This window comes from Vanacampus margaritifer, chromosome 13, assembly GCF_051991255.1.
Source record: "Vanacampus margaritifer isolate UIUO_Vmar chromosome 13, RoL_Vmar_1.0, whole genome shotgun sequence".
In the NCBI taxonomy this organism is placed as follows: domain Eukaryota; kingdom Metazoa; phylum Chordata; class Actinopteri; order Syngnathiformes; family Syngnathidae; genus Vanacampus; species Vanacampus margaritifer.
The window spans coordinates 3,975,855-4,047,943 of record NC_135444.1 but is presented as its reverse complement, the minus strand read 5'-3'; the positions used below and the strand labels follow the sequence as shown (position 1 = coordinate 4,047,943).

Below are 72,089 nucleotides of genomic sequence, written 5' to 3'. Positions count from 1 at the left end.
TCGGGGATGAGATCCTGCCCCTAGTGGAGGAGTTCAAGTATCTTTGGGTCTTGTTCACGAGTGAGGGTAGGTTGGAGCGGGAGATCGACAGGCGGATCGGTGCAGCGTCTGCAGTGATGCGGACTCTGTATCGGTCTGTTGTGGTAGAGAAGGAGCTGAGCCGAAAGGCAAAGCTCTCGATTTACCGGTCAATCTACGTTCCTGCCCTCACCTATGGTCACGAGCTGTGGGTCATGACCGAAAGAACAAGATTCCAGATACAAGGGGCCGAAATGAGTTTCCATCGCAGGGTAGCCGGGCTCTCCCTTAGAGATAGGGTGAGAAGCACGGTCATCCGGGAGGGACTCAGTGTCGAGCCGCTACTCCTCCGCGTTGAGAGGAACCAGATGAGGTGGCTCGGGCATCTGGTTCGGATACCTCCTGGACGCCTCCCTGGGGAGGTGTTCCGGGCATGTCCCACCGGCGGGAGGCCCTGGGGACAACCCAGGACACGCTGGAGAGACTACGTCTCTTGGCTGGCCTGGGAACGCCTTGGAGTCCCGTTGGAGGAGCTGGCTGAAGTGGCTGGGAAGAGGGAAGTCTGGGCTTCCCTGCTAAAGCTGCTGCCCCCATGACCCGACCCCGGCTAAGCGGTAGATAATGGATGGATCTATTATAGGCAGAATTTGGGATATATAGGTAAGAATGTTATTGGATGTTAGCACGTCCGCCTTCCAGTGCTGAGGACGTGAGATCAAGTCTGGGCTTCGGCTTTTCTGGGTGGAGTTTGCATGTTCTCCCCGTGCTTGCATGGGCTTTCTCCGGGTGCTCCGGTTTCCTCCCACATTCAAAAGACATGCATGGCAGGTTAATTGAACACTCTAAATTGTCCATAGGTGTGTTTGTGAGTGTGGATGGTTGTTCGTCTCTAGGTGCCCTGCGATTGGTTGGGAACCAATTCAGGGTGTACCCCGCCTACTGCCCGAAGCCAGCTGGGATAAGCTCCAGCGCCCCCCGCGACCCTTATGAGGACAAGTGGTTTAGAAAATGGATGGATGGATGTTATTGGATGCCATTGGACAGTGCAGGTGTCACTGGCATTGGCACTGTGGTGTTTTTAGTGTGAAATGACTTTCTCCGAACTTTATTAACTGGAGTTGGCCTTTCCTTTCTTTTGGTTGATGAGTGAAGCTGTGTGGAGTCGATTACCCTCTAACGTTCGAGGTCTTCCAATTTCAACAGCGTAAAATAATATTTTCATGAGATCTTGATGTGATGCCAGACAAATGTTTCTGTGTTTTGATCGTAAAATGGAATTCATCCAGCCAAGTGAACATAAAAGACACACGTTTGGGTGTAGCATAGTTTTTTCATAATATTCAATGATATAATTGACATTTTTATTTGCTTCTTAGTCATACATATCTACGGTGCTATTTAGGACAAAACATAGGTTGCCTTGTGGCATGAGCTTCTGAATATATGATTATATAACATATACAACAAGATAGGCAGAGAAAATTGATGGATGAATTGTGGATTACTTTCATCTTTTCTGAATGTCAAAAACAGTTGGGATTGGTTTTATTCATAACACAGTATGAACTTTCTCAAAAACTATTTCCTCTAAGAAAATGTCTCCCCTTGAACTACAGCTGCACTGAAGTAGAAAACATGACAGAAAAATAGAGCATCTAGTATAGGATGAAACATTTTCTGTGGCTTGCTAAATGTATATATTTCCTAACAAGTCACTTTAAACATGAACTTTCTAAGCTTCATCAGAGGTCCCGTCTGTCTAGCAATGTTTGCACAGCATATGAAAACATCACAAAACCGACCTCATTGTGTCTAATGAGATGGGGTTAAACGGTGTGTTTATTTCAGTGGCGTGTGTACAATTATGACTTAACCAAGCTTGAAAGCCAAAAACTCTCCCAGCTACAGGTTAAACCTCTCTTGCTAAAGCTGTCAGCTTATTGGCATCTGTCTTCTGCTGATAACTGCTCAGGTGCCCTCTATACTCTTTAGAAGTGCTGGATAAAGCTGCTACAAGCTTTGTGCACAGGCATCGTGAAACGCAGCCCAATGTTTTTTACTCATCTCTTTGAAGAGCCTTAAAATTCCGCTCAGGATTTTGGCAGCCTACAAGCTCCTGTGTTTACCTCTTATAAACGTCAGCACAATGTGTAAAGTTGGAGTAGCTGTCCTTGAGGGTAGCTCACAGGTTATCTGTCTTTGTTGTTTAGTTTGAGTTACATTGAAAGATGATTGAGGGTGCTTTGCATGGATGGAGAGGCAGACGGAGCAGGACATGCTGGCAGGCCAAGTCGAGAGAAGAGGAGAGGAGAGGAGTATGCTGTCAAACTCCATCTCTGCTGCATACATGTTGGTTGAGCCAGGCGCAACCCTCTGCACAACCTCAGGTCATAGTCGAAAGAGCAGAGAGGAAGGGGAATGCATGGGACAGGAATTGTCACAGGAAAATGTCACTGTTGATGAAAATCTATTTGTTTGGTTCTCTTTTTTGAGTGCTGTACTTCTCACATGGAACGACAGGCATTGCAAGAACTTTAAAAAAGTGAACGGATAGTGTAGTTCTTCCCTATTTAGTGCACTTGTTCTACGGTAGAAATCATTAAAACTGTTGCTAGATAAGAATGCTGATGGATTACTGAAACGCGTTTAGGTAGCAGCATTCAGTATTTTATTACCGGTCTTCACCTAGAGTTGAAAAGTAGTCAGTGTGCAGCTTATATAACAGTAACAGGTTAAAATATCATATCACTATGATATTGCCCTATGTAACAATTTTCCCAAACATATCTTTACAATAGCTTTCATTTTTGACCATTTATGACTGAGGGGGGGCTATGGGTCCCGGGGTCACATGCCCTTTCGGCACTGATGCCCAAAGTGCCCCTTTATTTATTTATTTAATTGTGAAAGTAGTTTTGTTGCCTTTCAAAACTAAAATTCTGCAACATAATTTACATAAAACTAATGATTATTATGTTATCCTTGGATGACGTCATACTACGAGACGCCAGATCGCTGGCAAATAGGGTTGCCAACCGTCTTTTGAAATACGGAATCGTTCCGTATTTAGACCTACAGTATAAGTACGCGTCCCGTATTGAGTTGTCCCGTAATACCGTGACAGTCAAAAATAGTCTGTAAAATGTCAATGAATAACTTATAAGCCAATGTATTTAACAAACAGGTTGCAGGTTTGAACAGCACTGAAATAAAATATTAAGGCTTAATTTTCCATTAATATAACATTCTTCCATGCTTAAAGTGTGAACCCTAACCCAAAGTAAGACATTTTGTTGAATATTTCCATCAAAAATAATGTTTAAAAATCGATTTGGCCGCATATTGAATCGATTCGAGAATTGTGCACTGTAATATCGTGATATGTTGCCGAATCGATTTTTTTAACACCCCTAGTTGATAGTGTAGGCACGTTATGCATGTGCCCCCTTTTTTTGCTTTGAGCACCTGCCCCTCTAAAGGTCACTGCACGCCCCTGGTCTCAGGTGAGAATAGGGAGCAGGTGTGTTAAAATTAGTTTTGCAGCTCTCACACTCTCATACTGGTCGCTGACAGTTCAACATGACACCTCGTGGCAAAAAACTCTCTGAAGATCTGAGAAAGAAAAATAACTGTTGAAAATTTTAAACCTAACTCCCTATTCGAAAATTATTACTGTATTTTCTGTAAATTTCTGTCAATGAGTTTTGTGCTTGTTCTTTGATGTATGAATTTGTGTTAGAAATATATAGCTTATTGGATAAAAGTAATCGTTTAGGATGGGGTTTTAAATGTATTCAATTTAGAATTTGAAATGAGCACCAGAATGCACTACCAGCATTGAGCCATTCATGACATTCAATAATGAATAATGTGAGAGGATCCAATCTTGCTTGAAAATTAAATCTTTAACATTGTTCTCCTAATCAATCAGTCAATCAATTGATCAGTCAGTCAGTCAATCAATCAATCAATCAATTAATCAATCAATTGATCAGTCAGTCAGTCAATCAATCAATCAATCAATTAATCAATCAATCAATCAATCAATCAATCACCTTATTTATCCCAGGAGTGATATTAAAAGTCACGGAGAGTAGCAAAGTTACAGTTACAGTAATGAATAATCCATAAAACTCTAAAAATCCAAACATCATCAACAAGTGCTGGGAGGGATCGGAGTTTATTCAATGATAACTGTCAATATTTAATAAAGATTAAGTTCTATCCATAAGATGAAGATTAAGTTCTATCTATAAATTATATCCATAAATTCTATACATAAGCTCTATTCATAATTATCTGAAAAAAAAATATTTTAAAAAGGATTATATTCACATAGCCACATTGAATAAAGGTTGCAACAAAAAGAGAGAGCAAAAAGTAATAATTACCCTGAATGTAGTTACTTAAATCGATCAGCGGGGAGCGCACTTTTCACACCATCAAACTCTATGGAATCGCGTGTCAAAGTTCATCCGCATGACAAATACATCATTATAAAGAATGTACACTGCATACATAGGTTCTGAATAAAGCTTTATGTATGGTATTAAAAAGGAAGGGTGTGCTGCCTACCGATTTGCCCCACCCCAATCACTTTAAGGCCTTACCACCTCAATGCCATGAACGTCTATGTCAAAATATTTTTTGAGGGCTCCATGATTGCATGCGCATTATTATAGTAACAGGCATTAAAATAATCACACAATGCAAAATTACATTAGCCCAAATGCAGGCATATGAATGGATAATGATGTATTTGATTATAGGGCTACTTATAGAAAATGTGCACAGGTTTGCTCAAAGGACACTATCTATCTATCTATCTATCTATCTATCTATCTATCTATCTATCTATCTATCTATCTATCTATCTATCTATCTATCTATCTATCTATCTATCTATCTGTCTATCTATCTGTCTATCTATCTATCTATCTATCTATCTATCTATCTATCTATCTATCATCCATCCATCCATCCATCCATCCATCCATCCATCCAGTATGTACTCATGCAACCAACATGATGCTTCAGACATGAATGTCATATTTTTAGCATTAATTTTGATTTGTTTTTTGTATGCGTGTTTTTTTTTTACGCCAAGATGTAGGCTATCTTGTCTTCAATCTTTGCAAGTTGAGGCAACTTCCTGGGTGGGTTGGGTACTTAAAAGCAGGGCAGGTAAGGAGGTTAAATAGAGGAAGTGACTTGTGCAGTTGCAGGTGGGCTCTCCCAAATGTTTGCTCGCGCGCGGACTTGGAAGCATTTGTGGCTCTCTTGTTTTTAGAAGGCGCGTCAGATAGCAGCTGAGAGGGGCTTAATATTTCAGACGTCTGGCGGTAGGCTGCAAAGTTCCCACCTTAAAACATCGCTTGCAGTTGCTGGCTGAATCAGACAACAGCAATGCTTCGTGTTAAGGAGTTCGTGCGGATGAACCACCACGCTAAATGTGTCATCTGAGTCAACGGGACTTTTAGCATTCAGGTTAAGACTTCTTATTATTATATATATATATATATATATATATATATATATATATATATATATATATTTTTTTATCATTATCTTTTTTTCCCCCACGTACCGGTATGTCGGATCAATTCGGCATATAGGCCTATACTTTACGTGGTTACGCAATACTACTTGTCACAAATGTCCACTCAGATAGAAGAAAGTCTTCACCTGGAAACAACAGAACAACTTGATGCAGCAAAATATGAAGACTTGGTTTTCTTGACAAGTCCTGATGGATGCTTGGGCCAGTTGAGCGTGAACGACAACCCAGCGCGAGCCTGCGGGGACGGCGGAGAGAATAAATCGTCGCCGCAGGACAAGCCGCTCAAGATGAGCCGAAGTCCCAAATGTGCCCGCTGCCGGAATCACGGCGTGGTTTCGTGCTTGAAAGGTCACAAACGCTTGTGCCGCTGGAGGGACTGCGGCTGTGCCTGCTGCCTGCTGGTGGTGCAGCGGCAGCGCGTCATGGCCGCGCAGGTCGCACTGAGGAGGCGACAGGCTGCTGAGGTGAGGGTGCGCGCTGCGGGGGATGTCAAATCAGCTTAGTCAGGGAGACATTAAGTGAAAATTGAAGCAGGACTATCTGCCCAATCTATTAACATACAATACAATAAATATAGTTGAGAATTTCTTCATCAATTAAAATGTGCTTAGTACTGTTGGCAGTCACATATTGCCAGACTGTAATATTTTGGTTATCTTAACATGTTTACAGAATGCATGGATGCAATGCAGCGGTTTCTACTATACAGTGTAATCACGGGTCAGTATGGCTCAGGTGTTAGTCAGGTTGTCTCTTAACCCGAAGGTTGCGATTTGGATTCTATACGTCTCTGTCATCATATGAATCCTTGAGCAAGACCAGTTGCTCCTGATGCTGAATGAGGAGACAATGTTAAAGTGTATACTTTAAAAGTAGAAAAGCACTAACCGAGTGGAAGACTATTTACCATAATGCTATCTCTCTGACTGTCAATTAAAAAATGTATATAATTGTAAGATCCGATTTTTTATTTCAAATTTATTAAAAGTGTGGTCATTTAACCATTGCTAACTTTTTATTGTTATATGTGGAAGTATACATTTACTATATAACTTGATTCACTGTAATAATGAATTACTTGTAATTAATTGCAAGAGGAACACAAGGAAAATTATTTTAATTTTTTTGTTGAATATGAGTGTTATAAACATTTTTACAATTCCATGTTGTTAAGCAGGTGCATGTACAACAGGGAGTGGAAAAAATACTTTGTAAAAAACAACAACAATAATTTCTTATTTCAAAATGTATCAAAGTGCAAGAGCACGAAATTAACCAACAAGCAAAGGAACACTGCACAACCATTAAAAAGCATAGCCAAAAAAAACTCACTTAAATAAAGTTCAACGTATAGAATGAAGAAGAAAAATACATTAAAATTCAAGTATATAAAATACATATATATCTGCAAATTTGTTTTATCGTACATTTCAACATATTGCAGGTGAAGAGGCGAAAACCTCTGTGTCCATATTAGGTCAATTTCAAATGTTTTCACAAATATTTTTTTTTAGCCCCAACATGGGTATCTAATTTTAAAATGTTGAAAATGGCTTGCTCTTTCTGAAGGTGCAATGCTCATGTCTCAACAAATATGCTGTTATTTGGTTTCCTCTAAAGTGCTGATTTTGGAGATGTGAGGATGTCAGCGATGCATATAGTTTGCACAGCACATGCACAACTAATGATCTCTTTGGTGATGTATTCTCTCAATTTATCCTCTATGTCCAAATGTTTACTTCTTGTTGTCTCGTGTCTTCCAGGGTAAGCGAGGTGTCAAGTGTCAAGCAAATCATTCACCGAGAACTTTATTTCAGCGCTCTACTGGGGCGGCAGAGCCAAGTATGCGGCAGACCAAGCGCCTCCTGCAGGGTAAAGTTGAGTCAAATTTGCCTCCTTCATTTGTCAGTGAGTTTAAATTAAGGATTTTACTGTTGCCATGGCGACTAAAATCAAATAAGGACTACCAACCAGTTGTTAACCTGAATTTTATCTAGCATGAAATGTTTCAAGTTTGCAGGCATAAAATCGAATTTTCTTCAGACGGGGTGCATTAATGTGTAATTACTTATGACTTAATGACTTATTTCTATCTGACTGAAACGAATATAAAATAACCTTAACATGTGTCTGTGGAAACTGCAGGGCTGACACCACAGGAAGGCAACGATTCCTGTTGTTTCAAGAAGATGCCGTGTGACCATACACACGGCACAATCCCCACAATTAGTGTTCGCATGAGGAAGAGACGAACATTTGCTGACAAGGAGCTGGAGAACGTGATGATGGCGCGCGAGCTCACACAGAGAGAGTTCCAGAATGACTTTTCCTTTTCCTACTTGACCTTCCTCCCTGCAATTCATCCAGTGCCTTTGTCCATCACACCTAGCTTGCAGTCATTCAACAAAGCCCCTTCATCTGCAGGGACATCCAACTCTGTGTCTGTGTGTAACAGATTTAAGCCCCTGCAAGACTGTGACTTCCATTTTTATCACTGTTTCCATTTTAAGAGCACACCAGGTACAAAAAGTGGCTATGGTGACTTCCAGTTGTGTAAAAGCTCAGGGCAAAATAGAGATAAGAAGGATGAGGTGCAGCAAGGCTGGAAAGGCTGCGAGAAGAAAGATACATCAGAGCTGACACCTTTGCTTCCACGACAAACCCTCAAACACCATAGTAGCACTTTGTTGGGTCAGGACCTCTTCAAAGCTGACTCAAAAGCAAGAGAAATTCAAGACTCAAATGTCACATGCTCTATTTTTGTATCAGATCAGGCAATCCTGGACTTGCCAAATGCCAGAGCCCCCAGCAGGACCTTTGATCCGTTCGCGCTGACAGCTCGAGGCCGGTGTGCCGACACTTCTGCCTCCCTGGCGCATCCTCGGGAAGACTCTGTCAAGAGCCTTCCTGGCACCACAAGCAGGACTCCAGCAGTGAAGCCGCTACCTTTCTCAGTGGAGGCTCTTCTAAGGGCCTGACAAGCCAACGGAAAGTACTTGGCTTTGTTTATGTGCAGGGATCACTTTGACATTTGAACTTTACATGCAGAAATACTTAGTTGTGTTTCACTGACAGGATCTGTTTTCTATTAAAACAAGAATGGCACTCAGTAGGGTGCAGACCTCCACCAAGGTTGGAAAAAAATTGCATTTGTATCAAAAACTGATGTTCCAAAAACGTTATGTGTTTTCCTTTGCCCAAAAACCAACCCTCTGCAAAGTGTCATGAAAAAAGAGCTCATAGATATTCATGCTCATTAATTAACATATGACAATGACATCTGCAATATGTTTACAGTATGGTACATGAATTTTTTTTTTTTTAATACTACAGTGGAACCTAAAGTTACGAACGAACCTTTTTACGAACTTTTCAAGTTACACACAAATATTTGCAGGAAATCCGCCTCTAGTTACATACATGTTTTGTTAAGCAAACTGCCTCAGCATGGATGAGCAAACGGATCAGTGCTGTGCTTCTCGCACTATTTAGCGTTGGCTCTGTGTGTAACTCATTGCTAGCCTGGCAAGCTACAGACACAGTCTTCAAAAAGAAAGCGGGTCTGAACAGCGTCAGCATCCATAGACAGCGATTCGGCACCGGCTGAAAACAGGCCGGGCCGATCAAATTTGTCTACACGTCGTCTTCGTGAGCAACGTCACTCTTCAAGTTTTTCCCGCTACAACAACATACAACGACGTTCTTCACTACTGTCTCTCTTTTGGCAAGTAGCCATGTTGGCTTTTTAGTCCGTCTCCGCCCAAAAAAAAAAGAAAAAAAAAGAAAAAGACTTCAACCAGTCGCTTTTCTGACGTCACGTCCGCTCTTCGGTCATTGGTTTATTCCATTGTTAGCTCAGGTTTGCCCCATCTCAGAAATGTGACTGATAGGGCAGTTGACCAGACTCGCTCTCCGGCAAAGCCGCGAGTCTGGATTTCCGGGCGAACTTATTGCCATTGTTGCGCTGTTTGTTTGTTTGTTTTACTCTTTATTAGGCCTCATAATGACTTATAGGTTACGGTTGGCTGTAAACACCCCAAGAACCCACATAAAAGTCAATGTCTCCTTTGCTGCAACAAAAAGAAAGTTGTCTTGTCTTGTCTTTCATTTCTTTTTGTACTGTATTTTCAATCATATATATATATATATATATATATATATATATATATATATTATGGGGGCTGACCCGGATTAATTGCATTTCCATTCATTTCAATGAGAAAATTTACCTCTGTTTGCGAAAGCTTTGCGTTACAAACGGGGTCACGGAATGAATTAAGTTTGTACAGTGAGGTAGCACTGTATTGGAATTATACTCTGTACACATATTTACAGATATCTTAGCTATCATGTTTAGGATCAACAACATTAGGAATTTAACAGAGGTGTGCACTTCTGTCTCTCTTTGACAGATGCCCACATTTTTGGTGGGTGCTTTATGACCCAAAACCTTAAAATAATACAAGGAAGTTGATCATCACACTAAGTGTTGAGTATCTGTTTCTTTTGTCATGCCTTTAATAGTCAATAAAACATTTTAATCAAGTTGTCTGGTGTGAATCCGGTGCAAAGAAATCATCAACCATCAAAAACTTCAGCTAAATAATCTTGTGGTTACTTAATTCAAACATTTACATCCATTGCACATGACTAAAATGTGTGAAACTTTGATTATAATAATAATAATAATGATAATAATAAAAATAATAATTGCCCGGTAAAGAAGGAAAAAATACATGAGTTTACCAAATTTTAATCAGTGCAACTGAAAATATTTTTTTTTATAAGGTGAAAGGATAATTACATTTTTAAGACTGTTGTTGTTTGAATAAAAGCTCTAAGATTTATTTACAGTAGAAAGTCAATAAGGTACGTCAGAAAAGATATATTTCAAGCCCAAGCTCCAAACTTCCTTCAGTGTGAGACAATCAACCAGTATATCCTGTGGTATTTTTGCTTCTTGAAGTGAGAGCAGTCATGACAGGACACATGCTCTATGTCAATACACCAGCAGACATGTTTTTGTCATTCTGATTTATATAATTCTGATTGTAGATTCGATTACGTGGGAAGTGATCTATTGCAATCTGACTTTTACATGTGCCACTACATTGATCAAAACAGCCACACACAATCAATGTAAAAACAACAAACATCTTAATTGATAAAGATGGAATTCAGCCATGTACTGTATTTAATTGTGATTGTTTTTACACAATTATTAAATCAATAGCATAAATAGCATAAAAACAAAGTTCCAAGTAGATGAAAACCAACCTATTCTGTCGCAGACCAGCTCTGGTCGGAAGCTGCCATTTTCAAGTAAGTAATGACGGCCACTGACTTATATAGGGCAATGCGACCCAGAACTGATTTTTTTTGCCCAAATGCGACCTGTATCTGTGTTTTTTATGTCAGTCTGAAAAGCTCAATTCCGATTTTTTTACATCCGGCCTAGGGTTACTTTCATAAGTGGTCCTAGATCGGATACGTATCCGAATTTTTGAAATGCGAACACAGTCTGAACGGCCAGGTAGCATATATTCGATCTCAACATCATCAAAAGTCCAATATGCGCTCCACGGAGGCGGGGGCATTAAGCTTGATTTATGCTCGACGCATCCACGAGGTCCGCACGGCTCAGGAGACGTACGTGAATCTGCAAAGTTGTTTCGAGTTAACATGTTGTGACTTTATATTTGACTTTTATTTAATCCCACTTGAAACCTGAAGTATAAAGGTGGCATTTGTGGTGGTGATGTTAGTAATTTAGCCACACAGACGGCTCATTTATTACTCACAGCAATGACGGGACGTCATCGTTAGGGAGAAAAAAAAGGAGAGATCTCCGTGACATGAGGCGCTCGAACAGGCGCGCCTCATTTTCACAAAATATTATTTCTACCTCCACCTGCATCACTCCTCTGTAGCTATGAGATGGTAAAAATATGAGCCCCGACGACAGAACTATAAAAGTCCGTGGCCCTGACATGCAGGACCATACGTATTTACTTCCGCAAACACAGCGTTGTGAGTGACGTTGTATCTTCTTCTGCGCATGCGGGTCACTTTGGGTACGCATTACGTCCACACTGCAGACAGACTGAGGTCGCAATTAATAGGTAATGTGAACACTTACGCAAAAATTGGAATTGAGCATTAAGACCTGCATTGTGAACGTAGCCTTAGTCGCCATAACGAAAGGTGAATCCACCAGCAGCCATCTTACGTTGCCACTCGCTAAGCTCACCTAACTTGAATACATTATTCTCTAAGCGGCATTTTCACATTACTGTATTTACTGTCTCTAAATGTGTGTGGGTGCGTCTGTTGGGAGGAGAGGCGTTGCTGATGTATAGTAGCTATTCTTGAAATTTGAACGACCTGTCAAGTGCATGTTGGAGCGTTCACCAGGATCTGCTCACCAGCCTGACTTCATAAGTTCCCCCCCCCACCCCGCCCCCCTCTTTTAGTAGCTCAAGGGGTCATCAAAGGTGCCCGTTTTGAAGACGTAAATGGCACAAAGATGGCGCGAATATGGAGCTGTAGAGGATCATGGAAGAACCCTTCCAAACCAGAATCAAGGTGTGGCAGAGAAGGTTGTAAATGTGTTAACTCCAGCAAAATTACTTGCAGTTTTTCCAATGTTTAAAAAAAAAGAAGAAGGGACATTTGCCCAAAAGAAGATGTGACAGAGTTAGTGTTGGAAGGAAAGATTTATTTTGTTTGCTGAACCTAGGGCAGGCAGTTTAAAGATGCATTTGATCTATATATGCTATTTACTTTTTTCTCCTCTCATTTTTTTCTACGCTACTCTGTAATCTCGTTGAGATGGAGGTCAGATACGGTTAACAACTCTGGACCTCGTGGCGTCAACACAGGTTATAGCGCTCTCTTTGTTTGCTCGTATCTGCCATCACATCGGAATGCTTTTCTATCTCCCCACAGAGCAGCTGAGGGCTGGCTGGTACAAAGAAAGATGTGGCTGTGACTTTGAAAGCACTGACAACGTGAAATTACGTTGCATTCTATATTATCAACAAAGACTTGTCCAAAAATGTAGCATATGTTTTTTTCTGTGAAAGCGCACATTTTAATCTTCTAAGCATTCATCACAAAGGGAAGATAATGACTTTTGTAGAAAAATAATACCGAGGATATAAATCAATTCTCTCACCAAGTGGCAAGGCTCATTCATCCCCAGCATATCATTGTTGTGTGTCCTTATAGAGGATATGTTGCATCTTATTAGAACGTTTTCTCTTCACTAAAATGCACAGCACGTCCACTCATTCTTGATAGAATTGTGCTCGGGACAGAAAGATTAGCTTCATTGCTTTGCATTCTTTGGAAATAGTTCCATCTGTAATAACCAGCGTAATAATATTTTCTTTTGTGGGCCAGGGGAAGAGATAAATGGGCAAAAGGACATCGAACCTTCGCTGAGTGAAGACCGTGGTACTGACAAAGCACTTTCAACAAGCTGAAACATGTTTTTGGATCAGAAACTCCACACTCTCACACTCAACCCATCTCGTTTCCCTGTCCTCTACCTGTAGTCGCCGACTCAACTCCTGCAGTTTGAGTTCTCTTTGAGTGACTAATTTCCACTTCAGTTGGATTAATTTCACTCTGTCCAGGGTAGAAAAGCTTTGTTTTGGCATCACTCTGTTGCAGAGCCTCATATATTTACATTAACTAGAATAACAGGGTTAAGAATTAAGACTTAGCAAGGAATAGACATAGACAGAGCCACTTCTTCCAAAACTCTTTTAGGTCACGCTCATTCAACGGCCATGTCCATGACAAGTATTTAGAATTGTTATATTTAAAAAATATATAAAATAGATATTTCCAAGCAGTCTTTGATGGTGTACTGTAGTGGTCACCTGTCACTTGAGGTTGACTAGCATTCAGTTCAGGGTGTAGTGGGCCTTTTACATGAAGTCAGCTGGGATGAGGGATGAAGTTTCGGCTGGGCCCGGATAAGCGGCACAATGAATGGAAGCATTTATTTGTACGGTTTTGAAAGAAACATGCATGCCCTGCTTTTTTCAGATCATCATCAGCATTTTGCATCAATGATCAGTACAATGTTATGTAGCTCATTATTATCATGTGTTGTGAGGCTGATCAGGCATTTTTAGTGTGTTAAAGCCCATAAAATATGGATTTTGTTGGATTGTATTGCTAGTATCAATACACTATCATTAAATGTCATTCTTAACAAAAGTGCTCAAGTGCTCAGTGGCACTCCTTAAATAACAGAGAGAATAAATGAAAAGGTTAGAGGAAGAATAAGTAAGTTCAGTAGTCAAATACAAAATGTAAATGGTATACACAGCAAAATCACCAATCTTATATTAACACTGAGAGTGTTAAAAATAACACTTTTCAAAGTGTTTATATGTGTCCACACTAATGGTGTAAATCTGACACTTTTCAAAGTGTTACTTTTTCACACTTAACCAGTGTTACTCCAACATTAAAAAATCTACACTGGTAAACACTGAGTTGTGTTGAAAGTACACTAGTGTCATTGTTAAACATTTAATTCTGCCAAACTACACTTAACTCTGGTGTTACACTTATGAGTGCATTGCACTAGTGTCAGTGTTAAAAATTTAACTTAAAGGGACAGTAATGTCAAAAATATACTTTTTAAAGTGTAATGACAATTGGCCGTCTTAAAATGCCAGAAAGGCTTCTGGCTGACACTTGTGTAAACTACAAGTAGAACTTTTTGCGCTGTTGAACCCATTTTATCGAAGGTTGTAGTGGTTAGCGCTCTCACCCTGTAAGCAGCAGGTCTCTGGTACGTGAATTGCTCATAATCTGTTTTTTCCCTTTCTTTCTTCCCACTTCTCCCCTCCTCCTCCACTACAATTTCTTGCAGCAAGGAGCCGTTTTGTTTCAAATGTTTATTGAAGAATTGAACATCCATCCAATTTCCACATAAAGAAGACGCGGTTTAACGACAACGGCTGGCCAGTCTTGCGTGGCCACACAGCGCTCCTTGGCAGCAGCCGGAAAGGGGCGCGGCAACCACATGGGGAGAGGCGGGGTTTTACTGAACACATTAGAAAAATAGGCAGCAAAATACCTAATATTTCATAAAAAATTACATTGCCATTGTGCCAAAGGTAAAATTTAATCATTATTTGCCTATAGTTAATTGTGAAAGGGCTTAAAATTATATTATGTAATCCCTTTAAACTACACCTTACTCTGGTAAGCAGTATTTAGCGTTTTTCCTCCTTTGAAGCCCTCAAAGAGCTTCTCATAATGACACAGCATCAGGAGCAACTGGGAGTTCAGTATCTTGCTCAAGGATACTTTGACGTAGTCACATTAGCCTGGGATCGAACCCACGCTCTCAGGGACAGGAGATGACCACTCTACCACTGATCCATGCCACCCTGGCAACATTAACTGGATGTATCACTATTGAAATGTCGACAGCGCACTGGAAAACTGGAAAGTTTCTCATTCACCGGAAATGAGGGTGTGGTCAATTTAACACTCAAGGTAGTGCTATTCAGGTTACACCCAACAGCCACCCCAACACTCAAGGACATTTACTCTGACAGTGTATTTTTTTTATCCTAACATTGTTAAAATAACACTGCTTTCTGCATATTTGTCAGAACACTAAAAAGTTCCAATCTAGCTTGTTGAAAATGTCTTGTCCTCCTTGGTTATGCAATGTTAATTGTTGGAAAAACAAGTCGTTTTTGGGGTCTCTCAAAAAGTTGCAATTTCGGAGGTGCAAGGTTTTGGCCTGATGCCAGCGATATATTTTCTAGTCTATCGTTTGTCGGCGCCCATCTCCCCTTCCCTCATTGACAGTCCGCCATTTTTTTTACAGCCGAACCAATCTGTAATCGTCGGTCGGTTGTTTTATTTCACCCACGCTTCTGTCGTCATTTTGTCGCCACTATTTTAAAACCGAACGACAATCCATCCAGACCGTCCGTCACTAATATCAGTAGTCCTTTAAGTATAAAAAAATAAGCAAAGATTAAAGCTGCCAAGTAAATTCATAATTTAAATAATTCACAATTCACATAAAACACATGATTAAACTAGTTAGCATATTAGCCGTAGCCAAAATAGCACAAACTAGTGTGACATCAAACCTGAGCAATGGCATACACATATGATATTTACAAACATCTCTTTAATTCAAACATTCACTGGTAATAAACAAAAAAACAACATGCCATGTGCGCCTTGTAACCAAGTAGTAGACTCCGTCCGTCTCTCTCTCTCTCTTTCTCTCTCTCTCTCTCTTTCTCTCTCTCTCTCTCTCTGCCCCCCCCCCCCCAAAAAAAAAAAGAAAGCATTCACACTCCAGGCTATTTTCAGTTCTGTTAACAGCTTATTCCGTTTGCGTGCAGCATACCAGATAAATGCAGATTCATCATGTTTTTTTGTTGTTTTTTAAACTCTACATTTTACTGACTTGAATGACTTGAGCCTACTGAGCTCAGGACCCTACTGGGTTAATATTCAATTAGCATTTGGTTAATGTATTCAGGACCTAAAGACCAGGTACAAAATTATCAAATCTATTTTACAACTGACTGGGAACCAGTGAAAGACTTTAGGACATACGTGACCAAACAGAAATTAATTCTGTGACCCAAACCGGAAGTAATTGCTTACAAAATATTATTGAAATAAATAATTTCACTCAGATTTAACAGAATCCCACAACCATAAATGTTTATATGCAAATAAATGCACACTTAGCCAGTCTATTTTGTTTAGCTTCTCTTCTATAATCTTTGTAACCTCCCTGGCTTGTTTTGTGTTGTTTATACTGTATATAATTTCAATATTATTTTTTTCTACATGTTGTGTAACTGTGTAAACTGTTTGTGTTTAAACAAAATTCATTGTAAAAAAAATAAATAAATAAAAACCTCCTTAGCCAATTATAGCCGGCAACAAGTCTCAGCAGAGATCCTTTTTTGAGCACTCAACTCTTGAGTAGTCAACGATACTAAGTACCAATACCACTAATACTTTTGATACATAAAATTTTCCCCAAAAAAATGGTAGACATATATAGTATGTTAATGTAGCATTATTCCTTAAGGTTGCATGAAATTAATGGCAATTAATTATTAATTATACTTCCTTATCGTATAACGGCCACAAAATGACATTGAAACAAGGGCAGGTATCGGTCGGTACTTGCCCGTCCCTAATCTTGGCAATATCTGGATATTTAATGTTTTGACAACAGTATGGTCACTCGCTATATTGTTCACATTTCGTTCGCGGTGGATATGGAACATGCTGAACAACTTTATTTTCCTACCCTTTTTGGAAGACAGCTGTCATTGGCGTGCTGATGGATCATATATCATTACACTACAGGCAGTATTTCCTCTGATCATTGCAGGAAAGTATTTGCAACATTGAGTATCTAAGTTCAGCACAAAGTGTTTGATGTGTCTGCCAGCTTGCTACGCACTTCAGGTTCTCCTGTGTCAAACTGTGCAACAACCCTGCATGCTTTTTGTATCTGTTCGCCAAGCCTGAATGAGAAACATTGGTGCACAGTTACATTACAGAGGCTTGTAAGTGTGTCTGTGTATATGTGACAACTACAGTAAATGTTTTTTTTGTTTTTTTTTACTGTAAGCACTTTTTGACAAAATGTAGACATTTTTATTCATTTTTGTGAGACACATTCAAAATACATTTGAATTATTTGTTGTTTTCACATTTCTGTGAAAGTAGGTGAGGTTGAAACTGATGAGATGACTGCTGGTAAATTATTTTATCTTCACTCAAGTGATCTAGTTGACTTGAATCATTTGAGTCCATATTGTTGGCCACCCCCGAGCCATCTAGTCAATGAACCAAATCATCCAAATTGTCTTTCTGTGAGTCTGCTAATCCACTGTGTGTACTTAAGATTGCAGACAATTACACAACTGATACAGCTGAAAAAGAAAAAAAGCATTCTCATGAATCCTGATTTGGTACGAAGATTCAACTTGTCGTGTTCATTTGTGGAGTTCAGACAGACACAAGCATTTCTACATCATTGATTGCCATATTTCAATTCAGCTCTGATCAGTCTGTTTATTTTGCAGTTGCATTGGCAGCAATCATATATACATCAGATTTTTGATCAGATCAGATCAGAATTTGTTTTTTTCTCTCTCTCTTTAAGATGTGATCGTGTGCCACTTGAGAGCAAAAATCTCATTAGTGTAACATGAACCATGCATGTAACGCAGGGGTGCCCAAGTTCGGTCCTCGAGAGCCCCTATCCAGCTTTTTCCCATGTTTCTCTCCACTAACACTCCTGATTCATGATCAGGATTGTTATCAGGCTTCTGCAAAGCTTGCTGATTAGCTGATAATTAGAGTCAGCTGCAATGCAGAAGGGAAACATGGAAAACAACCTGGATAGGGGCTCTTGAGGACTGGACTTGGCCACCACTGATGTAACGTAAACTCAGCCATACAATGCCATTGTATCTTCCAAACATGTTGAGCAACACTCAATAGACAGTAGAACTACACCAAGACTGTAAAGGCAACTTTATTTATATCATACATAAGGCAAATCAATATATAGCTTCATACACCCAAAAGCACAACTCCCAAAATCATTTTCAACAGCTGAATACATTCGATAAACAAAAAGAACAAAGTATCTTACTGAATTTATTAAAAATAAATAAATAAAAACAACCAAAAGAAAAAGGGGACATTTATAACATTTAAACACATTTACAAACAACAGATTTACAGATATTTAAGAGCAAAGGAAATAAATAAATGAAGAAAAATGTAGACTGTGTTGAAGTTAAACAAAAATGCTTAGAAAAAAACTTAGTATGGTGAAAAAGCATAGTTTTTAACCTTGACTTAACTTCTGTTGACAATTTGTTCTATTCTATTTTCTTTGAAACCTGGGCTGCACTAATTGACCTGAGTCATGTATCAATAAAACCATAAACAATAACTACCCTTCCCCACCGGCCCATCAGATGCTTGTTAATCAGTTTTGTGTTAAACACAATGTTTGCAATGCAATAATTATAATTCAAAATTTTGTATCAGCACAGTTATCAGAATCTGAATTCTAATTAATGCAGCCTTTCTATGCCTCACTTTGACACCCTTTCATAATGCTGTCAATCCGAGATTAAAAAACAAAAAGAAAATCACAATGAAAGCATCTCCTTTTGGCAGAGGTAATAGATAGCCAATTGTCCTAAAAAACAACAAAATAGTGCCTGATAACTATCATGATATGTGAGCTTCTTTAAAGTTATTGAATTTACAGTACACAATACAAACCCTTAGTCAAAGTCATTGCGTCCACAAATTGTGCAACTTATTTACAGTACAGTAAAATGATGTCCATACTTGACAGTGATATTTGAGACATGTAGTGATAAACGTAGCATTGTTTAAACGTGGTACACCACCAGCTGTCATAGACTTGATTTGAAGACAAATGTATCGTTTTTGTCCAATAATTTCAGAAAAACATAAAGATTATTTGAGTCAATGACTTTCAAAACAATATCCACATTTCAACTGTAAATTTCAAGTATTTGTTACTTTGAAGCAACATTCATAAATTCACAGCTCGGGCCATCAGCACTAAACCAACCAACCAACGTGATTCTAATAGAGAACAAGCACTTAGGCTGCTCTCCCCCTCTGAAACTAATTTACTGTACTTGGGTTCCTGGCTGACCACCACCACCCCTCATTTAACAGAATAACAAACACGCAGGCTCTCATTTGAAAAGACAGGCCTATGTGTAACTGAGCTTGCTGTGCGTGCAGTCAAAATTTCACAGCTTTAAAAACATCACTGAAACAGGCAGTATAGAGTTCTATTCCACACCGCTCCACTTAGCTCCATCCTGTATTATCTTTTTTTTGTGTGTCTTTTTCCACATTTGCCATATTGTGAGTGTGCATGCAGCATGTGTGTACTTGCATATTGTATGTGTGGAGCTGCCCTGTCATCATTCCAGCAACCTATGGGACAACTAAGGGTTTCCCGTGGCTGCAGCTGTGTTGTGATCCAGTTACCATCGCATGATGCCACTTGGCCACTAAAGAACTACACCACTGCAATTTTAGAAACCAAAGCAGACTACAAGACTGCACTTGCTCGCACTCTCTTTTCCTACCTATGGAAAATGTGTTACTTTCTTGAAATCCAGCACAACGGTTTAAAACATTTTACTGAATGTCCATTACATTGACCGTTCTACCAAACAATTTCATGCTGTCTGTATCCCACTGAGAGGCGAAAGTTTGCTACACTAGCAAATGTTGACTTCACATCAAGGTCACGTTTACTAAACGTTCTCTAATGTTCTCTAAACAGTTTTAATGGTTCTCTAAAGCCCATATCTCAATTGATGAGTTTCCATCCATCCAAATTTTTTAAGCGAATTTACTGAAAATCCGCAAAACAGACATGGTTTCCGTCTGTTCTTCTTTAGCGACTGCGCCGCTATTGGTGGCGGTATACACCATAGAGATGTGATCCACCAGTTATTTAAAAGAAAGAAGAAGAAGAAGACCAGGAAACGACTGCGCCATGCGATGACGTCGTATGAGTTTGCTCCACCTAAAATAACATTAATATTCACTTCTTAAATTAATTTCAAAAAGATTTCTGTTTTGTCCTCCCCAGAAACATACCTTACTTTATCGTCAGACATTGCTTTGGGACTACAAACGTACATGTGACGTAATATCCGGTCAAAACATGCGACGTGTATCCGGTTTTGCCAGCGGTTATTCACAAAATTTGCATTCTCATTTTTTTCGATACGCTTCAAAATCCACCCCCTCCAAGTGTAAAAACTTTTTGGGCCGAATTTTGGGCCCTTTTTTCGAATTTCTAGCGTTTCCATTTTTTTGAAAATTTGAATAAAAATGGGTTCACGAAAACCCCACTACTGACCAGAGCAGGCTTACGAGGGTTTGTGCACGTAGCAAGTGCTGCTTTTTCAGCAGGCTATTTCTCAATGTTGCCAAACTTTGCAGACACTCACCACACACTCTCAAAACCTCTTTATGCTCTCAAACCATTTTTCTTGATGCCATCAAATTTTTAACATCTTTAAATTTTCTTTGCAACAAGAAAAAACTGCTTGATTGTATAAAGACAGTTTGAGAGTGTGTGGCAAGTTTCTTTGCAACGTTTTGCAACATTAAACGATGAACACTTGCTACACGTGCACATTTTTGCAAGACTTAAGCTTAAGCTATCTTACTGAGCGGCACATGTTTGAGAGTGTTGGCAATTAGGGTTAATCAAGATTTGTTCAAGGTTTGCAAACGTTCATCAAAATTTGGCTGGACCATCGACTAGATAGAGTTTTAATGTTTAATGTTAATGTGTTCAAAATTACATCCAAACTGTTTGGAGAATCATTAAAACTGATTAGAGAACGTTTAGGAAACAATACAACCTTTAGTGAACCTTGACATGAAATCAGCACTTGCAAGCGTCACAAACATTTGCCACTCAGTGGGAAACGGGCTTAAAACCGTTTAAGCCTGTCAACGTAGATAAAAATATTTAATGTTTGAAAATATGCTTTACATTCAAATTGTTGACATATTTTCTGATGACAACAAGGCTGGTTGTTGTATGAGCGCTAAACATGTAATTTCATTGGTGGAGTAGGATGTTATTGGGAAGAACTACTGGAATATCACTGGCAAATGGACTGTGGACTGATGTTATCAGGGTTCAGTTACTTTGGTATAGGTCGCATTCTGCTCTTACACGAAAGATATGCATCAGTCCTGTGATTGACTGGTGATCAGTCCAGGGTGACTCTTGCCTCTCACCCCAAGTCAACTAAAATTCAGTTTCTTTAACAGGATCAATCCGTCACTGACGGAAGCTCATTTTGCTGATAAATGACGGGAAACTGACAGACTAATCAATCACAATGGAAGCAGGTTTTTGTCCAGCACTGGAATTGTCACTGACCAGGTAAGAACTGACGGGCCTACTCAGTCCGTCACAGTTGGATTCTCGTTCCGCTGACAACCAACTGAAACACATGTCACAGCATGTCTCGTTCATATGCACTGTGTGACTTTCAATCTTGACTAAACTATGTCCAACTCTACAATGATGAATGATGACAATGATTATCGGTTGTAAAATCCTTTACATCTTATTGTATTTATACGTTTTGGGGAGCAACTGAGTTAATGAGCATCATTGCAACCAATAAGGTGAGCCCAGCACAGTGTATAGATTTGATCAAACTGCATTTTCAACCATTAAAGCAAACTGATTTGACTTTAACTCATTATGGCTGTAAATGCCAGCAAAGGCATGTGCTCCAACAGCATTAGACAAAGTTTGCATTAAAAGCAGAGTAGAGTTTGTGCTCTTTAGTTTGTGGAATGGATCTTCTATCTTTGTTAATGAATATTTTTTTCTACATAGATTAAATTAGCAAAATTCCTTCAAGCTCTTTCAGCCTGCCTGTACCCAATGTTTACAAATGAATATTGTGTAAATGTGAGTAGTAGTGACGAGAGGCAGATGCAGCAAACTGATATATTTTCTCAGATTATGTTATTGACCTCCTAACAAAGGTTAAAAATGTCAACACCTCCTTTTAGAGATTTAAAAAGTTTTCACTGTAATCAAGCCTGCACGGCAGCCTCAGCACAGTTAAATGATTTCTATCCCCACCTTTATGGTACATGTTTAACATGCAGACAACGTCCAAAGTGAGACACTGTGTGGCAACCATAACATCAAAAAACAGTTTGATAGACAAACTATTTCATCAGTACCCTATTTGGCCAGATTGGTTTTGATTGTATTATATTGAAATATTTACACTAAAACTCAAACAAGTCTCTTGGCCAAATTTAGATTCCTGGTAATCAAATCCCTCCACGCTATTTCGGTTCCTGATTGTATGCCTTTGAATTTTGAATGGATTGTATTGGCACCCCACTCCAAGTTAATAATTATTACGTCCAGTTTGTATATAATTTATTTTATTTTTTTAAGTAGTAGTAAAAGTGGATAGTTTTATGACATATAAGAGTGTGTCTTGATGTCAGGTTCTCAGACCTCTAAGAATAACAGCTGGCTCAGGCAGGAGTGCTGGACAGCAGTCAAATCCATTCAAAGAAAGTGTGGGCAATTGGAGACCGAGTGATAGCTGTGGAACTCTTGAGAACAGTTCAACCCATAAATGTGATTCATCTTGCCAAGTCAAGCAGCATATTTTATTTTTCTTCTTAGTCAAGGAAGATTGTGCTAACAGACCATTTTTGGCCAGTGCCAAAAAGTAGAAAGTGAATAACACAGAAAAACTGGGTGGTTAATGATTTATTCTAATGGTTTTCTGTTTAAAAAACTTGTCCAAAATAGAATAATCTACATCTCAGGTTTGAGTTATGGCTTTGTATGGAACAAAGCATTGAGGCTTATATGCACTTCATTCTTTCCGGGAGATATGAAATCTTTTTTTCCTTCATTTGAAACCAATACGTGGGGGAGCATCCTCAGAAGGGATGAATTTCTGTGGTTGAAGTGTTTCAGTTCTTCACTTGTCCATAGACTTTCATGGTTTCTGTGAAAAAAAAAGGTCATCAGACCTCTCTATTTCCTCTGTTTTTTTCTCACAACAGTTTGCAGAGACACAGACACACACGCTGTTTTTGTGTCGTGTTGATGTGGTGTCTTCCACACGCGGCCATTTTAAAAAGCTTCACGGACGAAAGGAGGAAGTGGCGACCGGTATTCACTGTTTGGAATATACTTACATACATGGCTTGCTGAACATACGTGGCTTGCTGAAGAACCGATTTATCTTTAACAAAGAAAAACTTTGAGCTGAGAGTCCTGCGGCATTCTACGCTCAGCTTCTTGCGAGCTTCTTGCTAACGATAATGTGAGTTAAACCTTCCGAACAAACCTCCCTCCCACCAATTTACTATTTAAACACCATAGACTACACAATATACATGGCTAAACTCGTAACTGGGATAAAAGTTCAATTTGCAGTTGATGTCACAATTCGTCATCCTAACATTATCAGTGTGTGTGGGTGAAATGAGCTACGATGGGAATTGCTTTCAAAAGCTGAATTTGTCCCTTTTCTCCTCTTTCCACATTACAGCAGCAACAGTTTTGTTAGCAAGCAAACCTTTACTTTACCTCATTGGATGTGTCGGTCGTGATCAGTGACAGTTCGAAAACAGCATATGTCCTCCAAACAATCAACGTGTCTATACATGTATTTTAATGGATGTCAATTATACAAGGATTTTTGCTATTTGTAGGCTGCCCGGGTTCCTATCAACTGCAAATAGCAGGGGCGCACTGCATAGAAATATATATTGTGGTGATATTTATTTTTATTTTGTCTTCATGAGCATACTTTAATCCAAACTAATCAAATTACATTACTTTAATATTATGGTAGAGACTGAGCACTGATTGAAGTAGGTTTTTGTCCGTCAATCCAGGTTAGTACAAAAGGTCCTTCTCAGGCCGTGTATTTTTCCGAGGCTGCACATCATAAAGTACTCACCAAAAATGTGGGCATCCAATACCTGTGGGAAGAGACTGACGTGCCCACCTCTGTATGTAGATGTACATAAAATATTAACATAAAAAAAATAAACTGTCTGTAGCCATTATAGTTTCATTATTCAAAATTTTCTACAGGGTGGTGTGCCTTGAGATTTTTTCATTGAAAAAAGTGTGCTTTGGCTCAAAAAAGGTTGAAACACTGCTGTACAGTATAGTTGGATGTTTTATTAGCGCATCTCAAATTAAATTAAATGATTTGTTTGTGTGACATCACAGTGTTCTAAATGTAACATGCTTCAGTAGGTCAGTGATAAGCCTAACAAAAACCCATTTAGGAATATAAGACTGCTTCCAAAATACAAGCACTGAACTAAACTCAGACGTTTCATTATACATTACATACAATTCTCAAAATATCCCAGATGTGAATGTGAAATTGATGTTAATTTAAAGTGATTTAAAATGCATTGGAATTACAGCATGTGTTCAACACTGTTTTCTAATAATCCATCATACTAATGTATACGCCTTGAACAGCTTAACTTCAGTCACTGCAAATCAGTTTTATATTTGTAGACACAGGTGATACTGTTGGAAGTGAGAGAACTGAAACACAGAAGCAAGAAAGTCAGGACAAGAACAGTGGAGGGATTTAGTCGTGTGTCTCCGCTCTCTATGTAACCACTCGCCGCAGCAGGGGAGAGAGTCAGAGGGGCCTGACTACCATTTATCAATCAACGCAAGTGGGGAAAGCCCTTCCTTTTCTGTGTGACTTTCAAGTAGTTAAGTTCCCAAGTGCTCAATCACTGCCCCATAGCGAGTCTCAGACACCTGAGAAAGACTGAACGCAAAATGAAAAAAAAAAAAAGGGACGGGGGTTGACGTAGCGAATCGGGTTGCCGTTAACTCACTGAGGCGAATCAGTGGCGGACAAATGAGAAAACACAGTCGAGACAGTGCTGACAAATGGGCCTACTTTCCTTTCTGAAAATGAGGGAGTATTATAGGTTGTGGATGGATGGATGACAAAAGTAATGCTGACATTAACAAGTCTTGATCAAATTTAAGGGTTCACACACAAATAAGGTGAAGTGCCTTGCAGATAACCTCAATGGATAAGTCATGAGATGGGTGTTGTGCGTGAAGATCCATGGAGAGACTAAGTGGTTCTTCCAACCATGCTCAATAAATAAGACATCATCATCAGTAGCCCATTAGTTTACTGTTATTTCATTTTATTTTTTTTGTATGTTAAATATTGAGTTCTAACGTTTCTTTGCATCGTAGCTGTTAAATTCCAACGTACCAGATTACGTGCCGTCTGCTGGTCAACCTTCTGTTATTAACATTGAACAAGTAACATTATATTCTTTTCAGATGAGTGTATTTTACTAAATGAAGACATACTTGATGCACATATGTGCTGTGATGCTTCGCTCTACTCCTGAAATTGCAAGATGTATTGGGAATACATTGAGGGTGCTAGTTCAAGAGAACAGAGGGCCACTCTGGATTCTTCTTTTTGCTATAGGAACTTCCCGTTTATTTCTAATCCGAGTGAAATGACTCAGAAGTACGTGAAGGATAGGTCGTTTGACTTTTAAAAATGCTTTAAGCCACCTTTAGCGAAGGTTGATCAAGACAAACCTTTACAAAAGTAAAGCAGATATAACCCACAATGCTCTTTGGAAGTAATGTTTAAAGGAACAGGCCACATAGTTCAAGAGTTTCATGCTACAGACGTAAAAAACAAAACAAAACAAAAGTTTTTAAAAAACAAAAATGTACAGAACGGTATATTTAAACAAACATGCATGGAGAATACAGTCTTAGTGCAATGCAAACACAAAGTTTTCTGTCCATACAGAACACACCAGCTGTAAACAAAGTATTATAAAAGTATTATGTTGGGGTGGGGGTGCGCTCGTAGCTCCTGGGTTTGCTCTGCGGCCGGTGGCACCTGCGGGACCCAGGGGTTGTCCCTTGGCGCTGCCGTGGCCTGGGGGGCCCCGGGGGGTTGTGCTTGCTCTGTCATGGCCGGGGTCGACGGCTCCCCTCTTTGGTGGAGGTTTTCATGCATGCCAGATCCACCACACCAGCATCTATCGAAATTCAAACACAATCTGCTTCTTCCTCTGGTCCTTGAATCGGTGGAAGCTGATGTCTATGGATCTCACTCTGCTTCATCTATCCTTCTTTCCTTTGCTCAGTCTCTCATTTGGTCTCTTGAGGACTCCCTAATTTGTTGGAATTAAGATGTTTCTGGGGTTGATGAAAGCCTCTGGTTGGTAACCTGGTGGGTAGTGGGCGATGTCTGGTCGGTGCTGGATTTCATTTTCCTTTCTTTTCTTTGATCCTTCCTCTGGTGTCCTGACAACCTCACGACTCTAGCTGGATTCTGAAGTATTCGGTTTAGGTGAACGGTATGAGATTTTTAATATGTTTTAGGTGAACTAATGAGTACACACTCACACGCACGCACATGCAAAATAAAAATAAAAAAGAGAGAGAGAGGGAGCAATGATGATGACATGTTGAATCGGTAAAATTACCGAATGAACAATACTGAGCTCTCTTGCGAAAAAAAAAAAAGTATTATGAAAGACTGAAAAATGTGTGAGGGATATTATTTTGAGTCCGAGAGGAAAGAGGACAGGAAAAAAAACTATATAAGTTAGAGAAAAAAAACAATATAAGTTAGAGAAAAGTGTTTCCATTCAAATTTATTCAGAAATCAGAACCTTCAATCACCAGGAGATGACGTACAATCAGTGTCAAAAAGACTAAAATAATGTTCTATTATAAAAAAAGAATCTAATGCGTTTCCATTTTCAAAAATGCTAGTGAGTGGTTGTCAATTACAATATTAATATTTGTGTATATGCCATTTAGACAATGATAAAATAAAATGAATCAAATAAAACCGAGTTTTTGTGGATAGTTACTGACTCCAAAGCAAAAGCAAAGGTGTGCTTCAATGCAAAACAGAAATACAATTATGAATTTATTTAATATTTAATTTTCTGTAACATGGGTAGAATTAGTGTCCTATTATAAAATATTATTATTTCATTTTAGTATGATTCAAATATTAAGCAGGTAAAGTCCTTAAGCTAGAAACTTACATTCGCATTGGTCGTGCAATGACGTCAGTAATGAAGTAGAGTCAAATTCATTTGAAACAGTACTGTCTTTTCTTAGAACTAAAAGGAAGCACCTTTTCATCTCTTCTTAACCCGAAGAGTTTATATAAAGGTTAGGAGATTTTAATTTTGCCAGAGACTTTTCCCATAAATCTGCATTTTATGCATCATCCATTACCTTTCATTACCTTTGTATGGCACAATCTTTTGATACATCTCATCATGTGTATTGCTGATAGTAATGCTGTGGTCAATATGATTCAGAAGAATTGCAGAAGGAAAACAAGTGGTCCGTTTAGTGTTTTACCCCCGGAAATGCAATTTACATTACTTTATGTGGGTCTATTTAGTTTATACTGCGCGTGTATTGTGGTGACACCTGCATCACAGAACGGTGAAGGTGGGTGGATAGATTAGATCCATATTCACAGGAGGGATGTTCCAGATAAATCATGGTTGTTCTGGCTTTTTTTTTTCTTTCTAATAACTAACTACTAATATCCACAATCCATCTAGGGAAGTTCCAGCTGTGTAAACAGGTGTTCATTTATTCAGTAGTGCTCGTGTGTGAGTGTGTGATGGTGTGCTAACACGGAGAATGTGTGAATGCATGTGTGTAAATGTGTGTGTATCCCAGCAAAATATGTGTAATGTAATTAATAATAGGCTATCGGACAGCCAATAAGTACTAGTTAGTAGTCAAGCATGTTCATCGGCGGAATAGTGGTGTGTACAGCACATAAATACTTATATACTACTAGACTATGTGCAATTTCAGCAGAAATTGTGTGGGAATGCTAATAATAGCTGAATCCTAAGCTGAATGCTTATGAAAAGTGTTATCTGTAAGTAACCTTCATTCATTTAGATGGAAAAAAGGAACTAATGATATCCAATCAAAAAATGCACACAAAAAATCACTTAATAGTGCCACATAGGAATGGTGTACACTCCCTTCATTTAGATGGAAAAGTGGAATGAATGATATCCATTTGAAAAATGTAAAAAAAAAAAAAAAGAAATCACTCAATAGCGCCAACTAGGCATGCAGTACCATCCATTCCTCTAATCATTTACTCACTACGTCAGTATATACTGAACTTGCGTTGAATTTGAATTTTGAATATAAAACGGAATAAAAACCTAATAATGAATGATGAAAGTTTTGTACAATGCTGAAGGGACACGTGTCTAATCAATTCAGTGAAATTATAATGCAATTCCTGATATGATAGTTAGTTGGTATACGTTTATATCCCTTAGCATAATTGCCATGGATATATTTGCAATGTTCAGTCAGAGGTGGGTTTCGAACTCGAGACCTCCTGGTTACTGGACAAGGCATTTTACTAAATGCATCACTGAGCAGTATTAGAAAGCTGGTAATGATGATCAGTTGTATGTATGGAAGTGGCCGTAGAAAGTGCGAATTAGAAAATGTTCAATGTCAGTCCCATTGAAAATGAATAGGGAAAAGTTGATATTTAACCTTAAATTGTGCCAATACTGTAAGTAATGTGTCAGACGATAAATACACAATATGGCGTGAGTTTTAGAAGCAAGTTGAAATTGGAACGGTGTAAATCGGATGTATTATGTAGGAGTTGTTTGATGCCAAAAAAGTGAGGAGAATAAAATGCTAATGAAAATTAAAAGTTGTAATATTTTCATATCCCAGGTATTCCTCATTGAACATGTTTATGACATGGGGCCATTAGTATTTTTATTTATTTTTTCATGAATTTTAAGAAGTTGCTGTTTTTTCCATAAGCATACCCTATGGAATCTTCTATGAAACTTTTATTCTTTGCAACTCTGACAATACATTTACTGTCCCACTTACAGATCAGGTGCAGTGAGCTCTAGGTTTGGGTAGCCAGGCAGCTGTAAATTGAGACGCACAAATTACAAATTTGTGTGTCGGCAGGCAAGTGTACAACATATCTTAGGGTGACCATATTTTCACTTCCAAAAAAAGAGGTTACTCTTCCTTAGTAAAATACGTAAATTATACTCCGTTTACTCCAAGATGCCATACATTCAAACTTTTTTAACGTATGCCTCCTCTGTATGGTTAGGAAATAAAACAAAAAAACATTACTCTTTTGAAGTTTTACTTGACAAAAATGATTATGATACAACGTTGTAAGCACAATATTAGCTCCACAATCGAGTTATTGGGGCGAGCGGGGTTCATACTCTCAATAATTTGCCACTCAGCTAAAGTTCTGTCAAAGCCTATGACAGTATTCGAACGCTAAGTGAGGTACGTAAACTGACCTGTGGTTCCATAAGTACAACCGAACTCACTGTTTTGGTCCTGTTGCCGTTTTAAAATATATGGTAGAATGCTTGCTACCGTATGTTTTAGCATGCATGTTACCATTTGTTTTTTTTTTTTTAAGCATGCATGCACCCCATAGTATCGTGTGCCTTATGTGTCTGTTAAATACAGAAATACAACCCATAACTGAGACTGCGCCTTATGGCCATGAAAATATGATACTTACAAATATATGTATTATTTATAGTTTTGTGTGCCATTCAAACATTGTCCTTGTTCTTTTTCAAATCATATCTATAGTCACATATCTGCTAGGAGACTAGCTAGGATTTCTGTGGCCCTTGCCCGACAAACAATCCAGGACTAATGGGATGAAGAGCCCATCGGAGGCATTGAGTCAGGATCTAAAATCTCAGATGTAGAGGACCCAGACTTTTGTCCACCTAGAGATGCCAGGGCACCTGGAAATCAACCTCCCCCACTAAACAAGATCATTTACACACAGAGGAGTCCTCTGACAAGTCCTCCAAAGAAGAAATGAATATTGTGTCCAACAGAATGAGCCGCAAGGGCTCTTACTGGGCAGTTACCTCCCAGTCAGGCTATAACACCAAGCCACAATATTCTAAAGAAGACTAAAGAAGTCAGTCAGGGCCTGCACCTGGGTTTAATACCGTCTCCCCAATGTCTAATAATATAATAGAAGAGCTGCTACTGCTGACATGCGCAAACATGGAGAGATGAAGAGCAGCCACAGACAGAGGAAAAAGTGGAAAAATTTAACCAAACATGACCTCATGGCCTTCATTGGATTGACGATTCTTGCAGCAAGTGAGAAAGAACTGGAATGTACCAATCCATGCACTATTTGGGAGTTCTCTCCATAAATGTACTAGGCCACTATGTCAATTGGAAGATTTGAAGATATTCAGCGTTTCTTGCGCTTTGATGACAAGAGGACCAGAGCCTACCGACTGGAAACAGACCACATAGAAGCTTTTCCGCTACGTATGGGACTTGTTCCTGGTCAAGTGCAGGGAGAAATTCATTCCCAGTGACAGGGTCACAACTTCTTACTTTCTGAGGGTTATGCAGATACATGACACCCCCCCCCCCCACCCCTTCCAAAAATTTACCAGCCATTTACCTTTGGAGGTTTTGACCCGATGCCAGTAATATTACAGCAGGTGATCAGCTCTCTGCGGAGGATCAATATCAGACTCCTACAAAGCTTGCTGATTAGCTGATCATTTGAATCACCTGTTTGGCTGAGGGAGACATGGAACTACTGCCTATGTTACCACTATAATGTTACTTGCTGTGTCTTTACAGAAAAGTTATTTTAGTTAACAAAAACTAACAAAATAACTAAAACAAAAATTCCAAAATCTTTTCCATCAGCGAAACAAAATAAAAACTAAAATACTTTTTTTTTTTAAATCCATTCATCCATCCATCTTCTACCGCTTATCCGAGGTCGGGTCACAGGGGCAGAAGCTTTAGGAGGGATGCCCAGACTTCCCACTCCCCAGCCACTTCAACCAGCTCCTCCGGCGGGATCCCAAGGCGTTCCCGGGTCAGCCGAGAGACATAGTCTCTCCAGCGTGTCCTGGGTCGTCCCCAGGGCCTCCCGCCGGTGGGACATGCCCGGAACACCTCTCCAGGGAGGCATCCGAACCAGATGCCCGAGCCACCTCATATGGCTCCTCTTAACGTGGAGGAGTAGCGGCTCGACCCTGAGTCCCTCCCGGATGACCTAGCTTTTCACCCTATCTCTACGGGAGAGCCCGGACACCCTGCAGGGAAACTCATTTCAGCCGCTTGTATCCGGGATCTTGTTCTTTCGGTCACGACCCACTTGGGGAAGGATCTCATCCCCGACCCGGAGAGAGCATGCCACCCTTTTCCATCTGAAGACCATGGTCTCGGATTTGGAAGTGTTGATCTTCATCCCAACCGCTTCACACTCGGCTGCGAACCTCTCCAGTGAGAGTTGGTGATCACGGCTTGATGAAGCCAACAGCACCACGTCATCGGCAAAAAGCAAAGATGCAATGCTTAGGCCACCAAACCGGACCCTCTCAATGCCTTGGCTGCGCCTAGAAATTCTGTCCATAAAAGTTATGAATAGAATCTGTGACAAAGGGCAGCCTTGGCGGAGTCCAACCCTCACTAGAAACAAATCCGACTTACTGCCGGCAATGCGGACCAAACTATGGCACCGGTCGTGCAGGGACCGCACAGCCCGTATCAAGGGGCTTGGTACCCCGTACTCCCGAAGCACCCCCCACAGGACTCCACGAGGGACCCACTTGAACGCCTTCTCCAAATCCACAAAACACATGTAGACTGGTTGGGCGAACTCCCACGCACCCTCGAGGACCCTGCAGAGAATGAAGAGCTGGTCCACTGTTCCACGGCCGGGACAAAAACCACACTGCTCCTCCTGAATCCGAGATTCGACTTGCCGACGGACCCTCCTTTCCAGCACCCCTGAATAGACCTTACCAGGGAGGCTGAGAAGACTGAGGAGTGTGATCCCTCTATAGTTGGAACACACCCTCTGGTCCCCCTTCCGGACCACCACCCCGGTCTGCCAATCCAGAGGCACTGTTCCCGATGTCCACGTGATGTTGTAGAGGCGTGTCAACCACGACGGCCCCACAACATCCAGAGCCTTTAGGAACTCTGAGCAGATCTCATCCACCCCCGGGGCCCTGACACAGAAGAGCTTTCCAACCACCTCAGTAACTTCGAACCCCGAGATAGGAGAGCCTACCTCAGAGTCCCAAGACTCTGCTACGTCAAAGGAAGACGTGTTGGTGGAATTGAGGAGGACTTCGAAGTACTCTGCCCACCGACTCACGTAGTCCAGAGTCGAGGTCAGCAGCACCCTACCTTCACTATACACAGTGTTGATGGTGCACTGCTTTCCCCTCCTGAGACGCCGGATGGTGGACCAGAATTTCCTTGAAGCCGTCCAGAAGTCGTTTTCCATGGCCTCACCGAACTCTTTCCATGTCCAAGTTTTTCCCTGAGCGATCGCCGAAGCTGCATTCCGCTTGGCCAGCCGGTACCTGTCAGCTGCCTCCGGAGTCCCACAGGCCAAAAAGGCCCGATAGGACTCCTTCTTCAGCTTGACGACATCCCTTATCGCTGGTGTCTACCAGCGGGTTCGAGGATTGCCGCCGCGACAGGCACCGACCACCTTACGGCCACAGCTCCGATCTGCCGCCTCGACAATGGAGGCGCGGAATCTGACCCATTTGGACTCAATGCCCCCCGCCTTCCCCAGTACAAGGAAGAAGTTCTGCCAGAGGTGGGCGTTGAAACTCTTTCTGACAGGGGATTCCGCCAGACGATCCCAGCAAACCCTTACAATACGTTTGGGTCTGCCAGGTCTGACCTGCAACTTCCCCCACCATCGGAGCCAACACACCACCAGGTGATGATCAGTTGACAGCTCTGCCCCTCTCTTCACCCGAGTGTCCAAAACATGCGGCTGCAAATCCGATGACACGACTACAAAGTCGATCATCGAACTGCGGCCTAGGGTGTCCTGGTGCCAAGTGCACATATGGACACCCCTATGTTTGAACATGGTGTTCGTTATGGAGGATCCGTGACGAACACAGAAGTCCAATAGCAAAACACCACTCGGGTTTTGATCGGCGGGGCCGTTCCTCTCAAGTACTTTATACAAATAGGACCACTCAAGGTGGTCAAATGCCTTTTCGGCATCTATTGCCATCGCCAATGTCAAATCTAAATTATTTTTCTTTGTATACTGCATCAATGTTATACAGGTTCTTATGTTAGTTTTGATATTAGGGATAAATCCAGTTTGATTATGATGTATAATACTAGGTAAAATTAAAGCCAACCTATTGTTCATTACCTTTGTTATATATTTTTTTATCAGTTGATTAAACTAATAAGTCGGAAATCAGAAGGTTTATTGTATTCACGGCCAGGTTTTGGAATCACTGAGATAGTTGATAAGTACTCATGTATTCTTTTTGTTGTTCTGATAAACATTTTAATTTTATAGACTTAAGAAATGATCCTGGGTCCTCACCTTGAATTTCTGATGCAAATAAATCAGCCTAAACCAGCTGGCTTCAGTCAGTCGGCGGGGTACACCCTGGACTGGTTGCCAGCCATTCGCAGGGCACATAGAGACAAACAACCATCCACACTCACAATCACACTTAGGGACAATTCAGAGCGCTCAATCAACTGGGCATGCATGTCTTTGGAATGTGGGAGGAGACTGGTGCATTCGAAGAAAACCCACCCAGGCACAGGGAAAACATGCAAATTCCACCTAGGAAGGCCGAAGCCCGGACTCGATTTCACGCCCTCAGCACTGGGAGGCAGACGTGCTAACTAGTCATCCACCTTGCCACCCTCGTTTTAAAATTAATCCTCGTTCTCCAGCTGAGTGCATGAATGAATGTTAGCAGTAAAGTTGCCTGTTTATCAGAAAAATGCGATGTGAAGATGATGCAGACTGCACTCACGCAAAAATATTTTTTCTTGTCCATGCTCCGGTGACAATAAGAGACCGCTATTTGCTTCTTCTCCTATAGAGATACCTGTCAAAATCAAACAATCTTTATTTACCTTTAATCTACATAAATACATGCCAAAACAAAGTATAGTATTTTCCCGCTAATTATACTGCAAATTACTCTACTTTGTTTTTACCCATAATGCACTTTGTCTACCAATAATGCATTGCTGTATACAGTTAGATACTGTAAGATAAAATAAAAACAAGAAAACGCTGTACTTTTTTTTACTGTAGATTTTACAGAAATTTGTTACAGTGTACACAAGGAATGGGGAGGATCCCAAATCCTCCACCGTGTTGTTCACCCTTTTTATGGCTGCTGTAAACCATTGACTATACATTGTTTCCTCTTTTGGTAGCCTGAAAAGCCTCAATGCTTTTTATTGCCTCTTCTCGTTGTGGCAGTTGGTCCACAACAGCTGTCAAACATTGTTAAAATGTGGCGTTTACTCAAAGTGGCAGATGTGTTTTCTATACTGCCAAAATGGCTGCGCCAACCCCCATTTTGGGACGTGTGATGTCAACATCCAGATGTATATAGAGTGGCTTTCTAGTAAAAGAGTGTGAGTGCCAGCAGTCCAGACCTTTCTTCCATTGAAAATGTGCGACACATTACAAGCAAGATTGGGAAATAATTCCACCTACAAAGCTACAATTATTGGGTTGCTGAGTTCCCAAATTCTTATTGAGTGTTATTAAAAGGTAAGGTAATGTAATGCTACGTTCAGACCAACAGTCGGGGAGGCGTTTCCGGCAGAGGGATTAAATTATAGTTAACTCTTTCACTGCCAGACGATTTCAGAAACGGGTTGTTGCCAGTGCCAGCCAATTTAAGCATTTTGACTGATCTTTCAAGGTCCACAAAAAATGTTGTGTTTGGACTATGGAAACACACATACTACCAAATGAAAGATTGGACTCTCATCTTTCATCAGAAAAAAAAGTCTGTTTCTACCTTATTCCGTTCTTCAGTAATCAACAATAGAAAATGTTTACTTTCACCGAAATTCTCTGTTTTGAAACAAAAAGCGGAGAAAAAGAGCTTTTTGTGAAACGATGTTATTTCATGCACTCTAGTGAATTGTACACATAATTTTTGTCCATGAATGATGCCACAAACACCTAAATAGTGCTTTACTTCTGTAAAACGCTTTCACCAACAATGAAAAAGTGTTTTTAGTTTGCAAAATACGTTTATTTCCATTCAACAGTGTAACAATTTGACAAAACAATTTCGCAAACTATTTACAAATGTGTGCAACTGTGGTACTACTTACAATTATGTGGATGTTTCAAATACAGTTTTTCTTTTTATAACGCTCTCCTGCGTGCAAGGAGAGGGACCAGGATTCACACAACAGATTAGTTTCACTTTCGCTTTGTCCGTTTCGCGTGCAGACGTAACACTTTCTTGACGGCCTTTTTTTCCGGGGAATAAATAGCAAGTAGCAGACTGTACACACTCCTCCGATGAATATGCATTGGACTCGGGGCACTCTTCGTCGTCCGATTGAACGTCCGCCTGAGCGTTGTGCTCCGTGTTTTCCGGTGTCAGCATCGCTCGCCCGTGAACCTTTATAACGTCGTCATAGCCGCCGCGTCAGCACTTCCAACTTCGGCGTCAACCTCGGAGTCACCATCATCATCACCGATGATGATCATCGTCGTCATCAATGTGCTCTTTATCGCTCATTGACATGCCTGGGGGGCGGGTGGATCGGAGCAGGGGGGGATATCATTTCCCTCTGCTCCGGTTCACCTGCCCCCAATTTTAATGAACCACACACACACACTTATGTATATACACTGGGTGGGGTCACACACACGGTTTAGGGGTAGAGTTCGCCAGTCGGCGAGCTGGCGAACTTAGTAACAGGGTTAGTTTTTCACTTAGATCGTTGGGGTGACGACCGGGGCCTCTCCCCGCTGGGCCTGGGGTTCGGGGATGCCGCCCGTCCTCCGGTGCCCCCATCTCCCCTTCTGCCCCTGGTGTTCCGTCCCTCCGCGTGGTGGGGTGGGCGCGGGTGCCCTCTCCGCTCCGCTGCCCGGCCCCCTCTTCGGCGCGGATGCCTGGGTGCGGTGTGTCCCCGGGGTCTGGGGTCGGGGGCTGGGGGGCTGTCGGTTGGTGGGGGCGGGGGCGGGGGCGGCTTGGTTGGTGGCGGGGTGGTGGTGGGGGTGCCGGGGTGGGGGGTGCTGGGGTGGGGAGGGTGTCTGGGGATTTGGGGGCCTGGGGGCGGTTGGGGCTGGGTTGGGGTGGGTGGCGGGGGGGGGCGCGGGGGGAGCGGGGGTTGTGGGCCGGTGGGGTGCCTGGTGGGCCTGCAGTGCCCCGTCCTGCTGCGTTGGGTTGGGGGCGCGGGCCGCGTTGGGGTGGGGGGCGATCCTGCTCCGGGGTTTGCTCTCCGGCCGGTGGCCCCTGCGGGGCCCGGGGGTCGTCCTTTGGCGCGGCCGCGGCCTGGGGGGCCCTGAGGTGTTGCGCTTGCTCTGTCCTGGCGGGGGTCGACGGCTCCCCTCTTTGGTGGAGATTTTCATGCATGCTAGATCCACCACACCAACATCTATCGAGACTCAGACACAATTTGTTTCTCCCTCAGGTCATTGATTCGGTGGAGGCTGGTGTCTGTGGATCTCACTCTGCTTCGTCTGTCCTTTCTACCTTTCCTCAGTTTCTCCTTTGGGCCCTTGAGGTTTCCCTGATTTGTTGGAGTTTGGATGTCTCTGGGGTTGGTGAAGGTTAGTGGCCCGGTGGGTGGTGTCTGGTCGGTGCTGGGCTTCGCTTTTCTTTCTTTTCTTTGGTCCCCCTTTGGGTCTCCTGGCGGCCCCACGACTCTGGCTGGATTTTGAAGTGTTCGGTTTAGGTGAACGGTATGGGAATTCTTCTTTTTTTTTTTTTTTTCTCACGCACGCACGCACGCACGCACACACACACGCACGCACACACGCACAAACACACATACAAAAAAAAAAAAAAAAAAAAAAAGGGAGAACAATGATGATGACATTTCAAATGATCAATACTGAGATCTCCCAGAAAAAAAAAAAAAAAAAAATGTGCTCTTTATCGTTGGTCGATGTCTTTGAAAAAAACGGCTCGACCGTGAGCTGCTTGCAAGCGGCCGCCATTATGGCTTCTTCAGCCATCATCCCCTCAACACTCTAGCCCCGCCTCACGTCTACTACTGACACCCACCCAATCTTGTCAAAAGAGAGTCATCGCTGCCCTCTAGGGGCCAAAAATAGTCATTAGACTCAATAGACCTGCTTGAAACTTTCACCAAAGCTGCGGAAGGCTTGCCTGCACCCGTTTCAAAAAATAATAATAATAATAAATTGGATGACGTCTTTTAACGTCGTTGGCGGCCCTCCGTAGGTTTTTACTTGACGTCTTTTAACGTCAGTGGCAGTGAAAGAGTTAATGGACTTCGCGCGATGGCGTGCCGGGGTCGCATTTGAGCCGTTTTTCCGCGATCATTTCGCCCATTTCGCCAGCGTTGGTTGAAATGAACTTTTGACGCCAGTGCGTCAGCGACAGCCAATCGGTGTCGAGATAGTCCACGTAACCAAATACGTCACACACAGGAAGCGGTTATAGAATGTGTAGCATAGCAATGGAGTTATCCAATGGAGGATAATTTGATCGTCGCGGTTTGCAGACATCCAGAGCTGTACAACATGGCAAGATACGTGTGCCGCGACCAGGCCAAAAAGGAGATTGCTTGGAGGAAGAAGCGTGGATGTTGGCTTACCAGGTGAGTTTGTTTAATTGTCAAAGTGTGAAGCAAGCTAGCAATGCTACAATAAAGTTAGCACCACCTACCGAAGCGGAAATCCCTCCTCTTCCTTCATTGCGGGGCGGAGTGAAACAAATCCCATTTTAAAACCCTGTGAACAAACACGCGCGAGACCAGCGTAGCGTCGCGATATTTTCGGCTCGGTCTGAACGTAGCATAACACAGTAGTAAACATGCCCCATCCCATGTTTTTTTGAAACATGTTGCCGGCATCAAATTCAAAATGAGTGAACTACAACAAAAAATCAAGTTTATCAGTTTGTGTCAAGTTTTTCATTGGTTAATGGCCCATGTGCAGAGACACGGACGAGGAAGCATGGCAAGGATGCTGTCAAAAAAGGAACTTAATTTCAAAAGAAAAAAAAAACATGGTACATAGATATAGCCAAAATACTAAATTAACAAAAGTCCCCAAAAAACAAGATTGAAAGTAACGAACAAAATAGAGCAAGACCTCACATGACATGACTTGGTGACACAAGTCACATGACTACTTACAGGAATGATTGGAAGACACAAAAGACTGAGTTGATGAGCACAGTTGTCAACAACAGACCCAATGGACCCAGGACAAGAAATCGACTACATTAAAACAAAATGAGACAAAACTAAAAATCGCAGCTCATGACGATTTGAACATTAAATATCTTGTCTTCGTTGTGTATTCAATAGATCATAGGTTTAAAAAGGATGAGCAAAATATTTTATTCGGGTTTTATTTATGTGACATGCAATGGCCCAACTTCATTGTAATTTGTATAATTATAAAGGCAGAATCTATTCACAGACATTGGTCATTATTTGACGATTCCACTCTCCAGAGAGATTCCCGGTGAAATGTATTCTCTGAGGACACAAACCAAGCAAGCTGTCGTATCGTAGCTTCAAGCTGTTACTTGGCAACAAAGAACATCTCTTTATCTTCTAAATTGCTCATCATGTTCAGAGTCATAGGGCAGCTGAAGCATGCATAATCTGTTTGAGATGGCATGGACTGACACAGAAATAGACATTCAACTCTATAGATATGCACAATTTAGTTATCATTACATCCATTTTCTATACCTCTTTTCCTTATTAGAGTTCCATGTGGTGCTAACTTTATTGTAGACTGGATAGAGTCTATCTATCTCAAGAGGGGTAGACCCTTTAGCATTTGCTAGCCAATTATAGTGCACATACAAACACATAACAATTCAAACTCCCATTCATACGTATGAGGACAATTAAGAGTCCTAAATTAACCTAACGTGTACGTCTTTGGCACATAGGAGGAAGCTGGAGTAAACCCACATAAGCACGCAGCTAGCATGCAAGCTCCACATACTGTCAGCAGGCCAGAGCCAACATTCTTCCCAATCCTCAGAACAGTAATGTCTACAGTAGAGAACACAAATGGAAGCAAAGTATAACATTATTGGCATTGTGTGTGTTGTGCAAACAAGAATAGTCAGTTAAAGATGAAGCTTATTACAGGATCTACTGCTCTTCTATGCCATGGTGCATTCAGGTCCTTTTGCCAGCATTTCATTTTCTCACACATTAGCATATTAGAGAGAGATACACGCATTAACACCTACTCACACACATTGGCAGGTTCTATCAGGATGGTGGTCAAACGGTGCACTATTGAGATGCTGCCAGGTGAAATGTGGGATGATGGGATGCTGGCAGCAGCATCTGGCTGCAGACCAACACTGAGTGTAAAGCCATGTAAGCCCTCTAATATAGTGTGTGTATAGCCTTTGTACCGTTATAATATGCAGTGGATGTAAAAATTAAACATCTCCCTTGTTCAAATAACAAGATTTTTGTGATGCGATAATGTTAAAAATATTTTATAAATTTACTATTTAATAAATCACGTAAATAAATAAAAAAGTTTGTGGTTGCACAAGTGTGGACACTGTCTTTTTACTGGGGCTGTGTTTAGAATCAACAAATCACATTCAAACTTATGTTAACCCTATAAAGCCTGAACCATGAAATATATTAGAGAAAATTATGTTTCTTTAATCTAAAATAGAGTATTTATTGATACACGAGCAATGTCATTTTTTAATGTAGATTGTTAAACATTGTACATATTTTGAGGCCCTGAATTTTCTGACTCTTCGTCAAGGTTGCTCAACCAATCAAGCGTCATTCAAATTCTGTTCATTTTAATGAGCTGCCTCTCAGTGAGTGTGTTTGGAATTGATGATGCCATAACCCACCTATTTACATTCCCTACCCAACCCAAATAGACTGCAGTATAAAACGTGATTAACCAACCTCCTTGATCTAACAACCTTACATTGATAAATAAAAATGGGATTAAACTCAAATGCAATACATGACATTGCATACGCGGTGTACATTTTGTCCTCAAGGTTGTCCTGTTGGAATGTGTTTATACACGGAATGACGGAATGCATCAATGATTATTAATAAAGAAATAATCATCACTCTCACAAGGTAATGTTGAGAGATGAGGGAGTGATGACAAAGGAAGAAATGAAAAATAAAAGTAAACTTGGTAGAGGGATTCAATTTTACCTGTTTGCCATGACTATAATAACAACTTACTTTTCTTTTATGTACTGTTTCTCTCTCTCTTTCTTCTCCTTTTTTTAATGTATATATAGTTTTTTAGATTTTGTTATAAGCTACAATATATGACTTGTTTTTGTTGTTTCTTTTCTTTTTCTTTTCTTTTTTTTTAAGGTCCAAGGGTTTGGTTTGGGTCAGATGTTGTTAAATTGTTGTAATGTGGGTACGGAAAATTTTCAGACCCCTTTTAAATTTCTCACTCTGTTTCATTGCAGCCATTTTCTAAAATCCCAAAAAGTTCATTTTATTTTACATTAACAAGTACCCTCAGCACACCACCTTGGCAGAAAAAAATGAAATGTAGAACATTTTGGAAATCTATTAACTCTTTGACTGCCAGACGTTTTCAGAAACGGGATGTCGCCAGTGCCAGCCGATTTAAGCATTTTGAGTGATCTTTCAAGGTCCACAGAAAATGTTGTGTTTGGACTATGGAAACACACATCCGACCAAATGAAAGATTGGACTCTCATCTTTCATCAGAAAAAAAAAGTTTGTTTCTACCTTATTCCGTTCCTCAGTAATCAACAATAGAAAATGGTTACTTTCACCGAAATTCTCTGTTTTGAAACAAAAAATGGAGAAAAAGAGCTTTTTGTGAAACGATGTTATTTCATGCACTCTAGTGAATTGTACACTTCTTTTTGTCCATGAATGATGCCACAAACACCTAAATAGTGCTTTACTTCTGTAAAACGCTTTCACCAACAATGAAAAAGTGTTTTTTGATTGCAAAATGCGTTTATTTCCATTCAACAGTGTAACAATTTGACAAAACAACTTCGCAAACTATTTACAAATGTGTGCAACTGTGGTACTACTTACAATTATGTGGATGTTTCAAATACAGTTTTTCTTTTTGTAACGCTCTCCTGCGTACAAGGAGACGCCAGGACTCGCACACAGTTTACTTTCACTTTCGCATTGGTCCGTTTTGCGTGCAAACGTTACACTTTCTTGACGGCCTTTTTTTCCGGGGAATAAAAAGCAAGTAGCAGACTGTACACACTTCCTCCGATGAATATGCATTGGACTCGGGGCACTCTCCGTCGTCCGATCGAACGTCCGCCTGTGCGTACTCGGTTATGCTCCGTGTTACGACACCGTCATAGCCGCCGCATCGCAAGCTCGGATTCACCTTCATCATCATCGATGATGATCATCAATGTACTATTTTAGCGTTGGTCGATGCCTTTCGTCTTGTAAGTGTAGAGCTGCTTGCACACGCTCGCCATTGCCCGTTCCCTCCTCCATCTAGCTCCATCTAACGTCTTCTACTGCCACGTCAATGCTTTCCAACCACGGAGTCACCATCATCTTCATCATCGATGATGATCATCGTCATCAACAATGTGCTCTTTTAGCGATGCTTTTGGTCTTTGAAAAAAACGGCTCTGGCGTTAGCTCCTCGCAACCGGCCGCCATTTTTCCTTTGTTTTCCATTCTGATCTCCTGCTCAACGCTCTAGCTCCGCCTCAACTGACGCCCACCCGATCTTGTCAAAAGAGAGTCATCGCTGCTCTCTAGGGGCCAAAAATAGTCATTAGGCTCACGAGACCTGCTTAAAACTTTCAGGAGAGCTCCGCAAGCCTTCCCAGCACCCGTTTAAAAAAAAAAAAAAAAAAAATGGGAGGACGTCTTTTAAAAAAGAAAAACTGAAATATCACATGGTCATAAGTGTTCATATTTAATTCACGTGCTGTTCATTTCTTCCGAACCTCCTTTAGATGATTCAACTTCGTCAATAGAATCTATGTTTAATTCAAGTGATTGGGCTTGATTAGAAAAGGTACACACCGACACACAACATATAAGATCTTACAGCTTACAGTGCATGTCAGAGCAAATGAGAAACATGGGGTCAAAGGGACAGTCCAAGGTCCTCAGAAACAGAATTGTGGCAAAGCACAGATCCGGCCCAGGTCACACAAAAAATATGCAGCACCCAGGGTTCCTAAGAGCACAATGGCTTCCATAATCCTGAAATGAAATAAATTTGGGTCGACCAGAACTCTTCCTAGACGCGGCCCTCCAACGAAACAGTAGAGAAAAACCCAAAGATGACTAAATGAGCTCCAGAGATGCCGAAGGGAGATGGGAAAAAGTTCCACAAAGTCAACTATCCCTGCAGCTCTCCACCAGTCGGGGCTTTCTCCTTAGTTCAAGACATATGAAAGCCCACATAGAGTTTGCCGAAAAACATGAAGGACTTACAGACTATGAGAAACAAAATGAAGACTAAATTGAATTCTACAGTAAGCGGCATGCATGGAGAAAACAAGGCACTGTGTCCCCACAGTGAAACATCCTGGTGGCAACATCATCATGCTATGGGGTTGTTATTCAGCTGTGGGGACAGTACAACTGGTTGCAATGAAAGGAAAGATGAATGCAACCAAGTACAGAGAGATGCTGAAAGAAAACCTCGTCCAGGGTGCTCAGGACTTCAGACTGGGCTGAAGGTTCACCTTCCAACAAGACAATGACATTAAGCACACAGTTATAATTACAAAGGAATGGCTTTAAAACAACTCTGACCGTTCTTGAATGGCCGTACTAGCTCAAAATGGTGCTGTTACTCAATACTGAGCAAAGGGTCTGAATACTTATGACTAGGTGACATTTCAGTTTTTTTTTAATAAGTTTGAAAAAAAATCAACATTTTCCTTTTTTTCTGTCAAGATGGGGGTGCTGAGTGTACATTAATGGCAAATAAAATGAAGTATTTTGATTTTAGCAAATGGCGTAACGAAACACAGAGCGACAAATTTAGGGGCCTGAATACTTTCCATACTGGTTGTATATTCCTTCTCCTTATGATGGTGTGGTCAGTCATATATATATATATATATATATATATATATATATATATATATATATATATATATATATATATATATTTATTTTTTATTTATTTTTTTATTTTTTAAGGGGGGGAATTTAATGTATTCCCACACAAAAGTACAATGCAACAGTATGACCTCCAGCCACTCTCTTATTTGATTGGCAACATTAGCTATTTATTAAATATGTGTTAAAGGGACAATGTGTAAGAGATGTAGTACCATATAGTGGTGAACTAAGGCATTCATTTTAAAAAACCATTACTAATAATATAATATGCAAAAAATATGTTCTATCACATCAACATAGATTTTTTTTTATATATATATAATTGTCGGTCTAGTAATTATATTACACAGGTTGCGCTGCACCTTACAGAAGGTTGACATGTTTCACCGCCATCGAAAGATACCGGAAGGAGAAGAACTTCGCAAATGTAGTTCGCATCTGGTGGTAATTGCAGCTAATGTAGGACCCAATGGGTTGACTGCCGCTTACCTTCCACAACTTGGGCCTGCAGGTGAGTCCCATGATTTGGACTCCCTCTGCTTTGCTCTCGCTGGCTTTTGCTAGATTCTCCCGCTTGCCGCTGTTATACATTATTAACATTTTTAATTACTTTATTTCATATATTAACTATGTTGAAATGTTTTATAGATGTGTAGAGTAGGTGAAATAGTGTTGAACTCAGTATAATTTGACCATAACCTAAGCTGGTACCTCTTTTTGTCTTAAATTCCTTCTTTGTGTCCTTCGTGAGAACAGATTCTGCTTTGAGAGAACACACACACACCCACATTCTCTGTTCGCACCATCACTCACGGCCACTCTAAATCCAGTTCAATTTGTTTGTGAGATATTGTTTTGGGAAAAAAGTACGAAAAGTACCCTGAGAGTATATTTTGTCTAAAAGACAACACAGCTGCGAACTGTGTACAAAAATTCCATTATGTAACATATTGTGTGAGAACCAATCTGTTTAACTTATTCATGATGGGAGAAGAAATAGGTGTTCTCCTACTGATTTGGATTCTATAAAAGTTGTATTCCGCAAAAGAGGGGGTACACGCGCACCCTGGAATTCCACCTTTTACGTGATGTTCAGTGTTGTGTGACCGGAGATTCTCTGTAATAAATCATCCTTGCAAGGACTCTGTTCACGGGAATTGCATCATTTGATTTATTGGACACGCAAAAGTTTATAATTTTTAAGATAACCTTCTTCAGATGGTGACACCCTGACGACCAAGACGTTTTGCGGTTGTGGCGTTCACGGACGGATAGAATTCCAGGCGCCAAATTAATTAAGGTAAGTGGACATTTATCCACGTTTAAGGAATTCTGTCTGTTTGAGAGCGCTCCGGCTGGCATACGTTTTGTAAAATAACTGAATCAAAGGTGGGATTTGTGGGAACAGAGGTAGAATTTTAAGTCGTTTGGTTGGACGAAGTCCATGATTTTGGATTTTCCTACGGTATTTGAAGTATACACATATGTGGTGACGGAGCATTATTTACGGAAATGCTGTCACGTTGAATTGAGTGCAATTGCTTGGGAAGTCAGTTTGGGAAACATTTTGTTTTTACAAGACGATAGATACTTGGATAATTGATTTAGAGTCCTTGTATATGCAAGTTAGCTGAGAGGAAGTCAGTTTTTTTTTAAAAAAAAAACGATAGATTCTTGGATGAATTAGAGATGAAGGTTACAGATTGACACAGCGGTTAGTACGCCCGCTGTTACGTAATTGTGACAAGATCCTTGAATAAAAGATATATTTGCTCAGTTTATGGAAAACAGGTTGACATAAGCGGATTTAATATGCCGCTTTGAGATCAATCGATAGGTCTTTGAATGATTGATTATTAATATTCTTAGACTAGATTGTTCAGCTGAAAGGAAAAACAGGTATCCGGATTTTTATATGTTTTTGTATGTCGTAAAAGCGACATTTCATGTTTGTATGTCTGTTATACAATAGTCGGACGTCATTGTTATTATTTTTACGGGGCCGCTATTCTGAGAGCTATTCTGAGAGCTATTCTGTCGACTAATAATAGTGTATTATAAGTGAGACGTCACTGCATTTATTATTATTTATATAACTTTAATATAATAATAACTACATAGGTTAATGTTTAATATAAATTACGGGTACGCTTTTAATCTGAAGAAACCGAATGGCTTGACCTGATAGTACTTCCGCTAGACGTAACTAAAACTTCCGGGTTAAATTATCAGCGGTCAAATAATGACATAAAATGTATTTAATATTGAACGACGGGACTTAAATTTATTGTGGAAAAGGTTAGTTTACTCCAATAAGATCTGGGATTTGTTTGATGGTTTTAAAGGCGGCAGTTTAACTGTGTATGTACGTAAAAACGGCAGTTTAACTGTGTATGTGCGTAAAAACCGATCGCTGGTTGGAGAAGTGTTATAGATATATGTATTTTTTATATGGAGGAAAAACCCAGACGTAACTTTAAGAAAAGTGTATTAAATGATGATTAATGCTGAAATGTTGACTTTCGATGGTTTCGTAAAGACAGCTCGTATGATTTTGATGTGTTTAAGTAAATAGCTTTCTATTTTCTATTTTCTCGCTTTGCAAATAAAAACAGCTGTAAATGACAATTACGTACTAAAATAAATGAAACCGTTTAGTAAACGCTGAACGGGATAAATTGATTGGGACGGTAATATTACAGAAAATCTCCAACGCTAAAACCGCGAGCGTCAGTGTCTACGTTAAATAATTAGACGACATTACATAATTAAACTACCAAACTGATTCGCTAAGCCCTCATTTACATCTCTTAACGACTAATGTTGAATGCTTGATCTGGCTTCACAGCGCACATGCGTCATATCTAAATTATATTTAATACAAAACGAATACATAACACGCACATAACATGGAGGTACAGTGTTAAAATATTGCAAAACTTCGATGCACACCTCACGCTTATTAAACATACATAACTGTAAAACTGAATATATTGCTGTGATATTGGGATATAAATTAATTATGCAATCATTTTGAAAATTAAAGTTGCTATGACTCTAGCTGACCACCAGATGTCACCCTTTTTCCAAATTAAATTGCCAACAGCCTTATATGTGCTCTAACTACGTCTGCTTTCAAAAGTTTATGGAGAAAATATATATATTTTATTTTTTTGGATTGTTTTTTACATGAAATATTTCAGTCTCCACTCTCCGCATTTTAATAATAATGATAATAATTATAAAACAAATAATTCGAATGGCAAGTAATGTGGAATATTTTGTTATAAGTTGATTGTTTCTCCCTCATAATTTTCCTCGTACGCGAAAACATTATTTAACCTTGAGTCTCTTTCCAGAATCTGGTGTCAGCCATTTTGAGGGCCATTCCTGACAAGTGCTATTCCCATCCTGGGGGTGAAGTTATGTATTATTTGTATGTAAAAGGAGACATCCTCCCTTTGTTAATTACAATTTAAAAAGGGGCCTTTCCCATACTTGTAAGTAGAAAAATAATTTTTAATTTCTCCTGTATATATTACACCTTTAAATTGCTGCATGAAGTCCCATTTCAGAATTTGGAGTCGATGCGAGTCCCTGAGACTGGACAGACCATTCCATGAGGGAGCCATCTGGGAGAATCACATTTTTGACATAATTTGAGGTGATATGTAATTAAAAAATAATCTCTGACTTGATGTTTGACCAAAAGCTGACAAAGGGGTACTCTTGTGAAATATTAATTGAAAACTAGACACTTGCCAATTGACTCTGTATTATATTTGTAAATTGTTAGAGCAAAGCTGTCCTATCTCATCTTAAGTATTATTTATGAAGGTATGCAAAACATATTAAATTAAATATTGTAAAACATAACAATACTGAATTATAATTAGCAATTATTTAATTGTAAACTTTTATTGTTTTGATTACTTTTTATTTTTTATTATATATTTTTTTTAATTAATTTTTATTTTTTCATTTTTTATTATTTTTTCATTAAAAAAATAAATATATATTATTTTTTTATTTTTTTATTTTTTATTTTTTTTTTATTAAAATAAAGGAGGATTTTGTTCTTCCGACTTTTTACTGATAAGTCATCACCTAATAATGTTGGGGCAGATTTTAATGTTTCAGTCGAGTGCCGTTCATTAATCGAAATCATTATTTCAAAATGAGGTCAACTGGCCACTGGGCGGATCGATGCAGACAGCACACAGGTGGCATCTGGAGCAGAGGGGGCGAGATGCGGGCATCATCACAACAATATCTGCCCTTTTCCCCTGATCGGCACTACCTGCCGCCACCTGCTGGGCAACAACAGTTCCACCTGATGAACAGCAGAGGTTCCTAGCGCCACCTGGTGGAAAGTTTCCGCAAAGAAAAATGAAATGAAAAAATGAAAAAAAAACTGCTCCAATACACACAGTGCTCCGCACAGACTTCCTTACATGCATTCCTGCGTCCCGAACTGTCCTGTGAATCCTATGGGAAAACATCTTCTCAAAAAACTGCTTCACTACGCTGGTGACTCCGCCCCCACCAACAATGTTTCCTTGAATTGGTGATCTCAGACTGTGTGATGTGGTATCTGACTGTGTACACTGCACTATATTTTTGACAGACATAAGGTGATAACATATACAGTAAAACATTCCGTAAATAGAAGCAACTGATTGGCAACACTCTATACACACAGATTTATTATATTCTAATATTCTTGATGCCTATTTTGATTTGATCTGATTTGTTTATCTCTGTCTATTTTAAAACAGTCAGCTGTGGGACTAACATCAACAAGGGGGACTAGCAAACTTAATAATGACATATTAAAACTAAGGGCGACTTCATGTATTTGCTTGTTAAATTTGTCCTTCTAATATTATCCCAAATTCTCTTTTGAAATTTAAACAATTGCTTGGGACGCATTGGCGAATTTACTGGTTAAATGTAAAAATTCACCTCTTTTTAAAGCAAAAATGTATTTACTGCTGCAGTTCTTTTATTATCGGTCTGAAAAATTCTCTGAGTCGATCTTTTTCAGATTGGGGAATTATTAGTCGGTCTGGGTATATCGTCGCGAAGGACACAAACAGTCCATGTTGAATTAAATAAATATAGAATTATAAGTTAGTCTTAATGTGATAATTATCCGTGAGAATGAATGAAATTCACAGGAGGACAATTGATGATTGGTGATTGGATTTTGACCATGGAGGAGAGTAAGTTTTGGCAGAGACGGCGAAAATAAGGTGAATATGTTCTATTTCTATCTCTCCCCGGGGTGCTCACGGTCCGGACGTGAGGGCCCTGGGGTCAGATGTTATTTTTTGATTTTATTTGTTGGCGAAAGTTGCATTTATTTTATGGCTGGAAGCACATTCATGCCATATCTATAACAGTTAATATTATGGTAAAACATTTCATTAATCATTACATTATAAGCTGTAAACAAAATTGGCCTCGTCAGATTTGAATTGGCTATAAGATTTTCATTGTTGCATTAATGAATGTGCTTAGGTCATTAAATTCAGCCAAAGGCTGGATTCTAATTGAATGTCACAACAAACAGAATTTTTTCCCCAGGACGGGCCTACAGAATTTTACTAACATTTACTAACTCCAAACTAATAATAATATAATAATAAAAACTACCAGATGCTCTTTCAAAAAGAAGGGATGTGAATATGTATGTTTATTAGTGACTAAATGAAAATGTTCTGCACCCAGATGAGGTGATGGAAAGGTCAATCTGGTCCAGTTCACGGGGGGCACATGGTTCCACATCTTGCCTATCAGACCTGCCGGGTCCGCCTTCTACTCAACCCCCACCAACAGGAATGACCTGAGGCCTGCTTCCAGTGTTCATCTGACGAGCCAAATGGAAAACCAGCCAACTGCTTCCAGTGTCCACCTGACGAGCCAAATGGAAAACCAGCCAACTGTTTCCAGTGTCCACCTGACGAGCTGAGGATCATTCAATGGAGATTGAGTTTCGTTGAGGACATCCCTCAATGGAGATAGGAGGAACGTGTCCTTTTTCCGGGCATCGTTCCACAAAGAATGAGTCACACCTTGGGAAAACAAATCCCGGTGATCAATCCCTGCATCGCTGGCAGTTGACGTGGGTTCTAAAAGAGCTGAAGGACCCACCCATCCATCCATCCATCCATTTCCTTGACCGCTTGTCCTCACAAGGGTTGTGAGGGTACTGGAGCCTATCCCAGCTGGCTTCGGGCAGTAGGCGGGGTACAACCTGAACGGGTTGCCAGCCAAACACAGAGCTGAAGGACCCCCTTTTAAAAAAAAACTCAAGAACAAAAATGGAACTGACAAACGTCCTTCTCATTCAACAAAGAAATTCCATCGCTCAAAACGACAACAAGTCTTCAATTGCGTCTTCAAATGCGTCTCCAATTGCAGTTACATAATGACACTCTTTCTCATACTGACTGTCATGCCAATCTGCTATTTCTGGGATCCCCTTACCACAATTTTTTAACATAATCACAACACATCGTCTTCATATATGATATGCTTATTTTACTGAAAAAATCTTTTAATAAATCACATTGTTTTTGACATATGACTGACCTCCTCTCCTGCTAAAAAATAATGTTTTCATTTTCTCTTATTCTACTGTTGCACCTGCCATTGCGACGACGAAGATCCCGCTGGAATCTTTTGGTAAAAATGTTTAAATGTTTAGTTATTGGGCTTTTTCAAGCCCAAAGGGGAGACTGTTAGACATTATTAACATTTTAAATTACTTATTTCATATATTAACTATGTTGAAATGTTTTATAGATGCGTAGAGTAGGTGAAATAGTGTTGAACTCAGTATAATTTGACCTTAACCTAAGCTGGTACCTTGTTTTGTCTTAAATTCCTTCTTTGTGTCCTTCGTGAGAACAGATTCTGCTTTGAGAGAACACACACACACACACACACATTCTCTGTTCGCACCATCACTCACGGCCACTCTAAATCCAGTTCAATTTGTTTGTGAGATATTGTTTTGGGAAAAAAGTACCCTGAGAGTATATTTTGTCTAAAAGACAACACAGCTGCAAACTGTGTACAAAAATTCCATTATGTAACATATTGTGTAAGAACCAATCTGTTTTACTTATTCATGATGGGAGGAGAAATAGGTGTTCTCCTACTGATTTGGATTCTATAAAAGCTGTAGTCCGCAAAAGAGGGGGCACACGCGCACCCTGGAATTCCACCTTTTACGTGATGTTCAGTGTTGTGTGACCGGAGATTCTCTGTAATAAATCATCCTTGCAAGGACTCTGTTCACGGGAATCGCATCATTTGATTTATTGGACACGCAAAAGTTTATAATTTTTAAGATAACCTTCTTCACCGCTCTTGTTAGCTGTTCCAGCGAATTCTAGCTAGCCATTCTTGCTTGCCGCTCCCGCTGCTCCTGTTCGCCGGGCTGCTCTCTCACTCCAAATTATTATTGGTAATAATTAGTGGTAGTCTGTGAAGTGTGGTCTCTTTGAGGCACTGTAGTGCTCATGCTTCAAAATTGTTACATTCTATTAGTTCATCACTAGATGGCACTAAGAAGTCCGTCTCTTTAAAGACACTTCTAGTTGATGATTGTTCTACCCAACCAAAAACATTTTCAATCTGTGTAGTTATTTCTCAGCAATTGATACAAACAAGGCAATCTCATTAAACTTTTTTCCAAACTAACACTAAATTGTACCTTGACAAGATCCTCAGCAAAGTATGTTGTTAAAATAAGAGGCTTTTTAATGTTTCAACAAAATTATCTGTTTTAATCTCTCTGTGTATTTTAATTAATTAATTAACTAATTAACATATTTATTCATTGTCAGTATGGTTGGTCTATTGCGTTACGGTAGCAAACAACAAGTCTTGTTCTTATTTTCACTTGAGGGGAATGACTGTGTGCCAAGGCGTGACAAAGCCAGATCTCTTTCCAAAACAAAGTGGCCACTTTGGCAAGGAATGTGACATGAGTGATAACCCTGTTGCTCTTCCTGAACGATCTCCCTTTCAGGTGATCTGAGCCATGGACACTGGGGTTTATGTTATTAGGCCAAGGGCTACACGGAGTTAATGATGCGGTGCAGCAGGCTGTAAACATCACTGAATAGGAGCACTTCTGATGTATTGACAAGATAATGTGAAATAAAGAGCTACTTGATGTGCCTGATTGTGCTACTTTCCAGGAATTGTTTACTGTGTAAAACTGTGTTCAAAATAAAACAAGCCATTGTTATATCATTTGCTCAACAACTGTAAGTACCACACAGCAAATCGGTCAGTGTCAAATTTCCAGTGTTTGATCAAATATGCAGTAAGCAGTGTTGTTTTAATCCTGTTAAAGTAAAAAGTTACACAGTCAGAGTAAATGTCCTTGAGTGCTGGGGTAGATGTTAAGTATAACCTGAATAGCACTACTTTGAGTGTTAAATTGACCACACCCTTATTTACGGTGAAGGAGAAACTTTTTTTCCAGTGTGCTTGCGACATTTCAATAGCGATACATCCAGTTGTTGCTGTCAGGGTGGCGTGGATCAGTGGTAGAGTGGTCATCTCCTTTCCCTGAGAGCGTGGGTTTAATTCCAGGCCAGTACAGATGCATTAACACTCCATTATGCTATATGAAAATCCAACTCTACTGTATGTACTGTATGTATGTATTCTCCAGCATATTCATGTTCATTTTTAATCTCATACAAATATATGTGCAAGCCACATACATGGTGGCACAAAAAAAATCGGTCATCACCTAAACTTAAGTAACTTTAGAAACAAATTAACCAATTAATTTTAGTTTTCAGATTTACCAAGAATAATTAATGTTTTAGGAGTCTACCAAATTTGACCTTCGAGATGCCATGGACTACTGAGAAAAATACATATTTTCGGCTCTCACTTAGAGATAGGGTGTGAAGCTTAGCCATTCGAGAGGGACTCAGTGTCGAGCCGTTACTCCTCCGCATTGAGAGGAACCAGTTGAGGTGGCTCGGGCATCTGGTTCGGATGCCTCCTGGACGCCTCCGTGGAGAGGTGTTCCGGGCATGTCCCACTGGCGGGAGGCCCCGAAGACGACCCAGGACACGCTGGGTCTATGTCTCTCTGCTGGCCTGGGATGTGCCATAGACTATGTCTCTCGGTTGGCCTGGGAACGCCTTGGGATCCCGCTGGAGGACCTGGTTGAAGTGGCTGGGGAGAGGGAAGCCTGGGTTTCCCTGCTAAAGCTGCTGCCCCATGACTCGACCCCAGATAAGCGCTAGATGATGGAAGGATGGCATATTTTCGAAGTCTATCCACGCAGCTCAATTGCAATTCAAAGAACGGTTCTGATGTCGTGAATTTCCTGTCCACTCAATGATCCACAGATGGGTCAACAAGTTCAGAACCCATGGGACTGTGCATAACCTCAATGGTAAAGACACCAACAGACAGATCTGCGATCAAAATTTTCAGCACAGACTCCCGGTTGATTTCAAAATCCTGACTTTGCCTAAGCACAGACTTGCTTGGGCTGCGGACAACAGAGTCTCTGGCTGCAGCAACGTTGTGTGGTGTCCTTGATGATTTCGGTCGTCCAGAGTGTGATTGTCTGTTGCAATTGAGCTGCATGGATAGACTTCAGCCGGAAATATGCCTCAACTACAAATGTAATTTCCTCAGTAGTCCATGGCATCTCAAAGGTCAAATTTGGTAGACTCTTAGAACATTAAATCTTCTTGGTAAATCTGAAAAATGAAAATAATTTATTAATTATTTCTAAAGTTATTCAAGTTCAGGTGATGACCGTTTTTTGTGTGTGTGTGTCACATAGACATAGAACAATACACGGAAAAAAACATTGGTGTCATGACCTACCATTTGTCCAGCTAAACTGCGCTAATCAGTGTGCTTGCAGCAAGGGACATGAAGCACATTGGGCTGGCCCGTTCAGACCAGACAATCACTATTAACAAAGACATGCAGCGAAGTGAATGATGAAAAGTCATTCAGGAGATAATTATTTAGATTTGGTAGGCCTATGTATTCCCTGCAAAACAGCAGTTTAGAGAAAAATAAAAAAAATCCATAAAATAAGTAAAATATACATTAGGAGCCAGCATTATAATGTACCACTTGCAATGAGGTCCATCCTATAATCTGTACCGGAGTTTGCCCTGACTGACAAAGTCTCTGTCAGCAAGACAAAACATGAGATTACAGATAAGAGCAATGGTGATGATAATTTCCATCTGATGGTAACAGCTTTCCCACGACTAGTGTCTCCATTGAGCCTAGACACCTACTGCACTATCAAAACAAACAAGGAAGAAGAAGTGGGTTTATGTGTGATGTGCATATGGAAACATACATCTCATCCACAATCACTTGGTGCTCCCAGGGCAGAATTCATAGCTTGAGCAATACAAGTATATTGTATTTGCACTTAAACATACATGCACTTGCATAAAAGTTATTCTGCCAGGAGAGCTTTTACTTCATAATCAGACACATAAACACCCACAGCCCTTCTACTACTGCAAGAAGAGTCCAGATAAAAAGCTGAGAAATAATGTTATCACAGTGTGTGAGAAGGAAAAAGGGTGGATTCTGCTCTTGTAGTGATAAGCGCCATACTTGACTGGCAGTCACCGGCAACAGCAGGAGGTCCACAAACAAACCATAAAATGTTCTCACGGTGTTCACCAGACATCCCATAAAACTCATTACAGTACATTAAATGAAGCATATGAGTTAGACTTGCAAATATATATTAGGTAAAATGTGGCTCATTGGCCCATCAGTGCCAGAGTGGGGAGTATGTCTGCTCAGGATTGGGAATAAATGGTTTTACTAAATGCTTTGCTTTTTCCAGTAATGTATCATCTTATAATTTACTTTCCCAATCATGATAATAATTACTGTAGCAAATAGTGTGGTGTGTTAATTTAATTATTAGATCAGTGAAGCTTGTCATCAGACTGGCAAGATCGCTAAACTTAGAAGTATTTTTTTCTTTACTGTTCTTCTTCATGGGGGGCACACACACAATGACATAACTTATGATAATTGGCTGGGATCAAGTCCGATTTCACTGTAATCCAATAAGAGGTACAGTTGGAAGGGTGTTTGATGACAAACAAAATCAAGGAGGACTGAGGAACCAGGAATGGCAAGCCCTGTTATTTATCTAAATAATGTAAGTAAGTATATAAGTAAAGCCTTATTTAGCTGTAAGAATGTATATAACTTTTTTTGTAAATGAAACTAAAATTTAAAAAAAAAAAAGTATTCGTCAAATGCACATTATGCCACATGGTCAAAAGTGCTCCTCCACATCTTGAGTAATCCAACCAGATGAAATGCCTTTCACCAACAATTCTACTGCAAATGTATTTATATATTTATTTACGTATTTTTACAAATTGGAGATGATTGTTATTATTGGTGAAAAGAAGAGATATAGTGTGTGCTATCAGAAAAATAAATGAAGTTTCCTTTTGTTGTAAATCTATGGAATGATACTTGAAATCGATTTTCAAAATACAATGCCGGTAACCACATTTTCAAGCACATTATTATTTCCATTCAAGTAATCAGATTACAGTTACTGTTAATGACTAATGCCGTGAAAAAATAATTTGCTAAATAGATTTGCTTTTGCATGCAAGTAAGGGCTGTGCAGCTCGATCCAAGTATCGATAGAATCGATACTAACTTGAGTGTCTGTATTGGATCGATACCAGAGCGCCAGTATCTATATTTTACATTTATTTATTTTGGTTTCTCATGGGTCCCTCACACAATCCCTTTGAAGCACACGTGCATGTGCCGGCCTGCCATTGACAGCGGTGGGTGGCACTGGCGGTAACAAATAATTATATTTACAGTGAATGACATAATCTGACAATGAGTCATATTATGCTTTGTTTGAGCTTTTCCAACTACTAGTTGAGCTAGGTATTAGCACAACATGTAAGTATCGTTAATGTGATGTGACTAGACTGGAGGAACTTTGCTGGCTGACGTTTCTTTGAGTGCAAAAGAGTGACAGGGACTAAGAATATGAAGAGTATTACTCCATGGCAAATTTAAAAAACAGCCCTGGCTTGTTTCCGTTGAGGATATATTATGGCGTATTTAAGAACAACAAGAAAGTCTAATTTGAAGGGGAAAAGTTATTTAATAGGACAAACAAACACACAAACAAATAAATAAATAAATACAATACTATAATATTTTATTAACCTAAAAGTACTTGGTATCGGTATAGACGATATTTGGCACCAGTTTTTACATGGTATCAATTGACACCAAAATCTCAAGTATTGCACAGCTCTAATGCAAGTAACGAGAGAGGGGGGGGGGGGGTGATGGAGAGAAAGGGGGGGGGGAGAGAGAGAGAGAGAGAGAGAGAGAGAGAGATAGAGAGAGAAAGAGAGGTACCTTTGACTACTATAGGTAGAAGCACTTAACTGCCTGCAAGAGGCCTCACTGAGAATGAATTGAATTTAAATGAACAGCACATACTTCTCACCCACGGTGCTTCCTGCACCCATGTATTTTAATGTAAAACTAATGAATAATAAAATACAGAAACACATCTGATTCCAATAACACTATAACTAAAGTCATTAAACAACTATACATTATAGAACACGTAAGAAAGGGAAACAGGTCTTTACAGCTTGGACATAGTGAAAGGCATTGTGGGAGTATTCAAATTAGCATTCCTGTCAGCCGGAGTGACATCATCGTTTTCAGGCACCGACTAGTGACTGCATCCATGAACAGCAATGGAGGAAGCAGGAGTCAGAGAGATTCACACTTTCAAGCTTGAAGTACAGTCACTATTTTGCGCTGAAAAATGTTAACGTTTATCGCACACTCTGTGTAATGTACAGAGGTTATGTAATGTCAATAACACAACTACTACTAGCTACTAGGGATGTAACTATAACGGCAATAACGTGATATCGTGATATTAAAACTGCCACAATATCATCGTCGTCATGTCACGATATTAAAACCAGCACATCTGTTAAAAAAGTCTGGTTGATTTCCATTTGTGCAGTTGTAGCACCCTCTGGTGGCTAGTTTTTTAGTGCAATTTAATTTTCATAAGGCATGTTTTGGCCCTTCTATGTTTCAAATACACGCTAATAGTCAGATGAAGGGGAACATAATATGCTTGGGAACCGAGTCAGTATGTGGAGCAACTCAATGAGCGCGTGCATTAGCAAAAGTAAGTGCCTCAATATTAAGCGTTATTAGAGATTGTAGGTTGTTTATATGCATTGCTGTTATGTACAAAAGCACAACATTGTGCATTGAGCTAATTTTGTATACAATATTGTGACCTTTTTTTAATATCACTAACCTCCCCACATTATTGTGATAATTATCGTATCGTGATGTTTGGATATTGTTAAATCCCTACTAGCTAACTAGAGAAACACACACCAGATTGTGATCCCCGAAAGAGGAGGTCCCCAAATTGTCGTCATATTTTACCATTTATAAACAATGTACATTATAAATGTAGTATATGAAGTAGTACATCTCCAGAAAAATAAATAAATAAATAAATAAATAAATGTAGTATATGAAAGGAATCTTCCCCCACGTCCTAAAACCTTCGCCCACATAATGTTTAGTTTTGCCATTACAACATGTTGAAAATGCACTTCCTATTAATTTCAGTGGCATAACCGGGTGTCATTCTGCCACTTAGTTGGGTGTGACAATCTTTAAAGCATGGTTGTCGGTATTTGCTTACTATAGAGTAACTTGTAATCTTAGCTAGTTTTTAAATCAAGTAATTGGTAAAGTATCTAAGTTCCTTTTTATAGTAAGTATGATGGAACTGTTTTAATAAATCTCTTTGGGGTAGGGGGGGGGATTTACATGCCATGGTTGAGGCACCGTGTGATTAAATACAGAAGACGTCTCTTTAATATAAGAGTCGAGTCACACAATGTTCATTGCTGAGCATGCAGCCTCACCAAGTGGCTTAAATGTGTTACTACGGTGAGGGTGAGTTTTCTGTTACCAGGCAACGGTACATGCACCGGACAAAAATAGCTTTACGGATCAGAGGTTAACATTTTATTTTATCGTTTGAAAGCTGTTTGAATTCGCAAAATGGAAGCAAAGAAAAAAGATGTGGTCCAACAGAATGCAATTCACGTTGAGATGATCCGGAAAGAGCAAAGACAACAAAGACTCCACACTGAGTTTAGCATCAACCCACACAGAAAGTGTAAGTTACTCAACTTTTGCAAAACTGTCCTATTATATTGGACATTTGCCATTGATTAAAACACCTAGAATTGTTGGTGGGTGGATTGTTTTCGTCAAAGAAATCATTCTGTTTATCTCTCATCCTGTCTTTCAGTACACATTCTACCAGACAAACCCATGAGCAGAAAACCACAAGAAGTGATTCCAGAAAACTGTGAGTTTAACATTATTTCAGGAAGTATTGAAACCAGCTCTCATTTACATAACTACACGTGTTTTTGCTTGCCTCAAAAGGTATTGTAGCCTGTTTATCTGCCACAGCAAAAGGTGTGCTTGAATAATTGAATGGATTTCAGTGGAAGAGCTGTGTCTAATTCCGGCTCTATAAAAATATTAATGATCACTTTAGAGTGTGTCTTGAGCTGGAAATGTGTGCTAGCCTGGTCAGTGAAGTGGCTGTTGGCCAATTCTTACACATCGTCTCTTTTAAAACTGTCAGTTACGTCTGGGGATGTAGCCCCTTTGAAGCTATGAAAAAAAACGGAGTTGTCAAGAATATTGCTGATCACATGCTTTCCTTTTCTCAAGTGGCCTTTATTGAAGCATTCCACAAAGCTCGCCAGGAGCCCACTAAGAAATATACGACGCCATTGACTGAAAGTCAGGAGATTGGATGGGTGTCCACAACCCTGGTGAGGATCTAAATTTAAAGATTTTTCATATTGGTTTCCCTGCAGAACTAAATTCAGATGTGTATTTGTTTTGTCCCCAGATCCCAACAAATCGCAAAGACAACAGATTAAATTTCTTCCGAAACAGCACAGACATCACCAAGCACCAAGAGTCTGTCCTACGCTTTTCAAAATAAACCACCAACAAAATCAACCATCAAGGAGTTTACCGATATACAATGGATATAAACGCAAGCATGTTCAAATGTCAGACCAAAATAAATCATTTCAAAAACTCTTCCACCATGTGACCTAAAACCTGTACAACTAAATTAAAAAAAGAGGGCAAGTAAAAATGACTGTGATGTGGTTGCACAAGTGTAAACACCCTCTCACATCCAAAGTTGTGTTAATTGGTACAGATAGCACAAACCTGACACCATTTGAAGTACCTCTGAAAAACCACAAATAAAGTTAAGCCATTCCAGTCTTTTTCATTGGATTTTTTTTGCTTTCTAGCAGAAACTGGGGTTTTTGGTTTTTAGAACGGTTCATTAATTTCATCCTTGTTGACTGAGGCCTCACAAAAAAACTACCACTACCATATCTTACTGTAGGTATGGTGTTCTCTCATGGTAATACTTCAATAGGTTCAAGTACTTTGTATTGTAACAATGCACACAATATGTACTTAGATTTAAAAAATAAAAGTTTAATACAAAATCATTTTTTTTCTTGCAACTCTTGACGCCCAAGGCATTGTTCATGATGAAACAACGTACTCAAACTGTATTTGTCTTTTTGTCGACTTCTATGTAGTCAGATGTTATGCAACAGTGTGCTTGTGCCTGACAGGTGTTGATGAGCCAAGCTTTTCTCAACACAGATATGAATATGCAGTGTGTTTTGGTGTGATCTATGTAGCTTATCTTGAAGCTGCCATGATTTGATTTGATCAGGTTGTCATTTGAGGCTTTTCAAATTTTCTAACTATAAAGTCAAATCGTGCTTAGTCTCCAATATAACTGAAAACAATTAGAACCGTTCTACTTTAAATGTGTATTCAAGGATTTTCCCAAAAAGTAGGAGCCAAATGTCTGTCACTTAAAAAAAAAAGTGCATGCGGAAGACCATCCTATCAGCTCTCCTGCTAGCTCTCCTGCTCGTCTGGGGGAAACGCCTATCAAATGTCAGAACATGCGGGCTCATCATCTTCATCAGTCTCTACAGCCAACCTTGCTTCAAAGATGGATGTCCTCTTGTAGCTCTCAGCTATTTTCAAAGTATGCGCTGGGATCGGTGGAGCTCCAACGACAAATGGCTGAGTCCAAAGCTCACCAGCTACATGCTACACTCAATGTGCGCAGGCGCAGCTAGGAACACACACGCACAACGTCATTATGCCAGATTGAAAGGATGGAGAACAAATCCTTAAGACGCAGCGACAAAAGTTCCTTGAACACCCTAAAAGGCAAAGGTCAAAAGTGACAGTATTTTTTGCAGAACACAAACGAGACCCTTTTTAAAAAATAAATAAAATTAAGATATATGGAGTTATATAATAGTCAAAAAGATGGAAGGTCAGATGTGGATACTTAAATGGCAGATATTAGGTAATCACAAACAGACTAGCACAGCAGTCGTCTGTATGGCATTTAATGGGTTTAAATTTCTTAACTATCAATTTTGAAGTTGTACAAAAACCTGTGGAATACTGGAGCTTAAAAAAAGTGTGATCAAAACGGTGTTTAATGTAAAAGTGTTCGGGTTCTCCAAACAGCCTCCCCAGAAGAGTCGTCCTCCCTTGGTGCGGCCTGCTGATTATGCTGTGTTCCTCCTCACCCACCCCCTCTTCGGCAAAGGGCAGCTTAAACAGAAACTCACAAAAAAAGTCAAAGTTCCTAAGGATTACCAGCCATGAGGAAATCCACCTCGAAGCAAAGTTCAAGTTCTACCCAAGTGCCTCAATGTGTTTTATGAGCGAGCCTTCATCTTCCTACGTGCAGACTTCCCTGGACGTTTCTAGAAGCAAGTATGAAGCAGAACAAAATCAGTGTATTTTCTGTCCTTGTGGGGTCTGTTTTTACAACAGCATTTGTGTAACCTTACATTTTGTTTTCCTCCTTTTCCTTTCTTTCCTTTCGGACCCTTCGCATGAGCCACTTTAGCACGGAAACCAGAAACATCATTGTGGCTTTCTTTAGTGTTCCACTTCTTTCCACTCTTCTTGCCTCCAAAGCCAAACTTCTGATCCTTATATTTTCTCTTGGCGTTGGGGCTATAAAAGGAGCAGTCACAATTAAAGTCTTTAGTTGGGGAGGCATTTCACTATTGTTACAGCTGATGCCAAATACTGAAAGTGAACACCTTACTTCTTCTTGTTCAATGCCTTCTTGGCGTTCTGAGAAGTATCTTTTTTGGGTGCGTTTTGGTCTCCTTCCAAGAAATCCAACTTGTCAGTCATTCCTGAAAGTGGTAGGATCAGAACACTTTCTTGTCACACACTACAGAATCGCGAGGAACACACAAATTTAATTGGGAGCTATCATGCCTGCCTGGCACTTAAAGGGGAAATCAACCCAAAAATTGTCTTTACAATATATTGTATGCGCCCTCACTAGTCAAAATGATTTGTCATTAGTATTGCAATTGTGGAATAAGCAGAAAATTCCACTAATTTTTATCCATCTCAGAGAGTGGCCCTTTCGCCACTTGCTGTCAACTGAAAATGACATCACAGCTGCTCAGGGATCAGGTAACGGCCAATCATGCTCACCTGTTTTGAGTTTGGTCATGTGACATTCACAAGCTTAGCTGTGATTGGCCATTACCTGTGGCCTGAGCAATGTCGTTTTCAGTTTAAGTGGCAAGATGGTCGCCGCCCTGAGACGGATAAAAATGTGTAGGTTTTGCTGCTATATTCATATTCCACAAATAAAAAAAATTATGAGTTGACATCCCCTTTAAAGCAAACATAAAATGTGCAAAACTGATGAAGAAAGCGGAATTCTCCTGACCAACCTTTCTGGTATTTCTTAACAGCCGACATCATTGCCTTCTTCTCCTTCTGTCTCTTCTGGATCACTTCGACTTGCACCTAATGAGCCAAAATACAATTAATAATGACTGGACTACTGAATCAGACCATTCTCCTCCACTTTGTTATTAGGTAACATTGAAAAGAAACCTTTTTGCCAAATTTCCTTTGCTCGCGTAACTTCTTCGCCTTCTCCGACCTCTCCATTATCGCCTGTTTTGAAAGCAGCTTCTTCCTGATCTGGAAGGTGGAATAGACAAGAAAATATGAAGATGCCAGCAGTTGCATTTAACTGTGAAGCTTGGACCAGTTGTAAAGTCACAGTTGCCTCAGCAATCATTGTGGCAAAGTAATCATGAACATCCCTTAAGGCAAATCAATAAGGCAAAAGTTGATCACAGTTTGGGTTGCAAATTTCTGGGGAATCTTAACATGGGAATTAACAAACATGAAGTGGAAATGGAAAAAAATTGTAGCATAGCTAACATATGCAAATGAAAAACACAATGAAGCCTTATCTTCATATTGTATCTTAGTATTGTCACAATACCAAAATTTTGACTTTGATACTATACCTGCATAAAATACCTCGATACCGGTACTGAAACGATACCTCGACAAAACTCTAAAACATCAGCAAAAGCAGCAAAATTAAAACTGACAAAAGAATTTCAAATTATTTTTATTATTAATTCAAAAATATTGGGATGCACACTGGTTAATTTATGTACATACAGTATGTATTTTTGTTTATACTGTATGTGCTTTCTCACATTGCATGCCATATTCTTGAAGTACTGTATTTGACTGCATTTGATGTCATCTGGTTTAAATATTGGCAATACAGTGGCACTCCAACGACTCAATGTAACGTTGCTTAAGTGTGCGTGCATGTCTCTGCTCTTCTCCATTCTGCTCCCAATTAGTCAATAATCAAATAAATAATCGCATAATCAAATACTACAAACTGGGAACAAAATAATTCAGACTCCACTTATTTTTAAGGGAAGTGTCAAAAATGCGTCACAACCTGTGTCTGTTTCTTTGTCAGTCATCTGAGCTTTTTCTATGCATAAATGTAATTTTCTACTGTGTACCTGTTCTTTGAACACACCTTGAGTCCACTGCAGGAATGATTGCTGCTTTTTCTTCTGCTTCTCCGCGAAAAACATTTGCTCTTCTTACAAAGCGTTTCTAAAACTGAAAAATTTAAAACCACACGTGTGTTCATGTGTTTATTGAAAACATGCGTAGGCAATGCCAATGCTGTCGCGTGGCTTCCACTCTACTTGCGCGCTCCCGTGGAGCCTTAATCAGCTCAATAATAATAATACTTTTCAACGAGGAGTGGACGGCCAGCGAGAGCTACACTTATAAGTTTTAATAAGATTAATTTGTGCATTATACTTCTCAACGAGGAGTGGACGGCCAGCGAGCGCTTCAGTGTGTGAAGCCATCTTCCTGCGCCCTCTCGCACACACGCTAAAAGAGGCGTGTCGCTTACTTAAGGCGTTTTCCACATATCGGTAGACAGCCGGCCAAGCGTGTATGTGTACCTGCCTTTAAAACAGAGTTGCGGGCTGTCTCGTATTTATTTTTTTAAGTACCGGTACTAAGAAAAAAATGATACCGAGCCGTTTTTGACGCCAAAACATCGAGGTACGGTACTGGTACCGGTATCCCGTGCAACACTATTGTATCTAGACCAGTTGAGTGCAAAAGCCCTTGAATTTCTACCAATATTGTATATTAAAGGGATACTTGACTCATTGAGCCATATTCAGAAGTAATTTTTTTTTATAATTTCTCCAGAATGAATTTGATAACCTCATTATTTTTTCATGTACAATTAATACCTTTAAAAACGAAATTTTGGAAGAGTAAAGTCACCTTTTGCATCTGCTGATCAGATTTGGCCATCTCAGCAAAGTAGTCATCGGGCCTCTTAGTGGGAATGTCGTTCTTGTTCAAGAGAGGCAGTGCCTCAAGAACTGTAGCTTGCGCCTGACGGTAGCTGTGGAAGCATTTAACAGAGCAAAACAATCATTTTATAACCAAGCTTGAGTTAATAGCCTGTCAGACATTTCAGACATGTACTGTACATTTTTCACTGCCATTGACAAGTATACTTGTCAATTACGTTTTTGTTTTTCAACGTCGACAGGTGGGGGAGCATCTGAATCTGCTCCACAACCACATGTACATGACATCATTGCTCCATTTTATGAGATAAATACAATTTGAGAGTCCATGGGAGAAATGACTGCATTTTGTGCAACCGACATTTTTCTACTGTTGATTATAAGAACGGAAAAAAGGCAGAAAGGAGAGAGTCTACTCTGTCATTTGGCTTAGTATATATAATTATTGAACACAATAACAATACTGATGCACGTACTACATGGACTTAATTTAGACAAAAAAAACTTCAACAAGCATCCAACAGTGTCCAGCCGGATGTCAATATTTGAGACCATTCTGAACTGAGCCCTTTAACACGCTTCACCAATGGAATGTGTGAAGTCTTTTTGAAGCTGTTTATAGTGATCCATTTTTGCCAGTCATGTTCTTTATAGTGTCAAACTTCCTCAACAGGACATTAACAAAGACATACAGCGTATGTACAACAGGAGGAGAAAACAAAAGCTATCCATTTTAGAATCAGTATTCTTAGAGTATATTATCAATGCAGGTAATAAAAACCAGTGCAATTTGAACAATTATATACTCCACTAATAAAACGTTTTAATTCTGAATAACAATACCTTTCTTCTGAAAGCATGACTGATTTGTTCAGGTCATCAAGTGATATGGACATAAATTCATATAATTAGTGATGTTTATCATTACCTCCAAACACACAAAAAATAGAGCTCTAATGCACAGCAGAGTGGGTAACTGACTTCCCTTTGCCTTCTTTACAACATTAATGAGCAGCTCTTGTTTAGTATAAATCTTCTCTTATGTGATTGTGATGTATGCTAATGAATGGACTACATTGATGTAAAATATATATATATATATTTTTAAATTCTCACCGCCACATTATGTGAAATGCACATGTGCTAAGGTTTAAAACTATATTCACGTAGCTTATCTTCTTTTTTATACAGTTGCGTTCTGTCAGTGAATTACAATTTTTAATAGTAATTAATCGCATGAGTTCCAAAGTTAATAAAATGAAGTTGAGACTCACAATAACATCTCCCTCTGGAAATCATCATCTGCATTGACTTCTCCATTGCTTCCACTTTGCATATTCCCTCCCATTTTAGCGAGAACATCCTCAACAGGTGGGTTGGTGAGGTCTAATCTCTCCACCCAGGGAAGGTCTTTCTTCAAGTCAGCCAAACACCGTTTCATGCCTCCCTGCATAGAACAACGTTATTTGAATAATTGGTAAATACTTTAATTCAAAACACGTAGACAAACAGATCGTCCCATAATCATACTTACCATATTGTTGACGAAGGTTTTGGGTTTATCCACCCTCAAGTTCATTCCGGGCTTCAACAAGCCTTTTGCAAAAGCTTCTTGGAGCTAGACGGGCAAAATCAACAATGTGCATCATCATAATCACGTTAAAATAGCCGTTCTGACCATATTGCTCCGGTGATTGACCAATCAGGGCCATTCACGGTAAACTAACGCCATCGGAGAATTGCCGGTTACGGCAAAATTAACCACCGCCTTAAAAACGATTTACTTAATTTCACAGCGCAAACTATTGTACAGTCAAAACATCGCTTTGTCTGAACTGATACATTCGTGTGATGTCTTTTACATATAGCGTGATCATCTGACTTGCTAACGGTTAGCCGACTGTGTCAAGAGGAGTACTCACCGCATTGTCGGACAGCTCACTGTCGTCGTCTTCTGAATCCTCGCTGAGCATCTCGTCCTCTTCCACTAGCTCCATGATCTCACTTGCGATAACCATGTGATCCAAATAAATGATTAAATAATCCCGATAATGAAGCGAGGCAGTGTGTACTCGAGCCACACATTCACCACTTTACCGCAGTTCACGTGGGGAGGAAGAGGTTGTGTTTGTGGTACTACAAAGAAAGTCCGTCGATGGAGAAACGTACGTACGACAAAGGTTCCTGTAAGATATTAAATGGAAACAAAACAAAAATACCGATCCATCCGTTTTCAGTCATTTTTACGAATAAACATACTTTATTATGCAGTATCACTTTTGATGAACTTGGATATTTGATTATTTTAAAATTTATTTTTGAACATTTTAATGACAAAAAAAATGTTTTCCCATACTGACCAAATGTCACGTTTACCAAGCGGCGGTGGTGCGTCTACAATGATTACGATTGCTATACTTTGGCTAGATCTAGTACATTAACACGGTTTGAGTTTCCTACTCGGAAGACGGCCAACAACCTGCCAAAAGCATTTTAAAAAACAACATGTTAACATATTGATGTGACAAATGAATGTGACATAAAAAAAAATACACTAGTTTTTTTATTAAATTGATTTAAAAAATGTAATTTCTTGTATCCATGTGTTATTGCAGAATCTTGCACAATGGGCTTGATTATAACATCAGAGACCAGGAAGCACATTTACCGTGTGTAGCAGACAGGCCAAAGTTTTAACTTTAAAGTCTTTAGACACAAGACAGACAGGAGAAACCCACTTTAGTGACGAGTATGGCTGTTTGGACACAGATATTCATTCCTGTCAGGGGCTTATCCTCCAAGTCCTCAAAGCAGAAAGTGACTAATCCCAAGGAAAGTCATTTTCACTGCTTTTGTTATAGTCAATATTTACAATCTGTGATGTACCTCAGCATCCCCCGCAAGGTCAAAGCTGGACTGTGAGACACATTCAAAAGGAAATCATATACTGTAACAATTTCCATTTCTGTCAGCATATTGAGCCAGTCTAGTTAATTCTCATTCAACTGTCATCTGAGAGTGACAGGGTACTTCAGACAACAGATGAAAAGTTAGGAATTTAATTAGCTAGCTATTTGACCTATTTGGTTCTTGCTTAGGGCGGTACGGTGGATGACTAGTTAGCACGTCCGCCTCCCAGTGCAGAGGACGTGAGATCGAGTCCGGGCTTCGGCGTTCCACGGTGGAGTTTGCAAGTTCTCCCCGTGCTTGCGTGGGTTTTCTCCGGGCACTCCGGTCTCCTCCCACATTCTAAAGACATGCATGTCAGGTTAATTGAATTCTCCAAGTTGTCCATGGGTGTGATTGTGAGTGTGGATGGTTGTTCGTCTCTATGTGTCCTGCGATTGGTTGGCAACCAGTTCAGGGTGTACCCCGCCTGCTGCCCAAAGCCAGCTGGGATAGGCTCCAGGGCCCCCCGTGACCCTTGTGAGGACAAGTGGTTAAGAAATTGGGTAGATGGTTCTTGCTTAGCCTGGTGGGAAGGAGGCGGAGCAAGTAAAGGTTTCCCCCAGGTTCATAAAGCGCTGAGGGAGACCATGGCGTCTGGTGTAAAATGGACTTGCTGGTAGTGTGTACATTGTACAAAGTGTTAATATGCATGTACGGTTTAACTACACATAGAATAAAGTGTTTTAAATTGATATTATCCTTGTTTAATCTGAATTTAATTATGTGGGTCTTTTTTTTTTAACTACTAGAAACATGAATAGGCACTAGGCAGATAAAACTTTTACCCGGTAGTTGATCTACTTTCCGGATTTAGGATTTTTCAGAAAATATCCCAAAATTGTATGATATGCAAAGGCTTCATAGTGAAGGAGTTGGATAATCAAAGTTTTTATTGGCTCCAAATGTTGATGAAAGGCAACGCTGTAAAAAGCACATTCCCATCATTAGGTGCCCACATGGCCTGAAATAGGATAATAGGTCATTTTGTCCCATAGCAATGCATATTTGGAGCCCTCCTGTACCCCCACCAAGGGCCAGAGTGCCTTGAAACTCTCTAAATACATATTACAGTTCCCAGATATGATGATAAGTCTGTTAAAACCCCACCAACACAAAACATTTCTAAGATATGGACAACTAAAATTTGTGACTGGCTGGGGACCAGTTTAGGGTGTACCTGCCTCCCTCCCGCCCATTGACAGCTGGGATACGTTCCAGCATGCCCTCAACCCTCGTGAGGATAAGCGTTTAGGAAAATGGATGGACCCCAAAATGTCAACAAAATGTATTGTCATAAAAAAAAAAAATCACTTTTAAAGGGTTAATTTATCTAAAAAAATAGTACACCTATGCTTGTTGTAAGTGCAGATTCTGATAGACAGGGTCAGAATGCCTAGACATAGCAATTTGTAGGCCTGAACCTACCTTAAAACGTACGGGCCTTCAAAGATGGTCCAAAATTCATTGTGCAATTCCAGGATTCATAGTGAAGGAGTTGGATAATCAAAGTTTTTATTGGCTCCAAATGTTGATGAAAGGCAACGCTGTAAAAAGCACATTCCCATCATTAGGTGCCCACATGGCCTGAAATAGGATAATAGGTCATTTTGTCCCATAGCAATGCATATTTGGAGCCCTCCTGTACCCCCACCAAGGGCCAGAGTGCCTTGAAACTCTCTAAATACATATTACAGTTCCCAGATATGATGATAAGTCTGTTAAAACCCCACCAACACAAAACATTTCTAAGATATGGACAACTAAAATTTGTGATTGACTGGCGACCAGTTTAGGGTGTACCTGCCTCCCTCCCGCCCATTGACAGCTGGGATACGTTCCAGCATGCCCTCGACCCTCGTGAGGATAAGCGTTTAGGAAAATGGATGGACCCCAAAATGTCAACAAAATGTATTGTCATAAAAAAAAAATCACTTTTAAAGGGTTAATTTATCTAAAAAAATAGTACACCTATGCTTGTTGTAAGTGCAGATTCTGATAGACAGGGTCAGAATGCCTAGACATAGCAATTTGTAGGCCTGAACCTACCTTAAAACGTACGGGCCTTCAAAGATGGTCCAAAATTCATTGTGCAATTCCAGGATTCCAAAAGTGGGCGTGGCACCCAAACTTGGAAGGACAATAACTTGAATGCCGTTTGAGCTAGGACACTCGAACTTCGGAGTCTTTATTTTGACATCGTAAAGCACTAATAGATCATTTAAAAAATCTGGCAATATGAAGAGTTGTCACTGGTGAGGGTGTGTGAATTGACACAGACTTTATAACAATCACCACAAAATAAAGGTAGCCAACATGTTTGAGGACTTTGCAGGGCTGAATAACTGTTTTGACAAAAATGTGTAGAAAGAAACGAGCAATATACAGTCAGGGTTGGGAGGTTATTTTTTAAAATGTAATCCATTACAGTTACAAGTTGCCTGCTAAATGTATGTTAAATGTAGTTAGTAACGTAATCCAAGTACCATAATATTAAAGTAATGTAACTGGATTACTTTTGGATTACTCCAATATTGAGTATGCCCATGAAGACAAAATTAAATTAAATATCACCACAATATATATTCTATACAATGTGCCCCTGCTATTTGCTGGTGATAGGGACCCGGGCAGCCTATAAATAGCAAAAATCCTAGTCTAATTAAAAAGCATGTAGGCTATTGATTGATTGATTGATTGATTGATTGAAGGCCATATGCTGTTTTCGGACTGTCACTGAAAGCAACAACACCTCACAGTAGATAGATAGATAGATAGATAGATAGATAGATAGATAGATGGACGGACGGACGGACGGACGGACGGACGGACGGACGGACGGACGGACGGACGGACGGACAGACAGACAGACAGACAGACAGACAGACAGACAGACAGACAGACAGACAGACAGACAGACAGACAGACAGACAGACAGACAGACAGACAGACAGACAGACAGATGGTCATCCAATGAGGATGACGATGTGTGACATCAACTGCAAAATGAACTTTTATCCCAGTCACAAGTTTAGCCGTGTATATGTTGTGTATGATGTTTAAATAGTGAATTGGTGGGAGGAAGATTTGTTTGGAAGGTGTAACTCACATTATGGTTGTAGGCTAGCGGGCTAGCTAGCAAGAAGCTACAGCGCTTAGCATGCCGCTGGACTTTTAGCTCAAACTTTCGCTCCGAGTAAGTTCTAGTGAATACATGTCGCTATTTCCTCCTCCCATCCGTGAAGCTTTTTCAAACTGCCTGCGTGTGGAAGACGCGAATAGTCAGTTTGTTCGTTTCCACCTCCCCAACATGTAGCAACGGTCCCAATTGCGCGGGCATGCACGCGCTCTCTCTCGCTCTGTCCTCTCTCTCTCTCTTTCTCGCTCGGTCTCTCTCTCTCTCTCTCTCGCACGCCCTCTTTCGCACTCTCTCTCATTTTAGAAATTGTAATCCCTCGAAGTAATCCCCATTTTTAATAAATGTACCTGTAATCTGATTACATGTTTTTTCCTTTAACTGTAATGGAATACAGTAAAAAAAATTAATTGCAATCTGATTTCGTAACGGCGGTACATGTATTCCGTTACTCCCCAAGCCTGTATACAGTATAGATTAAATGAAAATTATTTTTTTCTGACCCATGTAGCAAAATCTCAAAAGTTGATGCAGTGTCTTAAAATGAAGGTTATTTACATAACCCTCTATTCCTTTTGCAATACTCTGTTGTGTTCCTCGCCCCTTTTTTCTGCATCCTGACACTTGTTAGAAGTGAAGAAAGAAATCAAGCGGTGCATTGCACGGTTGCCAGATTTCTCTGACAGAGGAAAAGACATTCACTGAATTTCCAAGGAAAATGTGACATCAACTCACATCAGTGCTGAAGGCAGACCTTGGTAGAAGGGTGGGTTAGGAGCACACATCAAGTCAGGCAATCATAATTTATTCTGTTACCTTCTTGTAAATGGAGAAGTGAATTGATCTAAGTAGCTCCTTCTGAAAGAAATGAAATGAGGAGGGGGTGCTGAAGAAAAAGAGCAGGGCAGGAAGAAGAGATAGACGCTTTGCTGTCCACTAATCTCAACCATGCCGTTCGCGCTGCATAAGAGGATGACACGGGAGTGGATTTTCAATCGATGGACGTCCAATACCACTCCCACAGAAAAAAAGCAGAATATGGAGTCAAATGTTTGGATTGCTGAAGATTGTTAATTTTTTTCTACCCCATTTTAATTTAAGCTTTTGCACATTTTACATATGCATAATTTCTGACTGAATTATTCTTTTTTATTCAACTATTTTATTGATATAACATTATTTTCTTATTCACATATTTAAGTATGTGTTTGATATTTCTTTATACATTTTATTTAAAACTGTCTTTTTTTGTACGTTTGCTGTTGTATTTTGTTCAAAACAAAAATAAGAAATCAAATTGTGTTTACAATAAATGATTGGTTTATTTTATTATGTTGGTACTTATGGTTGGCCTAGATGACATTCAGTGTCCCCATACTGTATCAGTGTAAATCGGTCCCAGGCTGATCGTGTTGCCGAATTTGCTAACACTTTAGATTGAAATTCTCTTTGGGGCTCTGTGTAGCCAGTAGGGGGATTTGCTGAATTTGACAAATATTGCATTACTTTAAAGATTTGCCTGCAAGTTTGCAAAACAATTGTCTACTTTGATGGCCTTAATCATTGTGGGTTGCAATCTAACAACAAGTCTCACATATAGCTTGACAAGGGGTTACTTAAATTAGCAATAAAACATGAAATACGTTTGTAGGAGTATGAATGACCAATAATCACTATTACAAGTATTGGCGGTGATAGACGACCCAAAATCAAATTTTGCTTAGGGCCCCGCGGAGGCTTGGGCCGGCATTGCTCACCCATCCCTAATTTCAATTAATATACAGAAGCTTAAAACTAACAAAAACCCAGCTGAGTCAGCATGTTTCCACCAAAAACTACTTCTTTGTAGCATGCCGTAGTGGAAACAGTTCCCTGTTCCCCTCTGAAACTTTTCAGAAAAAATACTTTAGTTCACATTATCTGAGTGTACTCTGTATCTGCTGCTTTCAGGACCTCGGATTCCTTCAGATAGCTGCATTACCATTTGCTTAGCTTAGCACCTTTTCTTACTTTAGAGTCATGTCGGCAGTTCTCTGGATGGCATGGAACTAGATCATAATTAAAACCAATCAAAAAAGTGTGCAAACTGTTACTTCCTATCCAGCAACCAATTAGTCCATACTTTGGCTTTCTGTGGTCTCCAAACTCCCTCATAACGGCTAATAAATTTCATTAATTTTGTTAAAAGTAACACTCCCTCGTAGCTGATCATGGGTCACCAACCTTTTTAAAGAAGAGAGCTACTTCTTGTGAACTTATTTAATGCCCAGGGCTTCCAGTTTCATACACGTTTCTGAAATAACAATTGGGAAATAACAATTGGGAAATCACAATTGTCCCGTCACTGATGATGCTTTTTTTTTTTTTTTTTTTTTTTAGAAAAGACTCGCGTGCTAAACTCATGCGGCCGTTGAGGGTTATCTGGTCCCAGTTGGGCACTATGTTGGTGAGCCCTGTTCTCAATATATGAACACTACATGGACTGTTGAGGTGGACTTATTCTCATATTGAAGATGAATCATGATGACCACACAAGTTGTTGTCATGCGTGGGTTGTGGGGGTAAAGGGAAAGATCAGTGATGTGATTGTTGCTTCTCTTATTTACTCCGCCCCTTTGTCTACCTGAACCGCCGTTAGTCACCATTCACCTTTTTGGTCTGTTGTTTTCCTCCTCTCGGCGCGTGTATCTTTGTTTCGGTTCGTCATTCTCTCATTGCCTGCTCCTC

At 39.9% G+C, this 72,089-nt stretch overlaps 3 protein-coding genes and 1 long non-coding RNA gene across 7 annotated transcripts; 2 read left to right on the top strand and 2 right to left on the bottom strand.

Annotated features, from left to right (window-relative positions):
- The first annotated feature begins 5,061 nt into the window (after window positions 1-5,061).
- On the top strand, window positions 5,062-9,725 carry dmrt2b (doublesex and mab-3 related transcription factor 2b). 2 transcript variants are annotated; one of them, XM_077584368.1, is made up of 4 exons: window positions 5,062-5,505; window positions 5,686-6,042; window positions 7,342-7,450; window positions 7,724-9,725. In XM_077584368.1, exons 2-4 carry the CDS (start codon window positions 5,866-5,868, stop codon window positions 8,554-8,556), a joined length of 1,119 nt encoding a protein of 372 aa, XP_077440494.1. In that variant the 5' UTR covers window positions 5,062-5,505; window positions 5,686-5,865; the 3' UTR covers window positions 8,557-9,725. The 2 variants fall into 2 exon arrangements, with proteins under 2 accessions (XP_077440494.1, XP_077440493.1); XM_077584367.1 differs by lacking the exon at window positions 5,062-5,505 and having other exon boundaries at window positions 5,581-6,042.
- A 13,215-nt stretch (window positions 9,726-22,940) lies between these two features.
- On the bottom strand, window positions 22,941-68,357 carry LOC144062905 (uncharacterized). 2 transcript variants are annotated; one of them, XR_013296475.1, is made up of 3 exons: window positions 68,276-68,357; window positions 67,655-67,773; window positions 22,941-23,202 (listed from the first exon to the last, which is right to left on the bottom strand). It is a non-coding gene; the product is annotated as an uncharacterized LOC144062905 (long non-coding RNA). The 2 variants fall into 2 exon arrangements; XR_013296476.1 differs by lacking the exon at window positions 22,941-23,202 and adding an exon at window positions 58,209-59,694.
- On the top strand, window positions 57,323-58,813 carry cfap144 (cilia and flagella associated protein 144). 2 transcript variants are annotated; one of them, XM_077584701.1, is made up of 5 exons: window positions 57,323-57,437; window positions 57,535-57,669; window positions 57,805-57,864; window positions 58,239-58,342; window positions 58,423-58,813. In XM_077584701.1, exons 2-5 carry the CDS (start codon window positions 57,552-57,554, stop codon window positions 58,516-58,518), a joined length of 378 nt encoding a protein of 125 aa, XP_077440827.1. In that variant the 5' UTR covers window positions 57,323-57,437; window positions 57,535-57,551; the 3' UTR covers window positions 58,519-58,813. The 2 variants fall into 2 exon arrangements, with proteins under 2 accessions (XP_077440827.1, XP_077440826.1); XM_077584700.1 differs by having other exon boundaries at window positions 57,372-57,669.
- ebna1bp2 (EBNA1 binding protein 2) lies at window positions 59,962-66,317 on the bottom strand. Its single transcript, XM_077584699.1, has 9 exons — window positions 65,203-66,317; window positions 64,815-64,898; window positions 64,555-64,727; window positions 63,249-63,372; window positions 61,509-61,598; window positions 61,343-61,418; window positions 60,694-60,787; window positions 60,431-60,599; window positions 59,962-60,343 (listed from the first exon to the last, which is right to left on the bottom strand). Exons 1-9 carry the CDS (start codon window positions 65,296-65,298, stop codon window positions 60,296-60,298), a joined length of 954 nt encoding a protein of 317 aa, XP_077440825.1. The 5' UTR covers window positions 65,299-66,317; the 3' UTR covers window positions 59,962-60,295.
- Window positions 68,358-72,089: the final 3,732 nt, after the last annotated feature.

Excerpts from the sequence above, each read along its gene's own strand:
- cfap144 (XM_077584701.1), top strand. The coding sequence starts at position 57,552 with ATGGAAGCAAAGAAAAAAGATGTGGTCCAACAGAATGCAATTCACGTT. Across the intron at positions 57,670-57,804 it reads CATCAACCCACACAGAAAGT|TACACATTCTACCAGACAAA; the intron begins GTAAGTTACTCA and ends CCTGTCTTTCAG. Across the intron at positions 58,343-58,422 it reads GATGGGTGTCCACAACCCTG|ATCCCAACAAATCGCAAAGA; the intron begins GTGAGGATCTAA and ends TTTTGTCCCCAG.
- ebna1bp2 (XM_077584699.1), bottom strand. The coding sequence starts at position 65,298 with ATGGTTATCGCAAGTGAGATCATGGAGCTAGTGGAAGAGGACGAGATG. Across the intron at positions 64,899-65,202 it reads GTGAGCTGTCCGACAATGCG|CTCCAAGAAGCTTTTGCAAA; the intron begins GTGAGTACTCCT and ends TTGCCCGTCTAG. Across the intron at positions 60,600-60,693 it reads AAGGCATTGAACAAGAAGAA|CCCCAACGCCAAGAGAAAAT; the intron begins GTAAGGTGTTCA and ends CTCCTTTTATAG.
- dmrt2b (XM_077584367.1), top strand. The coding sequence starts at position 5,674 with ATGTCCACTCAGATAGAAGAAAGTCTTCACCTGGAAACAACAGAACAA. Across the intron at positions 6,043-7,341 it reads GGAGGCGACAGGCTGCTGAG|GGTAAGCGAGGTGTCAAGTG; the intron begins GTGAGGGTGCGC and ends CGTGTCTTCCAG. Across the intron at positions 7,451-7,723 it reads GACCAAGCGCCTCCTGCAGG|GGCTGACACCACAGGAAGGC; the intron begins GTAAAGTTGAGT and ends TGGAAACTGCAG.